Below are 72089 nucleotides of genomic sequence, written 5' to 3' on the forward strand. Positions count from 1 at the left end.
CAGATAGGCTTATTGCAAGATGGCTTTATTGTTATTATTATTTTGTTGCATATTTGATAAATATACATGTACAAGCGAAGCTTTATAGTTTCTATTTTCATTGTCCTTTTGTTAAGAATATATTTTTTAAAAAATGTAATGCTATCGGGTCTTTCAGGCTTGACATAGCTTAGGACCCCAGCAAGTCATAACCCAGCCCTGGTAGGGACCCAATTTCATCAGGGCTTCTGCTACAGTGTAATTAATTTCCTGAACTATTCTCCCTCTTCGAATCCAGAAATGGGTGTGAGGGCTCACATTTTACAGAACAGGAGAGTAGCAGCTGCATACCAGTGTTCCATGCTATGTGGACTGGGCTTTGTGTTTTATTTATTTATTTTGTATCCAGATCAAACGTTGCTCTGCCAAAATGTAGCCACCGCCACAGCTTTGTCATTAGCTTGCTGCAGATCGTCAACAGTACAAGACTCCGGCAATAATTGACACACCATCAGATGCGCTGGATCTTGGATTTCTCCACATTCACATATTATATTGTCATCGTCAGCCAACAGCCCCCATTTAAATAAATTCGTCTTACACCTTGGTACCCCTACCCTCATCCTGTTCATTGTGTTTGTGTTTTGTGGCTTTGTGTTACTTTAAAAGAAAACAATTTGGGAGTGAAAGAGCAACTCTTGGGGCAAATTAAGCCCAAAACGGCCTAAGTTCCCTTGTGGTCTATCGTGGTTAGGATTCAGCAGTCCCACTACTATGGCTCAGGTTCGATTTCCAGTCAGGGAAGTTTACTTTATGGGAGGGTTTGTAGCTCACTAGAGCACATGCTTTGCATGCAGGAGGTCAAAGTTTCAATCCCCAGCAACCCCAAGTAAGCCGGGGAAAGATCCCTGTCTGAAACTCTGGAGAGCTGCTGCCAGTCTGTGTCAACAATACTGGGCTAGATGGACCAATGTTCTAACTTGGTATAGTGCAGCTTTTTTATTTATTTTATTTTATTGCATTTATACCCCGCCTTTTTTTTCCTCTTGCAAGGAACCCAAGGCGGCTTACATTATCCACCTCCTCTCCATTTTATCCTCACAACAACAACCCTGTGAGGTGGGTTGGGCTGAGAGTCTGTGACTGGCCCAAAGTCACCCAGTGAGCTTCCATGGCCGAGTGGGGACTAGAACCCGGATCTCCCAGCTCCTAGTCCAACACTCTTGCCACTACACCACACTGGCTCTCCTATGTAATGTGTGATTATAGGCACAGGCCTGGGTTTCAGCTTCATGGCGTCTGTGACCAGGCCTAATTTGTAGCTTTAATTTTTCATCTTACTATAAACAAAAGGATGGATGGATGGATGTAAGGAAATGAACAACACACTAAGCCATGCAATCATTTTGAGATATGGGTACTTGTTCCCTGTGCAATTTTCTATCAAATCACTAACACAACAGCTTGTTTTCAATCAGTACCATTACATGCATCTGACACTATTGATTGTTTGTCTTCATTAGCTATTTAATTTCCTTCAGGCTTTTCAACCAGTAGAAGAAAAATTAATGTGAGTTGAAGTTGATAGAGCTTATCTATTTCCAGCAGAGCAAATAACTAATCCATCAGCATCTTGATCAAAGCTCTGGGACTATCCATGATTATTAGGTCACAACTCTGGTTTCTTGACTATCTGGTGCAACTTGTAGAAATCACAAAGTGAGGTGAACTGCCTTTTAAAATGCATTGCTATGCTCAAGCTAGGGCTTTTGTGGGTCTGTATGGGAAAGGAGTTTGACATCTGTAATGCAGATACTGAGAACAGCTCTTTACTTGCTGACTGAACATGGCACTAGGGATGCAACAAATAGCCATGATTTTCTCCCTCCTGCAGTGAAAATTGCATATTTGCATATGCAAAAAGTGTCCTGAACAGGCAGCAGGGTTGCAAATAGATTTTGAAGATCCACAGGGAAAAAACGACTTGATTTGCAAGATGGTAAGCAATTAAGCCAAGTGTGCTAAGCATTTGGTCTGTGCATTTGAATGGTGAACAATGCAGCAATTAAGCCTGGTCTTTAGAGTTGCAAATTTGCCCTGGGCTCTCTCTCTCTAGGAGGCTTGTTCTAATATTTCCAATTCTCATTATCATGCAAAGGGGCACTTTGCTTCTATTTTCATTTTCCCAATTGTGAAATCAGCCAGGCTCAGTTTCCTATTATTCAGGGGAAGTGGGGGGAATGGGTGGGTTGTCCCATACAAATTATTATCTACCCAGCTTCAAAGACAGAGAACATAGGAGTGCCTGCTCATGAATTCCAAGGTTGGGATGGAAGGAGTTAACTCTGACTAGGAATCTGAGTCCTGCTGATCTTCTCTACTGGAAGAAAAATGCAAATAGAACAATAAAAGCTGCTTTTACAAAGTAATCAGATGATAATTGATGGTGCTTTTAAATGCAGAATGATGGGCAATTAACATCTTGGAAAATCCTACCATTGTGAACATTGCATATCCACTTTTGCACTTAATTGTCCAGAAAGGCAAGACAGAAAATAAAATTTCCACAAAAATGTGTGCATCCCATACAACATGACATACATTGTATTGTTAAACTGGTAAGCTCATAGCAGCTTTCATATTACATGGGAAAACAGCTGCACAAGTGATATATACATCTGATTTTTACACTTTTGTGCTAATTGTATGCGAAGTGGGAATTCAAAGGTGAACTATACCGTCCTTCACCAGGAGTTTGTGCATCCCTCACAGGGAAGATGCACATGGTCTGTCTTCTCATATGACACCAGAACTGCAAAAAAAAGAAAAAAAAATAGCCATTTTAGTCAGCTGCACACCTGCCTTTGAGGCACTTCCTAAAGTTGCTAAGGTGCCCTTTGTTGCTATTGGAAACTGTGTCACACAAAAGCAAAGGTAGCCGTGTTAGCCAGAAAAAACTCCAAAATCTATATTAGGGCATTAACTTTATCAGGCCAACCCAAATGGTTACAAAATAGTGTGCAAGCTTTGAGGTCTCCAGCACTCTTCATCATGCTAGATCTCTTTCAGCCCGAGGGCGAAATGCCATTTCAAAGACGCTCTCGGGGGCTGCATTCCAGTTGTGGGTGAGGCCAAAGGCAAAGGGTGTGTGGCCGAAATACAAAAATATCAGCATATTGTAGCTTAAGGCTGTTACTGGCAGTAACTAAGCCTTAGGAGAGGCATTTCTATCTTTTCGAATGGGGGGAAATTGCACAAATGCTAGGAAACCCCAAAACAATTTGTGCTTGGGGAAAAGGGGGTGGGGCCACAGAAGGGGGACATGGTCATGTGGGAAACCCCTGATGGTCAGATTGGGATCCCAGGAGGCCTGAATTTGGCCCCCAGGCCTGAGATTCCCCATGCCTAGGCTAGACGGTAAACAAAGCAAAACGGGAGTTATGGGGCGGGGGGAGCCTGCATTTAGTCACAGCCTTAACATGAAGTAAGGATCTAATAATATTTTCATACTGTCTAATCCCTCATCAGGATGTAGGCCTCCTGGGCCACATTCTGCACCACCTAAATCTTCTGGATGCTTATCAGAGGCAACCCCCACTTGGAAATCGGCATGAGTTGTCTCAGCGTGAGGACAGTTGCCAGGTTTTTATCCAATATCAAGAGCCACTGTCTCTTCAGCTGTAGAGGAAGTTGGTGGAAGAGTGTAGACAAATGCTGGCTGCGGAATGCTGGGAGTTGTAGGCCTTTTTTTCCTGTCTAAACAGGCATAGGATTGTACCCTAAGAGAGCTTTTTGCTTCCACGTCCTTCACAGAGTCGGAATTTCAGTAGTCCTATGCCTGATAGCTTGCTGTATCCTTCCAGGTATTCCCCATCTCCAAACACATACACCCATGTGCACATGCGCGCACACACACGTTAAGGCACTCTTTCAGTTGCCACCACCACAGCTTCTACACTCTTGACAGCCCATTTAGTGATGTACTTCCATGAGGTTCCCAAGCAATCAGTCTAACCATGCATCTTAATGGCGATGATGGAGAGCTGTTATCAGGTGTTAATAAGGGTCTATGGCAACTCTTTAATTTAGGCTAGGGCAACAGCTCAATGTGTCTGACTAAAGATGACTCATTTGTCTGATTATAGAAAAGGAAGTAGCTACAGTCTGAAGAATAGGATTCTGAATTCACACGAGGATCAAGGAGACTGTGTAATGTGCAAGTCATCATCTTTGCAGCTTCTTGTGCTGAAGGACTTGCAGCTTATAGGGATGCTTGCTTTGTTTATAAATATTTATACTTGATCCATTTTATATAGACATTCTCTGGAGGAAAGGAACAGACTGATTTTGAACCATTTCTTTATGTGCTACTGTACTCAAAATATAAACCTCAAATTTACTGGGTTGAATTGAGCTGGTATGTAATTAACAATATACAGGAAACAAAAATAGAAGAAGGGTTTAGCATCTTGAGTAGACTGCAAAATCAGCAATAAACATACTGCATATATTTCAAGTCAACAAACAATCCAGCAGTATATTTAGAAACCAGAAAGCAACAGGCAGGACAGATATTTTCAAGACATGAGATCATACAGGAAGCATAAATTTGAAGGTATGACTGAAGAAATGTACGATACACTATTTTGATGGTACTTTGTGTTCGTTAAAGGAGCAATTGGATCTGAAGTACTCATAATGGAGAACTCTGCCTTCTACAGTTCTCTTTCTAAACTGTGAAGCACACAATGCAAGATCATGCAGCTTTGCAGTTTACTGAGACACAGGCCAGATCTAAGCTTGTGTCATATCATTGAGATCCCATCATGGTAATGCTATATCTTTCTTGCTCATTTATACATCATAGGACACACAATGACATTTGTCACAGTATATTGGATAATGTGAAATAAAAAGCAGGAAATATCACTACAAAAGTGGTATACTGAATGCGTAATGTGCCCCAACAGTTATCAGTGCATGTCAATACTGTTATAAAACACTAGTGTAGATGTAGCCATAGACAGTAAAAAGTAAGCTTCCAATCACAAAGCATCAAGATGTGGAAAGATGTAGAATTTAGGCGCTAAAATTCACACCATGGCAAAATTTAAAAGCTAGTTTCCACCCCGCTATAGTCTGCCATGAAAATGCCAGCAAAAGTGGCGTCCATCTAGAGGTCAGCAATGACTCGGTGCTTGCACAGGAGGAACCTATCCTTTCCTTCAGATATATCAGTATCCCTGGCTTCTGTGAAGTCCATCCAGTGCCAAGACACCATGCATCCAACACCTTTATGTAAAAAATTCTAGGGATGTATGAATCCTACTCACCCGTCCGTTCCGGGGCATCGGTGGTGGGGGGGAGGCACTCCGTCCCTCCCCCCAGAATCCCCTGCAGACAGGCTCTGCTCTGCTACGTGGCCGCCTTTACTGTGATAGGCTATGTAAATAGCAAAGAGCAGGGGCGCAAATGGCGTAGCGGCTGCCATTTGCATCCCTGCTCTTTCCCATGATAGGCTACGTAAATACTTATGTAGCCTATCACAGCTGACTGCAAGCCATGATTTGCGGCTGCAGCAGCCCAGCAGTGGCCAGCCAGGAGACCAGCCGGAGCCGCCACCACTGCTGGAGCCACATCCGCCGCTGGAGCCGTATCTGCTGCCGGAGCCACCGCCCAGTAAGCTCCATCCCGGGGGGATTACGTGGGGGGGGGAGGCCGTTCCGCCACGGATTCCGGGGGGCCAGATTCTAAAGAATCCGGCCTCACTGGAGTCCGTGGCGGAATTCTCTGACATCCCTTAAAAAATCATATATGGAGAATCATAGAATTATAGAATAGTAGGGTTGGAAGGGGCCTACAAGGCCATCGAGTCCAACCCCTTGCCCAATGCAGGAATCCAAGTCAGAGCATCCCTGACAGATGGCTGTCCAGCCTTGTCTTGAACACCTCCAGTGTGGGAGAGCCGACCACCTCCCTAGGTAATTGGTTCCATTCTCGTATTGCTCTAACAGTCAGGACGTTTTTCCTGATGTTCAGCCGTAATCTGGCTTCCTGTAACTTGAGACCATTATTCCGTGTCCTGCACTCTGGGATGACTGAGAAGAGATCCTGGCCTTTCAAGTGCTTGAAGAGCGCTATCATCTCTCCCCTCAAGTCTTCTCTTCTCAAGGCTAAACATGCCCAGTTCTTTCAGTCTCTTAGGGATGGCGGAGAATTTCTCCACGTATCTTCGAGAGGCCGAGTGCCGAGGTATTCGGCCCCCCGAAAGTGTTGGGGAAATTCTCCACCGGCCCCCCGCCCCCCCTCCGGGATGGGACTTACCGTGGCCGAATGTTCCTCTTGGCGGCGGGTCCCGGCGGCGGTTCGGCTGCCGCCACCACCATTACAAAATAAAAAAGTAAACAAAAAACAAAAAACACACACCCGTGATAGGCTACGTGATGATTTACGTAGCCTATCACTGCTAGATTTCCAAAGTCAGCCGTGATAGGCTACGTAAATCGTCACGTAGCCTATCACAGGTGACTTTGGAAAAAAAAAAGAAGCGCGTACGCAAATGGCGACGGCCCATGGGCGCCGCCATTTGCGTTCCTTATTTTGGCACGTCTAGTCTACGTAAAGATTTACGTAGACTACGGCGAAAATATGGGCAACGCAAATAGCGTTTGACTTTGGAAATCTAGCTGTGATAGGCTACGTTAATCATTAAGTAGTCTATCACGGGTTTGTTTGTTTTTTTCACTTTTTCTTTCGCGGCCGGGGAGGCGGGGCGCTTCTCCCCGGCCTGAATTTCGGCCAGGCGAGGCGGGGCGCCTCCCCCCTCGCCTGAACTTTGGGGGGAGAAGTGAAGCACCTCCCCCCCACCGTGAAGCAAGTTGCGGGACAAGGTAAGTCCCTTTCGTACATCTCTACTCTTCATAGGGCTCTGTTTCCAATCCTCTGATCATCTTTGTTGCCCTCCTCTGAACCCTCTCCAGTTTGTCTGCATCCTTCTTAAAGTGTGGTGCCTAGAACTGGACACAGGACTCCAGATGAGGCCTAACCAGTGCTGAGTAGAGGGGAATTACTCTCTGAGTAGAGAGCCAGGGCCTGCAGGAGAAGCCACCACCACCACCACCACTGGGGAAGAGGCGTGCTTGCCGCCGCTGGGCCTGCTGCTGCCGCCGCTGGGCCTGCTGCTGCCGCCGCTGCCACCACCACCAGGCCTTCCCTGTGGACTTTTGCCTGGCAGACCGCCAGTCCCTGCAGGACCAGGCCCCCAGGTACCGAGCCAGCTGTGCTGCTCCACCTGCCACTCCCTGGAGGGGCTACATAAGCTGGCTGGCTGAGGTGGCCTGGGCGAGCCAGGGCCTGCAGGAGAAGCCACCACCACCACCACTGGGGAAGAGGCGTGCTTGCCGCCGCTGGGCCTGCTGCTGCCGCCGCTGGGCCTGCTGCTGCCGCCGCTGGGCCTGCTGCTGCCGCCGCTGGGCCTGCTGCTGCCGCCGCTGGGCCTGCTGCTGCTGCTGCCACTGCCACCACCACGCCTTCCCTGTGGACTTCTGCCTGGCAGACCGCCAGTCCCTGCAGGACCAGGCCCCCAGGTACCGAGCCAGCTGTGCTGCTCCACCTGCCCCTCACTGGAGGGGCTACATAAGCTGGCTGGCTGAGGTGGCCTGGGAGAGCCAGGGCCTGCAGGAGAAGTCACCACCACCACCACTGGGGAAGAGGCGTGCTTGCTGCTGCTGGGCCTGCTGCCGCCGCTGCCGCCACCACCGCCACCACCACCACCACCACCACCACCACCACCACCAGGCCTTCCCTGTGGACTCCTGCCTGGCATTTTTAAGGGGATTTTAATTGTTTTGTTTGTTTGTTTTATTTTGTTGGGGGGGATTTTGTGGTGTTTTTAGGGGTGGGTAGCCTGCCTGATAGGCGGGAGCGAGGGGGCATGTGTCCACCTGATGGAGGCAGTGGGGGGAGTGTTGGGGGCCAGAAGATACCGAGGCTGGGCGGCAGGCGCTGGCGGAGCGCTAGGGGCAGGCCATGCCAGGTAAGGGGAACAAGGGAGAGACGTGTAATATCTGTCCCCTGCTCCGGGCCTGTCCAGAGCCAAAGGATGGTTGGGGGAGGCGTGACCCCCTCTTCTGGCCTTCGTTTGCTGCTCTGCAATGCCAGGTCTGTTACCCAGAAAACCTCCTTCATCCATGACATGATCCTGGATGAGGGTGCAGACCTGGCATGTATTACGGAGACCTGGCTGGCCGAGGCTGCTGCTCCAACCCTTGCAGCCATGTGTCCAGCCGGATTTTCGTATGCACAGCAGCCGAGGGCTGGGGATCGGGGAGGGGGAGTGGCTGTTATCTACCGGGAGTTCTTGGTCTTCACCAGACCCCCTCTCCGGGAGACCAAGGTTGCTGAGTGCATGTACTGGAGGTTGGGCCCGAAGGGCAGTCTGGGGATTCTGCTAGTGTACCGTCCACCCCGCTGCACGACTGACTCCCTGGCCGAGGTGCTTGAGGTGGTCTCTGATGTGCGTGTACAGTCCCCTAACTTACTGGTGTTGGGGGACTTCAATGTACATTCGGAGGCCATCCTCACAGGAGCACCTCGGGACTTCATGGAGACCATGGCCTCCTGGGAGCTGCACCATATTCTAACTGGGCCCACCCATGTAGCCGGTCATGCACTAGACCTTGTGTTTGTTTCTGGAGAAGCGGGGAGTGATCTGGAAGTTGGGGGTATATCCACCACCCCCTTGTCATGGTCAGATCACTATCTGGTGATGTTGGACTTCTCGGTTCCACAACCCCTCCGCATTAAAATGGTCCGCCCCAGGCGTCTTATGGATCCAAATGGATTCCTGAACACGCTTGGGGATTCTCTGGGGCACGCAAACGGCCACTCGGTCGAGACCCTGGTGGGTGGCTGGAATGCCGCAATCACCGGGGCATTAGATCGGGTGGCTCCGAAACGCCCTCTCCCCCTGAACAGGGCTCGGACTGCACCATGGTTCAATCCGCGGTTACGAGCTCTGAAACAGGAGGTGAGACGGCTAGAGCGCCGGTGGCGGAAGTCTCGCTCCAAAGACGATCTTCAGCCTATCACGTGGCGGTGAAGGCAGCAAAAAAGGAATATTATGCTGCCTCCATCGCGTCTGCAGAGTGCTGCCCCAGGAGGCTGTTCCAAGTGGTCCAGAGCCTGGTCGGTCCTGTGGCTCCGGAACCACTGGAGCATTCTAAGGCCTCCTGTGAGGCTTTGGCAAGGCACTTTGCAGATAAAATTGATCAGATTAGGTGTGTTACTCTGCACACTGTGGATACAGTTAGTGAGCAAGAGGCGGCCTGTGGCAAACCAGTTTTGTGGGATCGGTTCCAGCTTCTTCCTCCTGATGAAGTGGACAAGGTGCTTTCATCTGTAAGGCCGACCACCTGCTTACTTGATCCTTGCCCATCTTGGCTCATTATGAGCTGCAGAGAGAGACTGGGTGAGGGGATCAAGGCGGTGGTGAACGCCTCCCTTGAGGAGGGAGTGATGCCATCAGCCCTCAAGGAGGCAGTGATAAGACCGCTCTTAAAGAAGCCCTCCTTGGATCCTCAAGTTCTGAACAACTTTCGCCCAGTCTCAAATCTGCCATTTTTGGGCAAGGTGATTGAGCGGGTGGTGGCGGTGCAGTTGAAGGCACACTTGGAAGAAACTGATTATCTAGACCCATTTCAGTCGGGCTTCAGGCCTGGGCATGGGACAGAAACGGCCTTGGTCGCCTTGGTGGATGATATGAGGAGGGCTCTGGATAGGGGTGAATGCTCCTTCCTTGTTCTCCTCGACCTCTCAGCGGCTTTTGATACCGTTGACCACGGTATCCTCCTGGACCGCCTGGAGGGGTTCGGCATTGGAGACACTGTATTGCGGTGGTTCCGGTCCTTCCTCTCCGGCAGGTACCAGAGGGTAGCACTGGGAGAGGAGGTTTCGGACCCGTGGCCACTTACTTGTGGGGTGCCACAGGGTTCCATCCTCTCCCCGATGCTATTTAACATCTATGTGAAGCCACTGGGGGCTATCATCAGGAGGTTTGGGGTGCAGTGTCATCAATATGCGGATGACACGCAGCTCTACCTCTCATTCAAATCTTCACCAAGGTTGGCCGTAGAATCCCTGTCCAAATGTCTGGAGACGGTGAGTGGCTGGATGGGGAGGAATAAGCTGAAGCTCAACCCTGACAAGACCGAGGTACTTTTGGTGGGAGACAAGAGGAGGCTGGGGGAGGTTGACCTGGTGTTGAATGGGGTACGGCTACCCTTGAAAGACCAGGTCCGCAGCCTGGGGGTCATTTTGGACTCCCAGCTGTCCATGGAGGCTCAGGTGTCAGCTGTGAGCCGGACAGCGCTGTATCAACTCCATCTGATACGGCGGCTGCGCCCCTTCCTTCCCGACCAGCTGCTCCCATCGGTAGTACATGCCCTGGTCTCCTCTCGTTTAGACTACTGTAATGTGCTCTACATGGGGTTACCCTTGAAGACGGTTCGGAAGCTGCAGCTGGTACAGAACGCGGCGGCTCGCCTGATTAAAGGCAGCCGCCGGCGACATCACGTCACTCCAGTGCTGAAGGAGTTGCACTGGTTACCAGTTGTTTTCCGGGCCAAATTCAAGGTGTTGGTTTTGACCTTTAAAACCCTATATGGTTCCGGCCCAGCCTATCTTAAGGAGCACCTCCAGCAACACCAGACAGGCCGCTTAACAAGATCAGCCTCAGATGTCCTTCTCTCTGTCCCATCAGCCAGGACAGCTAGACTGGTGGGGACGAGGGAGAGGGCCTTCTCTGTGGTGGCCCCCACTCTGTGGAACTCCCTCCCTAGGGAACGCCGTCATGCCCCCTCTTTAATGAGCTTCCGTCGTGCATTAAAAACGTGGTTGTTCAGGCAGGCATTTGGGGTGGGTTAGGGTATTTAAAAAAAAAAATTATGGTAGCATTTTATTGTTTTAAATTGTTTTATGGTGGGTTGTACATCGCCCAGAGTGGCTGGGTGACCAGTCAGATGGGCGATTAATAAATTTAATAAATAAAATAAATAAATTAGTACTTCTCAGGATTTGGAAGCTATGCTTCTATTAATGCACCCCAAAAGAGCATTTGCCTTTTTTGCAGCCACATCACATTGTTGGCTCATATTCAGCTTGTGATCGACAACAATTCCAAGATCCTTCTTGCTTGTAGTGTTGTTGAGCCACGTATCCCCCATCTTGTAACTGTGCATTTGGTTTCTTTTTCCTAGGTGCAGAACTTGGCATTTATCCCAATTAAATGTCATTCTGTTGTTTTCTGCCCAGCACTCCAGTCTATCAAGATCACTTTGAATTTTGCTTCTGTCTTCCAAAGTATTAGCTATTCCGCCCAATTTGGTGTCATCTGCAAATTTGATCAGCATTCCCTGCACCTCCTCCTCCAAGTCATTAATAAAGATGTTGAAGAGCGCTGGGCCCAGGACTGAGCCCTGCGGTACCCCACTACGTGGGAATGCTGTAGACAAGGGAGGTTACTTGATCAAAAATTGAGATCAGATTCGTCTGGCAGGACGTATTCTTGACAAATCCATGTTGGCTTCGAGTAATCACTGCATTGTTTTCAAGGTGCTTAGATGGATTGCTTTATCATCTGCTCCAGAATTTTCCCAGGGATTGATGTCAGACTGACTGGTCTGTAATTCCCAGGTTCCTCCTTTTTACCTTTTGAAGATAGGGACAACATTAGCCCTCCTCCAGTCATCTGGCACTTCCCCCGTCCTCCATGATTTCTCAAAGAGAATAGACAGCGGTTCTGAGAGTTCTTCTGCCAGTTCCTTTATGACTCTAGGATGCAGTTCATCTGGCCCTGGAGATTTGAACTCATTCAAAGAAATTAGGTGTTCCTTGACCATATGCTTATCGATCTCAAGCTGCAATCCTGCCCCTTCAGCCTGTACTTTGCCTTTGCCAGGGGGGTCATAGACCCTCTTTTGGGAGAAGACTGAGCCAAAGTAGGAATTGAGCACCTCTGCCTTTTCTTTGTCATCTGTTATCGTTTTGCCATCCTTATTTAATAGCTGAACCACCATTTCTTTCCTCTGCCTTTTACTAGGGATGGCGGAGAATTCTGCCACGGATTTGTGAGGCCGAATGCACTGGCATTCCGCCCCCTGAAATCCGTGGCGGAACAGCCTGCCACCCCCCCATCTCCCCGCAGATCTCCCCAGGGACGAGACTTACCTAGGACGGATGTTCCGGACGGCGGTGGCTCCAGCAGTGGCTTCGGCAGCGGCTGGTCTTACGACCGGCTGCCGCCACTGCCATTTGTAGTCTGGTCTTTTTTTTTCTTTTTTTTTTTACATAGACGTGATAGGCTACATAAAGACTTACGTAGCCTATCACGTCTGGGTTAAAAAAAAAGTGTACGCAAATGGCGGCGGCTACGGCGGCCGCCATTTGTGTTCCTTATTTTTCGGCATCTTAGTCTACGTAAATATTTACATAGACTATTACAGCGAAAATAAAGGGGAACGCAAATAGCGTAGTGGGTGCTATTTGCGTTCCTTTTTGATTCGCGGTTTTAGCCTACGTAAATATTTACGTAGGCTAAAACCGCGAACCAAAAAGGAACACCGCCATAGCTGCCGCCATTTGCATACGCTTTTTTTTTTAAACCCAAACGTGATAGGCTACGTAAGCCTTTACGTAGCCTATCACGTCTATGTAAAAAAAAAGAAAAAAAAAGACCAGACTGCAAATGGCGGCGGCAGCAGCCGGTCAGAAGACCAGCTGCCGCCGCCGCCTACAACACTGGAGCCACCGCCGTCCAGAACATCCGCCCCAGGTAAGTCTCGTCACGGGGGGGATCCGCGGGGGCGCGGGGAGGTGGCAGGCCGTTCCACCATGGATTTCTGGGGGCCAAATGCACTGGCATTCAGCCTAACCGAGATCCGTGGTGGAATTCTCTGACATCCCTACTGACGCCATCCCTGCAATTCTGTGCTACCTGCCTGTACTCTTCCTTTGTTACCTGGCTTTCTTTCCACTTCCTATATGTGTCCTTTTTTGTTTTCAGGTCATGTCTAAGCTTTTTGTGAAGCCACATTGGCTTCTTCTGTTGTCTTCCACCTTTTCTTCTTGTTGGAATTGTTTGTAATTGTGCCTTGAGAATTTCCTTTTTTAAAAGCTCCCACCCATCTTGGACTCCTTTTCTCGTTAGAGTCGCTTGCCATGGGACCTCACTGATCATTGTTCTGAGTTTATTAAAATCAGCTTTCCTAAAATCCAGGGTACGCGTTTGACTACACTTGGCTTTTGGAGCTGAGTGTAGTCAATCTCCATATATATGGAGATTATGTGTGTGTGTGTGTGTGTGTGTGTGTGTATGTGTATATATATATATATATATATATTCATGGAAGGGTTGGTTCCTCCATCCCATACATCCTAGACCTGATCTGATCCTTGTAGGATTCTGGGTTGAAATCTCATTTTGCCTTGGGCTTGTTCTGTGACCTTGGACAAATCAACCTTTCTGCCTTATTTTCACATCTACAAAGTAGATAAAATCTATTTCACAGGACTGTTTAATGATGGTCCTGAGATTTAGAAATGGTAGGTTCAGTTAAGGAGGTATGAGAAATTCATTTCAGTTCATTTTTGATCAGAATGTATCTATTTTGCACCTTCCAGACCGAACACGGACTCAAACATAATCTGCGGTTGTAGTCCATATATTTCCAAGCTTGCAATGTGATTCATGGACCGCCCCCCCAATTCCATTCAATAGCATGCATGCATTTGAAAAATGTATATTAAAAATGTATACTTTGGGAAAATACACACAAACTTGCTTTAATCAATGGGTGAAGAATGTGTACATTTCAAAGATGCACACAATTGATGCATGCGTTTGGGAAAATACGTGAAAAAAATGCATGGATTTTCATGCAAAAAAAAAAAAAAATCAACCCAGCAATATGATAAGGACTCGAGTCAGAATGAGCTTTGAGATGGAATTCAGAGAACTTTCGCGGGCTGGAGGTTTGCTGATTTGCACATCCCTAGGTTCAGTAAGGTGAAATCAAGCGTTCCCCCTCTCAGCCCATTACCATTCAAGACCAAGCCTTCCCACAGTCACTTCTACCTCCCCTTCTCCTTTCCCAATCAAACCTATTAGTTGGATGGAGCAGCAGTGATGGGGGCGGGGGCGGGGGCGGGGGGAGGGCTGCCACCACAGTTCCCAAGTGCAAAACCCAGGGGAAATGTGGTTACCATCATTCAGACATCCATAGCATTCCTAGCGGATGTCCCATTGCAGGTTCTCACTGTCGCCAGTGTAGCCAGATTTGGAGGAAGGGGGTTTATGGGGAGACTTGGAGGCAGGGCTCATTCCAAAACCTGATGTGCTCCTGATGATTTCATTGGGATTATGGTGGGGCCCAAATATTACACCAGACTTGGCAGTGTAACATACTTTCTGATATTTATATATAATCATTTTACCTGAGCCTGTTTCGAATCAAAATGTGCGGGGCTTGCTCACCACTACTAAGGATGACAATAATCAAACTTGTCAAGCTTTCTGCAAATTCATCGTGCCACATTTTGTGCCTGGAGGAAAACTTGCTAAAAATGTGGCCCTAATATGTAAATGTATGCAAATAAAATATGCATGCATATGAGCTTTGATGCAAATTGGCTAAACCCTTGATCTTTTTAAAATGGTGTCTCAGGCACCTATAGTACCAGGACAAACAACTTGCATTAGAATATAAAGAATCCTTTAGTTAGTCCAACATGCTTTTTCATAAACAGTTTATCTTAAGTATTTTTATACTGCCCTCCAATTATATTCCCAGGGATGTTTAGAAAAGGTATAAAATAATTACTAAAAGGCCACAACTTCATCAAAGCAGCGTAAAACAGTCAACAGGGTTACAACTGTATCTGAATAGTTTGGCAAGATAGAATAGCCTTTGCCTAATGCAGAAAGGACAAGACAATAGGTACCAAATAATACAACCCAACTGGTTTGTGAGTAGAATTGTAGATCCTAATATAGTCATTGCGTGTTCTGATCCCTCACTCTATGATTTTATATTGTAATGTATGTGTGGGTCATAGAATATTAACATTTACACATAAATCAAACTCCGCAACAAAATGTTGCAGTTTTCCCCTGGTGTGCATGTGTGCTTCACCTTAGCATGAGGCTGAAGGGGTTAAAAAATAAAAGTTGACATCGGATATAGGCCCCGCTCTAAGTACTTCATGCACAATCTTCTCTCTCTCTCTCTCTCTCTCACACACACACACACACAGTTAAAATGCAACCAGCATGCAAATCAATAGAGCATGAGGCTTCTGCATGCATTGAGCACTTGGTTTGGCCTGGGAGAAAGTCAAACACGCATTTTAAGTAGCCCCATCTCTAAAATACAGTAGTGGACTACATTTCTCGGCACAGGCCTCCAACCAGCAATAGGGGTACAACAGAGAACTACACTGCAGGCTTGTTAAAACCCTACTCTCTCAGCCCAACCTGCAATTTGGGGTTAAAAGCAATATATACAATGCAGAGGTTCTGTAAGCTACTCTGCCAGCTTCAGCCCAACCCCCCTACATGCAATAGGGATCTGATAAGTCTGGATAAAACTGCAAGGTTGTTGTAAACCACTCAGAGCCTGACCTGCAGTATTCGGAGTGCACAGGGCTGTTGTAAGTTACTCTCTCCCAGACACAGCCCCTTCCAGCCTGCAACCTGTGCCTTGGAGTTTGAATTAGGGTTGTTTTCTTTAAAATGTTTTACACGAATTAAAAACAGAGTTCTTAGGAACTCTTTGCTTTGCTGCTACCTTTGGGGGTATTTGGAGGATGGCTGGGGGATTTGAGGGTGAGTACATGAGGAGGACACAATGGTGCCTAAACCCGCCTGCATAAAAATCCCACCTATCCATTGTTTTCTATGGGTTGCTTTTCCATCCTTGGAGACATTTAAAATAACTTCTCAGTGGGAATCAGGAAGTGACCAATCCAGGAGATGGTTCTTTCTATGCTTTCTTTATATGTCTCCCTATGTGTCTTTGTCCTCCTTTTCCAGCCATTCAGTTCTATTCTACCCACCCACCCAGTTGTCAGGGTTTTTTTCCTTCTTAGTCTGTCAACATCCTGTGCCACAGAGTTTTTACGTGGCTGCTTGTGGGACTGCCCCACCTCACCCCCTTTGTTGTCTATTTCTACAGATTTTTTGTGCTTGTGCATACCTTGCATTACCTCTTGGGCACACTCCAAGTCTGTCAATACCTCTCTTTTGCGTGTGGGTGGTGTGATTTTGGCTATATAAGCATAAGAAGGCTCAAGTTGATATTAGGAATCATAGTACAATCCAGCCATACTTATTTAGGCGCTTTGTAAGCCTTTCTCTCTCTCTCTCTCTCTCTCTGTCTTTAGTGGGAGATGTAAGCATGTGCTTAAATCACGCCCTTGAAATCCACATACTCTAAACTTTTTGCCTTTTGCTGATACTGCTTGCCTTTTCTATTCATACTAACTTCACAGTCTTTGAATTTGGCCTTTTAAATGTGTGGTTTAAAAACTTTGCATTGATACGTTCGAGTCTGGGTTGCCTGAAGGAAGTAAATCTATGTTGGAAAATAAGGAGAAGTGTTTTTTTGATGATGATGATGATGATTTGAAGAAGTAAAAACACTGTGCCACAAAGCTTACATTCTAAGATCCAACTCAGGGAGACAACTGAGGAAGCATAACTCAATGGAACTGGGGTAAGCAGGAGAAGCATTTATTTCAGTTATTTATATGTAGACTTGGTTAACGGCAGGAAATTGAAGCCATGCCAAAGGGTTCATGGAAAAGATGGGTTTTGAGGAAGAGAGGTATCAGGCGGGGTGTTCTGTGAAGCAGTGCCAGGTGTATAAGACACAGCAAAGGAGAAAGAAGGAAGCCGTTTGAAGAAGGAAGAGGTCCTCTGACAGCCGAGGGTGGCTCACCTGCAGGAGCCAAGATCACAGGCCAGTACTTATCAGAGAGAGATATAAGTACAGAGAGATATGGGGTGAGGTGGGCAGGGGGAGACGATATAGGGTTTTAATAGTAAGAAATAGGATGGCCTTCATTGGTCTTTCTGGGGACCAAAGACCTTCCCAAAGATTGGGTGGGGAAGTTAATGTTCATGTGGTTAGGGCCAATTTTCAGATAAAGGAAAGTACACTGACCAACTCAATATGCCATGATTATTATTACATTATTATTTAAAACTGCTGCTGCAGCTTGGCCAAGCACCAGCCAGAAGTGCAGGTCTCACCTGTTTTGGAAATGCCCCTAGGAACACAGAGCACGGTGATGTTGCATGGCTACCATAACATTGCACTGAACAAGCATGGCTGCCCCATCTGCCCCATCCACTTGCCACCTCCACACAACCCAGTCTTCACCGCTTTCCTGATTCTGCAGCCCCTCTGCAGTGTATGCCTTATTTTTTGGCTCTGCATTAGGCTTCTTCATCCCCTTCTTTCCTAAAACGATACACCCACGTGAATGAGTTGGAAATCTTCCAGGACACACCACTGGGAACTCTGAGATAAAAATGCATATGAGCCAAATTATCATCTGGTGTAAATTTGGATGGCTCTGTTTACAATTCCCCACCCCTGGTTAACATCAATGAATTTAAAAGCAATGAAATTATATGGCATTGGAACACTCATTGGTAAGTCATTTTAGGCTTTGTAGAAAATGGCTTCTAGAAGAAGAAAAATTATTGTGAAGGGTGGTTTGAATATGAGAATCACAAAGGAGCTATAAGGGATTTAAAAAACAACAACGAGACATAGGCTTTGAATTCAAAATCCACACAGCTCAGGGATTTTTTTTTACTTTGAACAGTGACACAGAGTCATGTCTAATACAGAGTCTGCAAAAAGAAAATCACCTCACTTTTATTATTGTAATTCATCATTAGTACTAAAATTCCCTTTTGTGGGAGATGAGCAAATCCTCATATTTGTGGCATAAACTGTGTGATACTTTCTCTTAACTAATATCCAGCAAGAGATACAACTTTAAATCTTATTTGTTTGCTATGCTGTCTTGGAAAGACATCAGGCGGATTCAAGGTTACTTCATGAATCACTTGTGTCAACTGACATAAAAATAATGCAGCTGCATGTTTAAAAAGACTTTAGCAAAACTCTAGTTGTCTCTGGAGCCATCTTTTGAAAGAGTCTCTATTCACCTTGGGTTTGGAGGTGGGGAGAAAACACAAGATGACCCTTCAACCAATCCAGGACAAAGCCTAGGACCATCAATTCAAGAGGGCTTCCCATTTGAATTTCATGTTGGGCCTTGCATTAACCAGAGTTCTAATCAAGAAATATTTACATAAGCATAATATAGTAAATGTTTAATCTGGGAAACCAGGAAGCAAAATCAAGTGTAGTCTGGAAAATCTAAGGCAGAATAGCAATAATTGAACAGCCAACTTTGGTTAATGTATGTGGGTATCTTCAAAAATTTAAAGCCCATTCTGCTCTTTATTTTCTTCTTTGCTTGCCAGTACCCAGCCACCACCATCCCTCTGCCACTTCTGTGGCTGTTACAACTTTCTAGCTGGCCCCTGTTCCCTTAGGGCCTAAAACACACTCTTTTGCCACTCTAACTTGCTGCATTCCATGGTTTCTTGAGATAAAGGGAGGGGGCTGATTCAGGGGGAGGGGCTTGAGAATGTAGCAAGGGGGCTTGTTGGTTTTTTCTTTTTAAAAAAAGATTTTTTAAAGCTGCTGGCTCTTTAGTAACTTTGGCGGTGTGGCAGCAGTAAATCCTGCAGCTTTAATGAGTGCTTTAAAAGGAGAGGGAGATAAACAAGAGAAGAAACTGGGGGGGGGGAGTAAGGCACCTTCCTGCCAAAAGTGGAAGCCCCCTCCCTTCCCCCTTGAAATCCTTTCAGGGGTCAAATTATAACACACACACCCCAAATGGAACCAAAATCTTTTCTCCCAATTCATCACTCATGAAGGGGGGGAGTGAATTGGGGTGGCGATTTGGGCCTATCACTACCTCATAATAATTCCGACTACTAATCCATCTAGCCCAGTACAGTTTGCTCAAGCTGGCAGTGATATTTATTTAATTATGTATTTAATATCTTACCTTCCCACCCAAAGATGATGCTCAAGATGGTTAACAATAAAATACAGATTAAAACAAAATCTTAATTAAAACATAACATAAAAAAAAACATGCAGTAAAAGAAATAAACAGCACCCAACAGAATGAGAGGCAACCCAACCTTTGGCAGGGAGTTCAAGAGCCTGGGGGTGGCCACTAAAACTGGCCAGATTTCTGCAGCGTTTCCCAGCCCTGCTACCTGAGATTCTTCTCGCTGGAGATGCCACCTGGGAACTTTTGCATTTACAGCATGTGTTCTGGCCCCTGTATTCTATGGGCCAAACGAGACATGACACCATTAGAAATGGTGTGAATGTTTTCTTTTTAGATTAAATAGAAAAGTGAGTGGCTTAATCTGAAATGGGACCCTTGTAGGAGCTAGGAAGGTGTAACCCTTTGTGCCTTGCTGTGGTGCTGCTTCAGTTGACACCCTTGCTGGGCCTCCTCATATTTGTGTCAGAAATTTGTGTCACCAATGGGAGCTTATCTCCTGATACAACAGGGAGCAGGACCTCAAGCCCATGGGCCAGATTGGCCCATGGGCCCCCCAGGGTCCCAATCCAGCTGCCTGGGATTCTCCAGATGACCATAGACCCTTGCACTGGCCTCACCCCCTTTGTCCCAGCTGCCTATCATTTGGTGGTTTCCCAGCTTTTGCACATTTTTCCTCCCTTCTAAAAGATTAAAATTCCTGTAGTGACCTAAATCATATCCCTTATGAATATACAGTGGAGGTGACAAATATATTTAAGGGATTAGACCTGATAGACAGAGTGCCTGAGGAACTATGGACGGAGGTCCATAACATTGTTCAGGAAGCAGCAACTCAATCCATCCCAAAGAAAAAGAAATGCAAGAAAGCAAAGTGGCTGTCTGATGAGGCTTTACAAGTAGCTGAGGAAAGAAGGGAAGTGAAAAGCAAGGGAGAAAGGGGAAGGTATACCCAGCTGAATGCAGATTTCCAGAGAATAGCAAGGAGAGACAAGAAGGCCTTCTTAAATGAACAATGCAAAGAAATCGAGGAAAACAACAGAATGGGAAAGACTAGAGATCTCTTCAAGAAAATCGGAGATCTCAAGGGAACGTTTTGGGCAAAGACGAGCATGATAAAGGACAAAGAAGGCAGGGACCTAACAGAAGCAGATGAGATTAAGAAGAGGTGGCAAGAATACACAGAAGAACTAATACAGGAAAGATCTTAATGTCCCTGATAGCCATGATAGTGCGGTCACTGAACTTGAGCCAGACATCCTCGAGCGTGAAGTCAAGAGGGCCTTAGGAAGCACTACTAACAACAAAGCTAGCGGAGATGACAATATTCCTGCTGAGCTATTTAAGATCCTAAAAGATGATGCTGTTAAAGTGCGGCACTCAATATGCCAACAAATTTGGAACACTCAACCATGGCCACAAGACTGGAAAAGGTCAGTTTACATTCCAATTCCAAAGAAGGGCAATGCCAAAGAGTGTTCAAACTACCGTACAATTGCGTTCATTTCACATGCCAGCAAGGTTATGCTCAAAATGCTACAAGCTAGGCTTCAGCAGTATGTGAACCGAGAACTACCGGAAGTACAAGCTGGGTTTCGAAGAGGCAGAGGAACTAGAGATCAAATCGCCAACATTCACTGGATCATGGAGAAAGCAAGAGAATTCCAGAAAAACATCTATTTCTGCTTCATTGACTACGCTAAAGCTTTTGATTGTGTGTATCACAACAAACTGTGACAAATTCTGAAAGTAGGGATGTACAAAAGTCACTTACCTGGTCCCGCAGCTTGCTTCACGGTGGGGGGGAGGCACCTCGGTTCTCCCCCCGAAGTTCAGGCCGGGGGGGGAGGCGCCCTGCCCCACCCGGCCGAAATTCAGGCAGCGGGGAGAAGTGCCCCGCCTCACCCGGCCGCGAAATAAAAAAGTGAATTTAAAAAAAACACACACACCCGTGATAGGCTATGTAACGATTTACGTAGCCTATCACGGCTAGATTTCCAAAGTCAGCCGTGATAGGCTACGTAAATTGTTACGTAGCGTACCACGGGTGACTTTGAAAAAAAAAAAGCATGTATGCAAATGGCGGCGCCCATGGGCGCCGCCATTTGCATTCCTTCTTTGGGCCCGGGTAGTCTACATAAAGATTTACGTAGACTACGAAGAAAATAAGGGCAACACTATTTGCGTTGGCATTCGGCCTCCCCGAGATTCGTGGAGAAATTCTCCGCCATCCCTATCTGAAAGAGATGGGAGTACCAGACCACCTTACCTGTCTCCTGAGAAACCTGTACAAGGGCCAAGAAGCAACAGTCATGGCATCTGGCCCCATCACTTCCTGGCATATAGAAGGGAAGAAATGGAAGCAGTGGCAGATTTTACTTTCTTGGGCTCCAAGATCACCACAGACGGTGACTGTAGCCATGAAATTAAAAGACGCTTGCTCCTTGGGAGGAAAGCTATGGAAAACCTAGAGAGCATAGGAAGAAGCAGAGACATCACCTTGCCGACAAAGGTTCGTATAATCAAAGCTATGGTTTTCCCAATAGCAACGTGTGGCTGTGAGAGCAGGACTATAAGGAAGGCTGAGCGCCGAAGAATCGATGCTTTCGAACTGTGGTGTTGGAGAAGACTCTTACGAGTCCCCTGGAGTGCAAGGAGGTCAAATCAGTCCATCCTAAAGGAAATCAACCCTGACTGCTCATTGGAAGTACAGATACTGAAGCTGAAGCTCAAATATTTTGGCCGCCTAATGCGAGGAGAAAACTCCCTGGAAAAGACCCTGATGCTGGGAAAGATTGAAGGCAAAAGGAGAAGGGGATGGCAGAGGATGTGATGGCTAGACAGCATCACCGATGCAATGAATATGGACTTGAGTACACTCCAGGAGAGAGCGCAGGACAGGAAGGCCTGGCATGCTATGGTCCATGGGGTCACGAAGAGTCGGACACGACTGAACGACTGAACAACAACAACAGTGTAGCAGTAGCGTAGTGGCGAATTCAGAAGTGCAGGGACCCTTCGTGACAGTCACAGCCACGCCCCTTCTAAGATTGTACAACCTTGTAAGCTATACCGCCTTCAACTAGGATCCAAAAACAATGCAGCTGAGAGTAAGGCAGTGATATTTCAATTGGATGTCTGAGAAAAAATGCAGAGGTGTTAATCCTTTTCACTCACTCACTCACTCACTCAAACACAAACATTTGGGGTTTTCAAAATATGATACTCTATGGAAGCTTCACCTTCTCAACTCAGCCCTCCTGGAGAGATCCCTTCTCATTTAAATAGCCCTCTTGCACACTCCCTTAGCGCCCTAACATTACCCATTAGCCTTCCCTAAGCTCCTTCATTATATCTCTCCCATCTCGCAACAGAAGGTCCACACACCCAGCCGGATTGAACCACACACACACACACACCTTCTTCCTACTCTCCCTGCAACTGATTTTTTTCTGTTTCCCTTCCCTCCGCCAGGGTTTGCTTGCCTCAGTACATGCCAACCTTGTACCAAAAAGGGTAGCTGACAGAGCAGGTTGCATCTGGCAATTCTGCTTACTGTAGAAATTAATGTTCAAGAATTAACAGTGCAATCCAATGGGTCTTTATTTGGAATTAACTTTACAGAGATCTTGGGAAGGCAGCTAAGGCTGCAGTCCTACGCACACTTACCTGGGAGAAAGCCCAGTTGGCAACTGAACATAGTGGGACTGACTTCTGAGTAAACATGAAGTGTGATAAATCTTAAAAACTGGAACAAACCAGCCACCTGCCCTGCCCCATAAGTAAATAATGGTGGCAGCGTCCCCTCCCCTCTCCTGCTGCTGCCGTGGCCAGCAGCAGCAGCAGCCCTGAGCAGGTGGCCATAGGCCACTGTTGCAGGAGGCAAGGGCAGCAGTGGGCACACAGGCATGGAGCAAGGACAGGTGGAGAAGTCAAGAGCTGAGGAGGAGAAGGGGGGGAGGAGACTGTAGAGCTTCCTCAGGCTCCCTCTCTCGCTCACTCCCTCTGCCTGCTCTGTGTAGTAGACGAGAGGCAGCCAAGAGGCAGCCGCCTGCTCTCCCTCTGTTCCTTCCTCCTTCCCTAGCAGACTGTGACCCAGCTGGGGGCTGGCTTCAAAAAAAGGGCCGGAGCAAAGCCCCGGCATGACCCACCACCACTGCACCACTGATCCTAAGGCTTAGTTACTGGCAGTAAGAGCTTTAAGCTAAAATGTGTTGGTATTTGGGTATTTTCATTCTGCCCCTTTTGCCTTTGGCCTTGCCCACCAAAGGAAGGTGGCCCTTAAAGCCTTCTCCAAAATAGAATTTGGCCCTCTGGCTGAAAGAGGTTCTGCACTAGAGCTGTGCACAAAGGGCCTCTCAAAATTCTCCAGCCTATTTTTGGGCAGAGAAATTGGGGGGGGGCAATGTCACCGAATTTCTTCTGGGGAGGAGAAATTCTCCAGCAGTTTCTCACAAATAGAGCTCATTATTGGCAGGGTTGTAGCACAGGTTCTTTCTTTTTCCTCAGGGTTTTGGTTTATTGCACTGCTTCCGTGGGTGGCAACAGCATCAACTGTGTTGAGGCTTCCACTCTTCTGAGGCAGAAGTTTGAATTCCTTTTGGTGATATTTTTGAGCTTCCCTAATCACCGCAAGGTGGCCAGGGGTGCTGTGTGTGTTTTCTCTCTCTACTACACATCTTTCCATTGCTCTGTGGCCTCCCAGGCCACCTGCACTTTCTGAACTGAAAAAGCCCCATGGGAGGAATTGCCTCCTGACGTCTCCCTCGTGATGGCTTTAACTGAAGTGCAGGAAGCCGAGGAGGCTACCGGCTGCCACAGAGATTATTGTACGATGACAGACAGGACACTCATACACACTCCTCAGCCATCTCATAAGTAAGGTAAGCACAAGAACCCCAAACCCAACCCATGAGAATTCCTCTGAAATTTCCTCTCCTTTGAATTTCTTTTTGAAAGCAATTTGTGTTCCATCAAATTGAATGAGGATGGTCAAAAAAAATGTGGAAGAAATTTTCAGCACAGCACTGTTCTACACTCCTGTAAGAGGAGGTACAGAAGGGGGCTGATACAGATTGTGCTTCCAAGGAGGGCTAAGAGTTAAATCCCCCTACCCCCCCCCCCAGGGTCCTGATCCAGATGGAAGGCCCATTGCCTCCAAAATACTGTTTTAAATGTCATGCAGTTACTAATTGCGTAAACAGTGTCACATCTAGTTTGGCCCTTTGAATACAGACAGAGGATGGCTGTATTTGAACAGTTTCATTTTGTTTTTGTTTTCCCACTGAAATAAAGTTAATAAGCAACTCATAGCACAGGCTGGGACTGCAGATGTTAAAGTTGTAAATGATCCTAAAGGAGAAGTAGAATATTGTTCCTGACAAGATAGACAGATAGATCGAAAAACCTTTCATACATTGAAGAGCCCCGAGTGTTTGGACCACATCACTTATTTCAGTGCTTAACTAAACTTGTTGATAATGAAAAATATCTGCCCCAATAACAGTTTCTTAAAGCATGCCCTTTAACCCCTGGGTGGGTTTTTGATGCTGTTGTTCCTTTTCATTGTTGGCATGGTAACCAAGAGGCACTTACTGACAGATCAATGCATGGCTACATCAACATAACATTTTCAGTCAAGTTCCCAGGAGCTTTCCTCCTAAATGTGTCATTTTGATTCAGATAACTAAATCAGGCTAAGCACTGCAATGATAATGGATGACTTGCCTCATTAGCTGGCTCCTGCTGTTTTACCCTGACAGGAAGCACCAGAGTGAATGTCTTGGCTCTTAGGAGAGGGAAATGGTTTCTATTATTTATTATTTTGGTGTGTTATTTTATCACGCCTTTCCCATTCAGCTGGCTAAATTGGTGCTCAAAAGACAGAAAAGCACAGAGAGCAGGGGGAGAGAGAAAAAAATGCAATATGAACCCAGTAAAATTTTACTAACAGGAAACAGAGCTTAATGAATTTGCACAAATATTCAGTAATGATTTGATTAATAATCAATTAATCTGATCATTCTGGAAGTCCTCACCATGCACTACTTCAATCCCCCCACCCTGCTCTATGTATGGCCAGCTTCTCAAAATTATCCAGTGATGCTAATATTCAAAGCAACATTTATTAGGTCCAGGTGTTTAAGGCTGCAATCCTATTAGTTGAGAGTAAGTTCCATTGTACTTAACAGGATTGAATGGAACATAAGAACATAAGAAGACCCACCTGGATCAGACCAAGGGTCTACCTAGTCCAGCATTCTGCTCATACAGTGGCCAACCAGCTGTCGACTAGGAACCCACAAGCAGGGTATGAGTGCAACAGCACCCTCCCACCCATGTTCCCCAGCAACTGGTGTACATGGCTCACTGCCTCTGGTACTGGAGGTAGCACATAGCCATCAAGACTAGTAGCCACTGATAGCCATGGAAGTGAATAGGATTGCACTGTAAATCATGAATTTCATGCATGAATTAAATCTCAGCAAGGATGTTAAATAATCCTCTTAATAAACCTTTGGCAATCCAAAGAAAGCCAGATATAAGGAAGCCAGATATGAGAGATGGGGCCATACCTTGCTCATTACTCTACAGCAGGCCTGGGATCACATCTGGCTGTCAGGGGGTCCCAATCTGGCCCTCTGGGGTTCTCCAGACGGTCATGCCCCTTTCCCCTGCTCCCACCCTCTTTCACCCAACTACCAATGGTTCGATGCTTTCTCCGTTTTTGTGCCATTTTCCCCCATTCTAAAAAGTTGAAATGCCTCTCCTACGCTTAGTTACTGGCAGTAACGGCTTTCAGCTAAAATGTGCTGGTATTTTCAGTATGTTCACCCTAACCCTTTTGCCTTTGGCCCTGCCCATCACTGGAATGTGGCCCTCAAACCTTTGAAAAGGAATTCAGCCCTTGGGCTGAAAGTGGTTCTGCACCCTTGCTCCATGATGATGGACGAAATGTTTATTAAAGACAGAAAGAGCCTGTATTCATTTTTTAAAAAAATCCTCAAATGGCAGCCATCAAGCAACCTGTGTTCCCTCTTAGGTTCATAAGGGGCTGTGGATGGTCACAGATAACTACTTACCATATGTTTTACTATACAACTGCATCTAAAGTATAGTAAGTCCCCATATTATATGATACAGATGACCAAGCTACAATTAAATTCTTCCAAACTTTGTAAAGTCCAAAAATGATCTTAAAACTATTGCATCATTGTACATCTCTAAAGATTTTTAAATTTTTGTTTGTACGGGTTTTCAATTGTCTTTCTTAAGTCAATTATGTTAGTCATTCAGATTCATTGTATCTATTCCACACATTCATTTTACTTATAAGTAATGAGGATACCAACATGAGAAGATAACAAACCTACAGGAAAGAGGGGCCAGAAGAAATGTGAGGCAAAGCCAGTTTAGCAGAGAAGCTAGGGCTGTCACCACTTATCCACCCATCCAGTGGCAACCAAACTATATAGCCAGTTTTCCTTTCAAAAATTTGGTGGCAATCTTGCTAAAATGAACACAAGAAAGGACTATTGCAGAACAGGATGGAAGAGGAGGAGGGCTTGAAATAATGATACAAATAAAGCTGTGGATAGAGGCAGAGGGCAAGAAAGGGGAAGAAAAGTGGATGAAAACCAGATGGAAAGGTCTTGGGCTCTCCCACACACACCCAACTACAGTGCAATATATAGCCACTTTTCCATACCATTTTGTGGGCCTCTCTCTAGTCATAATGATAACGTTTAGCAATTATAAAATGCATTTCAAGTGTTCAAAGCACTTTGCATATGTTATCTCAGGAACCTTTATAAGAACCTTAGAAAAAAGTAGGTCATTATTATTATCTCCATATCCTCAGTGGGGGCTAAGTCTGCAAGATTTGTGACTTGCCTATGACCATCTAATGAGTTTGTGTGGCTGAGGTGTGATCTGAACGTACAACTTCCCAGCTCACATACTTAGCCATTCCACTACAGCAGTTCAAATGGCAATCCTTTCTTCTGCTCATATAACCTTCTTAAACTGGGAAAACGAAAATGAGTATGGCATAGAGTGTATATAACTCAAAAACGGCTTTAATCTTGTTCTCTCAAGGTTTTTAAGTAGGGATGGGTGAATCTGTCAAGCTATATCTTGTCAAGGTTCTTGTTTTTCAGCTGCGAAGCTTATTTCAACTTGGGTCCCCATCAGATTGCAAGCCTAATTTTGTCCCCTCACCTAAATTTGTATATATTTCCATGCACATTTCTCTAAATATACGCATTATTTATACACGTTTCTTCGACGCATTTTTTCCGATTGAGAAAAGTGGTTTGTCAAATGTCCACGTTCTTGTGCACAAATTTCAAACATAGGCATTTTTTGTATGCACTCCCCCCACCCAACATAATCAGAAGCCTCAGAAATGCATGGATTTTATTAGCAAGATGCATTCCGTTCCATGTTCAGTCTTGGAAGGTGCAAATTGGGTATGCTTTCATAAAGAAAATGTGAACCCAACCAATTTCTCACCCATCCCTATTTTTGAGACCTTTGTCCTCATACACACAGAACATTTTTCTCTGTTGATTAATAGAATAGAGGAACTAATAGTGAACTCTGTTCTCTGGGTGCCACTGCTTATGAGCCAAAGCCAAGCTAAGCAGATTTTGTAGTCTTTCTAGCAACCAGCCATCATACAGTTTCAGTTTTTTTAACGTGCCCTATTGAGTTTCATACTAAGCATTACTCCAGAAAATAAAACCATGCACACTATAAGAGAGAAGTTAAATGCCAATAAACTTGATAGATCAGTCTAGTTTACTTGCTACAGTGCCAAATAAGAAATAACTCTACTATGAACAAGAATACTCATTGAAACATCATAACCCAAACTCTGTGTGATCTGCCAAGAGAGCTTCAGCTGTTGGGCAGTATAGAAATGTAATTAATAAATAAAATAATAAATAAAATGTGGATTTTTCTTGACATATCCATGAACAGGAACTAGATGGAGCTTAAGGTCCTTCTCATGGACCTTCCTTCCTTCCTTCCTTCCTTCCTTCCTTCTTTCTTTCTTTTTATTTATTTAAAATATTTCTTGGCTGCATTTCAGGTGAGAAGCTCTCCCTAGGTGCCGTACAACAATAATGCCCTTTCTTGCAACACTCCTATGAATATTTTTAGTAGCTTAATATTGATTAGTTTCCAGGAGGCTCATGGAATAGGGATGCCTGACTGGATCCTGAAGTCTGTCACCTTTCCACTCCGGGCTGCAACCCCTGGACCGCACTCACCAAGCCCCTGCCCTTGCTCACCCCTGCTCATCCCCTCCCAGACTCACCCTGACCCGTCCAGTGAGCACCTGCTGTTTTGCCACTTTTTTTTTTTTTTTTACAGAAAAAAGGGAGCTTAAAATGCGCATATTTAAATATGCCCAGCTTGGGGCCGGGAAAGCTTACTATGCACAGTATTAGAGGCATTATGCTTCTAATATTGTTCATATTAAGCTTTCCTGGCCCCAAACTGGGCATATTTAAATATGCGCATTTTTAAGCACCCTTTTTCATAAAAAAGGTGGCAAAATGGTGGGTGCTTGCTGGACGGGCCCAGGGTGAGTGTGGGCGACTTGCTGAGCTCGTGGGGGCTGAAGCGCAGGTCCGAGGGATGCGCAGGGGCAGCACTTCAGCAGGTGCCCAAAGAACCCAAGCTGGGGTGGGCTCACACATGGGAAGCCAAGTCTTGGGAGATATAGGGATGGGAGGGAATTCCATTCAGTTTGCACTCTGATATGAACTTGCAAAATTTGTACTTCCCGAATCAGTATGTGAACCAGAACACAGTTATCCTTCAGTGTTTATACTTCTCAGAATTTTGCAATGCAACTGTTGGAACAAAAAATGTGTACTAGGATGGGTATATTTGGGAAAAGAATGCACAAAAATGTGTATATTCATGGGGAAAACGAAATACACACGCCATAATCTAAGGGGAAACTGCTTGCAAAAACATACATATATTTGACAAAAATGCCACAAAGGAACGCACTATGTATTGGAAAAATGAGAAACAAAAATTGACACAGTCATCCATCCCTAGGAATAAAAGATGTGCTAATCCTGAGATAGCCTCCAAGGACCAAGTACAGAGAACATTATGCCTGTAACAAAATATCAGGTAGCTTCTGTTTATTTGATCTGAATGAGCTCCCTCCTAGCCCATATGAATGTGGATGTGGCCAAGGTGGTCTGAACCCTGCCACACTCCACTGGCCCCCACCATGCCATTGAATTAAATCTATCTATCATCATCATCATCATCTATCCACACATATTTATATATATAACAAACAAAATGGTGTTCCATAGCAGCTACAGATTGTGAAAAGGGTCAAATTCACCTTGCAAACAAGTTTAATTTAACTCTGGCAATTGCTTATTTATTTATTTATTATTTCATTTCTGTACTGCCCAATCGCCAAAGCTCTCTGGGTGGTTCACAACAATTAAAACCAAAAAGCACACAGTAAAATCAATTGCTCAAATTAATTGCACACATTTAATTGCTCATTTTAATTCAATAGTGGGCCATGGGCCAGAATGTAACTCTTTTAGCACAACTAAGCACTGTAGAGCAGTTTGCTACATATATATATATATATATATATATATATATATAGTGCAACCTGGGGGGGTAACTGTCCAGGGTGCGAAAATGGCCCCTGGACCTCCCACAGTTGTCCATCCCTGCCATAGCACTTCCTGTGCAGCTGCCTCCAAGCAGTGCATGGCGTCCAAGACTTGAATGAAAAATAGCAAAAAATGTTTTAATGGGTTCATAATTTTAAAAAAACCCTCCTGTATTGACATTTTGACATAAATAGCAAACTCACTAACATTTAGCTCTGTCCTACTAGATACACTAGTAAGGAATATCCTTCCTTCCTTCCTATATTCCCACTGAAGGATTTTTTCTCATGGCGAAAACAATATTAGAAAAACCCACTTTTCCATCTAAAGTTTCTTAAATCTTGTAGGCACTGAATGATCTCAGTAAAATTATGGGGAAGTAAAATATGAATGAATAGCCCAAAGAGGAGTAGTCCAAGGAGAGGTGGGGAGTGTTCTGAATCTGTTTATCAAAAGAGACAGAATTATTATAATAATGATTTAATAGGTGTGACTCATATCCTGGAATATTCAGCCATTCAAAACTGTCTCCAATACTTAGAGTCAGCATGATAAGCCATTTTGTTCAGTGATCACAGGTATTTGACTCTAGGTGCTGTGATCTTTTCAAACAACTTTGAATGCTGTTAACACTGCACTTTAACGTGATTGCTGAAGGGAGGGAGAGGGATCAGAATGAAGCTCCATTGGCAATGCTGTCATTATCCTACCAAATAAGAGAGTGAAAATTTAATGCTGCATTTTGTGCTTGTGATTATATTTCACATTGTTTGCCAAGTTCTTTACAAGATTTTAAGTACCAGTTACAAACATGTATCCAGGAAACATTCTGTGCAAGGACTCTAATGAGCACAAATATATACATAAAATCCAATTTGACTGATTGGAGCAGAAAGCTAATACAGTCACACTATGGCTAGAAATAGCAGTGCTTCCCAACACCTTGGTGACACGTTCGGCACACTGATGCCTTTTATCTTTGCTTCGGTTAACACATCGGCATGTTCCCCCAAATGTTCTCAGAACTTCAGTCTCTCCATCTTTCTCTTGTCTCGTCTTTTCAGGCCATCCTGGTTTAAAATTGGATTAGCAGCCATTCACTCATTACAATCTCCACCATGCAAAGGAACATTTCAGTCGTTGCAAAAACAGTTGTATAGCTTTTAACCAATTAGTGGTGCTGGGAACTCTAATAGCAGCAGAATATCCAGGGTGCTTGTGCCCCTGGGCCTGGGATAAGGGAGGGAACACCACATCCTGGCCTTACTGAAATTTCTAGGGTTGGCGGAGAATTTCTCCCCGAAACTTCGGGGGGCCGAGCGCCAACGTGTTCGGCCTCCTGAACAAGTTTCGGGGAGAAATTCTCTGCACCCCCCCACCCCCCGCACCCCCCCCCGGGACGGGACTTACCTTTGGCGAATGTCCCTCCTGGCGGCGGGTCCGGCCAGCGGTTCGTCAGGTCTTCGTCCGGGGTGGGAGCGGCAGCCGGTCTTTCAACTGGCTGCCGCCGCCGCCGCCATTCCAATAAAAGAAAAAAAAAACGTCCCCGTGATAGGCTACGTGACGATTAACGTAGCCTATCACGGCTAGATCTGCAAAGTCAGCCGTGATAGGCTACGTCAATCGTCACGTAGCCTATCACGGGTGACTTAAAAAAAAAAAAGCACGTATGGATAATGGCGGCCCCCATAGGGAGCCGCCATTCCCGTTCCTTATTTGGTCGCTGTAGTCTACGTAAAGATTACGTAGACTACGGCGAAAATAAGGGCAACGCTATTTGCGTTGCCCTTATTTTCGCCGTAGTCTACGTAAAGATTTACGTAGACTACAGTGACCAAATAAGGAACGCGAATGGCGGCTCCCTATGGGGGCCGCCATTTGCGTACGTGCTTTTTTTTTTAAGTCACCCGTGATAGGCTACGTGACGATTGACGTAGTCTATCACAGCTGACTTTGCAGATCTAGCCGTGATAGGCTACGTTAATCGTCACGTAGCCTATCACAGGGGTGTTTTTTTTTTTACTTTTAATTTCGCGGCCGGGCAAGGCGAGGCGCCTCCTCCCCAGCCTGAATTTCGGCCGGGCAAGGCGGGAAGCCTCCCCCCCGGCCTGAATTTTGGCCGGGCGAGGCAAGAAGCCTCCCCCCCAGCCTGAACTTCGCAGGGGGAGCAGCGAAGCGCCTCCCCCCCACCGCGAAAAGCTGCGAGACCAGGTAAGTGACTTTTGTGCACCCTTAGAAATTTCCCTTCCTGAGGTAGGTAAGACTAATTCTCTAGCCCCCATCCAAGATAGTGCAAGAAAGCTGCACTATACCTTCACGCAGGCCATAGCCTTGCTTGGACTTGTTTTAGTTGAGTAGAACTTCCTGCTTTTCCTGTAAGTCTTGAGTAGGAAAGTTGTGGGAAGATCCTCTCCACTACTGACACCTTAATGTGAGGAATCCCACTGCTAATACTAAATGTGGTGAAGGATCCTGCCACATAGATGACACTGCTGCTCCTAACCACATCTGGAGGATTATCTCACTACTGCTCTTAAATGTGAAGGCTTCCCTTTTTATTTTTAAAACCCACCACTACATAAAACTGTATGGTGATTGCACATTGTAATCTTTCTTAACTCTTTGATCTTCTTCTGCAACCAACCTTTTCCAGTAAAATCATCTATGCCCCTTCTCTCCTAGTAGCTAGGACAGGCTTTAGGTATGAGATAGACAGAATAGGGAATTATTTAAATTGAACCAAATACAGCAATGTTCATTTAAAACATAGTGATAACATTGGATAACAATTACATAACAGTTAAGACAGTGTTCATGTAGATGTTGTATAGTACCTGCTTCGTTGTTACGTCACCTCTCATATCAATAAGAATTAAAAAATGCCCTATATACTAACTCCTCCCCTGTTAGAAATCACAGATTTGTTCAGAGGTTTCTGAACTGAAGTCTTCCTTTTAGTCAGGGTCAAACTGATGAAGATTTAGCACAGAAGAAGTTTACCAGTCTCCACTCTCTGAAGACACCACCACTTCTTGAGCCCAACTGCTTGCAGCTGATGGACACCACTTGAGTTATCTTAAAAGGCTACTTCAAAAGCTTTTCTCTCCCAACACCTCATTCACATCTTCTAAATTCCAGCTCTCCACCGGTCTCTCTCTGAGTCTGCCTTCTGATTTTCCTCTAGATGGGCTCTATTCTACCTTCCCCCTTGACCTCTTTTCCAGCTCTTCTTTTTTGTCTTCATGATCTTCCAGTGACTGCTCCTCTTGATAAGACTCTGTGACAGGGCTGTGTATGGGCTTTTATTCCTTAAAAATAAAAATCTCCCCCAGCCAATCAAAACTGACTACCAGGCAGACTGATAGTTCATTGGTCTACTATAAATAAAGTGATGGAATGTTCACTTCTTGGCACTAGCAGTGACTATTTGCCCCCATTTCAATGCTCCTGCCCTGTTTCAGTACAGAGGATTTTTATTATCTCTTTGACTTCAAGGTAACATTTTCATATAATAGCCACTCCCCTTTTCACAGCAACAATAATCTCTATTGCTTGCTTGACAGGTAGACAACCGAGGGTCACAGAATAACATTACATTTGCCAGCTTTTTTGCCTCAGAATTTTAACCAAGAGAAGAGAGATTACACCCCATTCTTCAGTGTTACAAGTGACTCTCTTGTGCAGGCTCTTACACAGCATGTATAATAGAGACGAGGGAGGCATCACTTACTGTGTCAACCTGACCCCATCTTGGGTGAGAACTGAGTTGTGTCACTAAGAGCCGAGTTGAGTGGAAAATCTTTTAAATAAATAAATATGGGTGAGCCCTCACCCAGCCTTGAGTTTGAGGACAGTGCCTTGCCTGTCTCTGTTCACTGGGCTATACCATTAGGTGTCGAGGGGTGCCTTCCTATGCCATTGCACCTCAAGTCTCATGATTTTAACTGTATGATCTTTTGGGGCTCAAAAGGGTTTGCTCTCCCCACCCATTGAGTCCCAAAAGCCTGGTGGGTGAGTTATGGGAGTTTCCTTTCACTGTCTGGCACCTCCAGGAAGTCAACGATGACTCATGCCTCTGTACCTTATCACACTGCCCCACCCCAATTGTGACCAACCTTCCTGTTTAGACTGGAATACCACCCATGAAATACCATGGCCAATTAACTCCCACAGAGGATTCGGTATGGAGTAGGCAGAAAAACTATGTACCACCAGCCAATTTCGGTGCATGAGTTCCCAAGGGCAACCAACTTATTTCATACTGGGTCATATCCAATGTTAACCCTACTTAGAGTGGATCTATTGAAATGAATGAGATTAAGTTAGTCATGACTAACTTGAGTCCCATTCATTTCAATGGATCTACTTTAAATAGGACAAACATTGCATACTATTCACTGACCCCCTTCCTGGACAGGTGGGTGGGAGCTGACAAAATAGCTAGTGTATCACTGTGAGGCATGGCCGGGCTTATATAGGCCCTAAAGCCTCAGCATCACACATACTGATGTTCAGCCTGTCCACATGTCTAGGCCCTGCATGCTCACCTCCTTTCAGTGATAGCCATAAATGCCAATCCCATATCAGGGTTCTCATTTGTTTTCACTATAAAACAAATGAAAGAAAATGGAGCTCATTTGTTTAATTTTCTAGTCACTTTTAAGGCAAATGGAGACACACACTCCATTCCAACACCTGGAAGAGAAATAGACACATGAAAGTCCTTTTTGTGTGTTTGACCCTATTGAAAACAAAATGAAAACCTACTCAGTGCATGCCTACTCAGAAGCAAGTCCCCTTGAGTTCAATGGATCTTACTCCCAGGCAAGTGTGTAAGACTATTTTGGTTCAGATCTAGTGTCACTAGCTTTCAACAGTTGGGTCTCTTAATGGCCTAGGCAGTTGTCTGACCATAAAGACAGAAACATTGTGGGTGGGGGTTGGAGGATACAATTCCATTTTACAAGCTAAATGAATGAACATTTTGGAAGCACCACCATTGCTAAAATCACAGACATCATAAGTTGCTAAAATAGTCTTTGGAGATTCTTCTCTGGGTGCTGCCGGCCTCAATGTGCGACGGGTGGCTGGCTACCAGGGAAAGAGACTTTTCTGTAGTGGCTTCTTCTCTGTGTGGAATGCCCTTCCCAGGGAGACCCACCTGGTGTCTTCATTGTATACATTTAGATGCCAAGTTAAGACCTTCCTCTTTAAACAGGCATTTAATCTTTAATCTGTTGCTTCATTCTTAATTTGACTGCTGGCTCCTCAATGTTTTCAATGTTATTAATATTTTAATGTTTAACATTTTATTATCAATTTGGCTACTTTGTTGTTTGGTTTTATGATTGTAAACCAATTCAATGTCATTTAGGAGTTGGCTGGTTCACAAATCAAATCAAATTAATTTTAAAAATAGCGCAGTGATGTGGAGGTGCCGTTCCACACAAACACCAGTCTGATACAAATGCAGCCTGCCTGCATACCTGAGGCTAGCCCACACGCTTCTTAGGCCTTTTTGTGAAGTGACTGCCATGATGTACAAACCTGCTCATAATTTTAAACTGAAAGTAGGGTTGATATTTAAAAGAGTTCTTCAAATTAATGTTAAGGTATTAAACTACTTTCTGACGACATTAGCAAAAGTGCAATGCTTCCATGGCAGTCAACCCAAGTCTTTTAATTAATTAGTGTTTTCTCTCTCTCTCTCTCTCTCGTACTCCCCCTTGAATATATAAGTTTACAATCTGCATAACCTCAGTCTTGCATTTAGTGGTAAACTTGGCCAGAATTCATAAGCAGAGGTACAAGTAACAATGCAAACCAATGGAGCAAGAAGTTATCTAAATATTTTGCAATGTCAAAGAAAAGTTTGATTTGGATGAATGTTTCTGTTGGTCCTTAAGTTTAGTCAGTTTTACCTAGTTTTCCATTCCTTTGCCCAATTTTCATACTAACAATGTGTGTGTGACCTTTTCTTCACTCTTATTCAGAACAGGAATCAAAGCCAAAACAGAAAACTTACTTAGATTCTATTTCATTTTTATCTTCTTTCTTCATATTCCTCACATACACATTTCAAATGTAGATAATATAACAGTGCACAGAGTTAGTTTTTTTTAAAACCCACAAAATATACAGCACAGAGAGTTGTACACTAAAGGAAGGCAATAGACAAAGCAATTATAACAGAAACATACATTTCAATATTCAGTATTAAGAAGATTCAACAGAAACAGTAGCCCTCTTCAGGCATTCCCCTCTCCATGCATACAGGGGGCTCTCCGGTTCAGAGCATCGCCTTCCATGCATACAGGGCAACAGAAATGTGCAATGAGTGGGGTGGGGCCAGAGCATCCCACTCCTCATGAGTTCAGTGAAACCAGGAAGAAGAACACCTGAAGAGGGCTAGATTCATACAATACATAAGCCCAATTCAGGCATTCAAAAATACTCTTACCAGGCCATATGGAGGCCTATGCATGTACTGCTGTATACACATAGGCCTCCTTTCTATACATGTTCACACCATATGCAAGGATGCTGAGAGAGGAAGGAATATGTAATGTGCACTATGTGGGGATAGAGTTATGCAGCATGGCCCCATTCCCCAACTGTGTGATTAGGTGACTTTTTAGAACACATTTCACGTTTTATACACAATGCTTCATGCTTTTTACTTATTTTTATGACACTTCAGTTGTTATCTTCAATAATCAATTAAATATTAACACTCCCTCAATCTCTCTCTCTCTACATATATATATATATATATACACACACACACACACATATATATATACATACATACAGAGAGAGAAAGAGAGAGTTAATATTTAACTCTGTAGATGAATATATAGGGAGAAGAATACATCAGCAGATAGGAAATGGTCTTGGTAACAACTCTTGAAAAATAACAAATGTTGTACTAACAGAAATCTACTGCCAAGATTACGGCAGCAGACAAAGGAGGAACTGCTATTCCTTTACCTATAATTTGCATTAAAAGAATTTTCTTTACCATTAAGAAGCCCACACATTGCACTTAAATGTAGATTTATGCTGAATGTTCCAGACATACTGATTATACAAATATCAACATAATGATGCTTAGAAGACAAGTTTGAGATTCCTTTGAGAGTCTGAGTTATAGGAAATGCAGGGATATTCAGAAACAATAGTTACTTTAGAAATTAAAACAATCTCTGTTTATTTCAGATTAACATATTTTAATAACTTTTATCTAAATGTACTTTATCAGACAAATATATAGGATGATATCACCAGATAGACTGCCTATAGGGAAATTAGCATATATTTTTTTAAATAATAATGATGTATATATTAACTTCCAATGAATCCAACATAAAATTAAAATCACATCTCTATATATCTCAGTGTGGTTCTGGACTGGTTTAGTAACTGAATTAGGTCACACAGAGTCTAGTACAGGGTCCTTTTAATTTATTCTAGTGCAGACATGTGCAGCCTCAATTCAGATCAGGACCACCGTGCTCTGGGAGAGAAAGATTAAACCTTCCCCTCCCCCACTGCTTTTTCCTAAAATGTCCTCCTGCATTACAGGGGGGTTGTTAACAACTGTATGAGGGGTGGGATTTCAGGAAAATGATAGGGGGAAGGTTTAATCTTCCTTTCCTGGATTGCAATGGTCTTGGGTCTGAATTGGGCCCATGTGCACTTACACTAGAGTAAATAAAAAGTTAAAGCTAAGCTACACACTGCATGATTAGTGTGATGTGCTGTTGGGCTCTTAGAATTAGTTGCTCTGGTTGATAATAGGAGTGCTATGAAAATTTGAAGAGGGATGCTCACATAGGCAAGCATCCCTGCTTGCGTTCTTTTTTTAAAAAAATACTTTTTATTATATTTTTTAACTTTATAAATGAAATAAACAATACCAACAACCTAATCAATAACTACAATTTCCCAACAATACAGTATTCTTAAGAGGACACAGCAATAACGGAAAAGAAAGAGAAAACAGAAGAAGGAGAAGGGGGGAACCATGAAAAAAAATATAAAGGATTATTTAAAGAAATTAAATTTAAACTCCATTACACAGAAACTTCAAATCCCATTCTGCTTAAAAATTACACCTATAACATTGGCAATGTTACAATTCAGTACAGCATAAATAATCAAGCTAACATTTCAATATCATATCATCAGTCTTATAGCAAGGAAGTAGGCCTACAATTCATTTCCAGTAACCATATATTGCCCTTCAGCTAACATATAGTAATAAAGATTAACAATTTAACCAGCCAAAGATCTTACTAAACAGTAATAATGGTAATAATAATTAAAAAGGAGATTTAAAAGGATACATAATAATAACAACAAATCACTAATAAATGTTATAATGTTATATATTAATAAAGCTTAAAATCAACCTCACAACAATCACTAATAAATTTTGTACTAGATATATAAATGAGTGTATACACTGTACATCATATCATGAAGGATTTAAAGAAAAGAGAAAAAATAAAGGGGGGGGAACCATCTCTGGCCTAGCCTGTATCTTCCAGACTAAACATAGGCAGTTAGCAAAACATGTTTGTAGATTCCAGTTCATGGTGCTGGAACAGAACTATCACGCGATTTTCCATTTAGCCACGCCTCCGCCATTTCATGATTTAGAAACTTCTTCATCTGGCCTTCAGAAAAAATGCAAAATGTAGCAGGATATTTTAAGTGATATTGTAAGTTCATTTGTTTTGCCATATTTTTTGCCTTGGTAAATTGTAGGGATGGACAAAAGTCCCTTACCTTATCCTGCAGCTTGCTTCGCGGTGGGGGGGAGGCACTCCATTCCTCCCCCCAAAATTCTGGGCAGTGTGGGAGGTGCCCCATCCCTCCCCGCCGAAATTCTGGCCGGGGGGGAGGCGCCCCATCCCTCCGGCTGCGAATCTCGTCTCCTGCCGGGATGCAAATGGCGGCGGCCGTAGCCGCCGCCGTATGCATCCCTGCAGTCAGCCGTGATAGGCTACGTAAATCTTTACATAGCCTATCATGGCTGACTTTTTGGGGGGGGGGGAAACAAGCGCATACGCAAATGGCGGCGCCCATGGGCGCCACCATTTGTGTTCCTTATTTGGGCACGTGTAGTCTACATAAACATTTATGTAGACTACGTCGAAAATAAGGGCAACGCTATAAGGGCCATTTGCATACGCGTGTTGTTGTTTTTTCACTCAGCCGTGATAGGCTACGTAAACATTTACGTAGCCTATCACGGCTGACCGCAGGGACACATGGAAAAAACTGACTGCCGCCGCTATTTGCATCCCGGCAGGACAGGAGGATTCGTGGCCGGAGGGATGGGGTGCCTCCCCCACGGCCAGAATTTCGGGGGGGAGGGATGGGGCACCTCCCCCCAGCCAGAATTTCAGGGGGGAGGAATGGGGCGCCTCCCCCCCACCGCGACTCAAGCTTCGGGATCAGGTAAGGGACTTTCGTACATCCCTATTTCCAGCCTCTCTTGCCAAACGCAGGATATAATGTTTTGTGGAGATTCCTGCAAATTGGATATAATCATATAACCAGTCCCTTTGGCATTTGACACTAGGGATGTCAGAGAATTTATCCACGAATCTCAGGGAGGCTGAATGCAAGCGCATTCGGCCCTCCGAAATTGGTAGAGAAACAGTCTGCCCCCCCGCCTCCCCCCCGGGACGGGACTTACCTTGCTCGAATGTCCCTGGCAGCAGCGGCTCTGGCGGCGGTTCAGCAGCAGTTCGGCAGCGGTCAGTCTTCCGACCAGCTGCCACTGCCACCATTTCCAAGTAAAAAAACAAACAAATAAACGTGATAGACTACGTGAAGATTTACGTAGCCTATCACGGCTAGATTTTTAAAAACCACCATGATAGGCTACGTAAATGTTTACGTAGCCTATCACGGCTGACTTGGAAAAAAAAAAACCCCGCGCGTACGCAAATGGCAGCGCCCATGGGCGCCGCCATTTGCGTTCCTTATTTGGGCACGTGTAGTCTACGTAAACATTTACAGAGACTATGGCGAAAATAAGGGGAACGCAAATAGCATTGCCCTTATTTTCTTCGTAGTCTACGTAAATGTTTACATAGACTACACGTGCCAAAATAAGGAACGCAAATGGCGGTGCCTGTGGGCGCCGCCATTTGCGTATGCACTTCTTCTTCTTTTTTTTAAGTCACCCGTGATAGACTACATAAACATTTACGTAGCCTATCACGGCTGACTGCAGGGACGCAAACGGCGGTGGCCAGAGCCGCCGCCATTTGCGTCCCGGTGGGAGACGAGGTTTCGCAGCCAGAGGGATGGGGCGCCTCCCCCCCAGCCAGAATTTCAGCGGGGAGTGACAGGGCGCCTCCCCCCCGGCCAGAATTTCAGCGGGGAGGGACAGGGCGCCTCCCCCCTCGGCCAGAATTTCAGCGGGGAGGGACAGGGCGCCTCCCCCCCACCGCGAAGCAAGCTTTGGGATCAGGTAAGGGACTTTTGTCCATCCCTATTTGACACATAGAATACCTGCTCAGTATCAAATGAATAATCAGATGTCACAAGGAGTATCTCATGCAGGATCTTATCTACAAAAGTAGACAGATTTACATGTGTAGGTAAATATTTAATACCAATAATACGTACATTTGCTCTGCGTGCTAACGTCTCTAGTTGAGAAATTCTGACAGAAAAATAGTTGAAAAAACTGTGTGATGTAGTTTCATTCCCTGCCAGCCGATCTTGCAACTCGTTAACCTTCACCTCCATTTTTTGCCAAGAAGTGTTAATTAAATCCACAGTCCCTTGCAGGGTAGTGATGGAATTTTGGATGGTATCCAGCCTCTTAGCCTGTGCTGCAAATTGCAAGGACAAAGTTTTTATCAAAGCAAGTAACTCCTCTGTATCTCCACTTCTCGAAGCCTTTGCCAAGGGAGGGGTGGGGGGTGGGGGGGGCGGAGATACTTTTTTTCGCCTTAGTGTAGTTATCCTTCTCTTCAAAGGAATCTTGCAGGTCCTCAAATATTGATATTGCTTAATCCATTCCTCAGATGTTGTTGGCGTTTCTTAATCCAAAACTACAGTGGAGCACATCAGCCCTAGTTTCTCCTAATTAGGAGGTTCAAACAGCTTTGAGCAATGATTAAGCTCTGGCAAACTAGACCCGGAGTACAGCTCCCCTGCTACCACGCCGAGAGAGCTGTTCTTCCAAAACAGCATCCAGAGCTGCTCCCGCCTCCCCTTTTAATTCCAGGGGAGAGATAGAAAGGTTTTTCAACCTTTTAAAAAGCTGTTTGAGATAGCGTCTCGTGGAGACCCCATGGGAAGCTGCAAGGGTGACATTGGCTCCGACTGGAAGTCCCCTGCTTGAATTCTTGTAGGCAGAACTAAGGCCTTGAATCTATTCCAACCTCTCTGCCTCCACCTTTCCTAACCCAAGATCTTATTATTTAGATATTATACCACTGACTTTGCTTGCTGCTGATTTAACTTTACACCAAGTTTACACTCAGCTGTCTTCTCCAAGCTTGCTGTATCTCTTGACTCCCAGCCATGATGTGTTGACTCATTTCACATGATCACCACAGCCCACCATGGTTTGGTTAAGCCTGCGGCATGTGTCAGCACATGCCAAGCATTTCTGGAATATTCAAGCCATGGTCACAGCTTGTCATGTCATCCAAACCCAGGTGGTGGGGGTTGTGCAAGGGTTGGGTAATCCTTGCACAATTCACAGCAGCCATGTTTGGATGACATGAGAAGCTGTGGCTTGAACATTCCAAAAGGCCACCTGCATATGCCAGCATGCAGCACAGCCCACTGCGACTTAAATAAGCAGTTGCTTATTTGATCAGTGTCCTGCTTGTCTCTAAGCTAGGCAAATACAGTTTACCAGGCAAATATGGATATTCCTGAGAGAGGTCAGAGATATAGCCAAGGTCAAACACAGAGGATATCTATCAAGTATAATCAGAGTTTTGAAAAGGCAATATCAGCTCCAAACCAGTCAGGATACAAGAGCAACAGCATTATTTCCAGCACTAGCAGCTAGGCTGAAACTGAATGCTTATATAGCCAGAGCCTCCTGAGCCCCACCAGGGCTCAGCTGTAGTTCATTCTAGCCCTCTGGCAAGAGTCCTGCTCATGAGGAGTCATTTCTGCTTGAGGAGTCCTCCTTTGTAATCAAGCACTCTTTCTCAAAGGAGCCTCACTGGTTTGCCTCTTGAGGCAATGGTGCTCCTGGGGACAGGAGGATGCTCAGCCCCTTGCAGGGATGGACCTGTGACCATCTCCCTCAGGGGCCCAGGCTCCTCCTGGTCTTCTGACATGGCCTGTTCTGGGGTCCCCTTGATCTCTGGGAGCTCTAGCTCCTCCTCTGAGGAGGATTCTTCCAGTGGAGGCATGAAAATTGTGCAAAGCAGCCCATTGTGTCAAAGAAGGTTGGGATCCAAAGTAGGGACAGCCAAACTCACCCACTGTCACCTTGTGCATCACTTGTTGGAACCCCACTGGCTGCCCAACCCTGCTGAATGGTCCATGGGCACCCCACGAGTGGTGCATGGTGTTCTGCTTACCCATGAGCCGCCATTTTGCTTGTCCATGAGCCACCATCTAATTAGACCATTTATACATGCAACTTTGCTTAAATGGCACTATTTACAGCCACCATTTTGCACAATATGGCTATTTACATAAAAAGCTTACCTGTGGTTTTCTGCAAAATGGTGGCTCATGGGTAAACTTGGTGCATGCTGAGTCAGGCAAACATGGGGGTCCATGGACTAGTGTCTGGGAAGCCGAGCGGGAGGATGTCTGCCAGACTCCACCCCCTTCTCAGACTTCCACAACATCCCTAATCCAAAGGGGCAAGCACAGAGTAATTATGCACTGGAGTTTTCCCATCTTGCTTCCTAGTATAGCCTATGTACTCACCCTCCAAAATCCACTCCTGAGGACTAAGATGCCCTCCAGAGCAGAATGCGATGAGGCTCAGAGGGATGAAGTTGGGGGGAAATTGACATGGAAGTGCTTTCTGCTCTTGCCTGGCAGAATACATCCCTGGCCACAGCATGTTATTTTGAAGAGGAAATGAACAAGATAGTTAATAAAATAGTCTGCTCATCATATATTGTCTGGTTGTCTGGATCACCATCTGTTTTGTGCGTGCATCCCATGGGAAATGTCATGCAGAGTCTTTCCACTCATGCATCAAGCAACTCAGAATGCACCAACAATTTTCCCATACCTGGAAGTGGTCTATTATAAACTAGAATTCTTTGCTTTCCATAGATGTCTATCAAACCTGGCTACCCATGTGGCTCTCTGCATACCAGCCAAAATTTTCAACACACATTAGAGCAAGAGTGGGAAACTTGTGGCACAGCACTCCAGAAGTTTTACCCTACAACTTCCCATCAACCCTATCCAGCATAGCCAGTGGAGAGGGATGATGGGAGATGTGGGACAAAACCTCTGGAGTACCACAAAGTTTCCCACCCTTGCATTAGAGCAATTAACCAAGTTGCTCTAGGCCCAACGTTTATAAAATTGAGCAAAGAATTTAGCTATACTGATTTATACCCAAGTCTTCAACTTGCGGTGCTTCCAGATGAGGCTTTTATAGCACCACCACCCTGTCACTTTCACAGAATTTTATGGAGGGTCCAGACAATGTCTTCCAGTCATAACCTTTCCATGTTTTCCCACAACATCATCCATCTTTTGTCTTACTGCAGAAAACCTGTTAAGGACAAAACCCAGAATAGGTGCAAAGGCCATCTGATTGACAGTGCTAGGAGTCGTCTATTTGGAAGTACCCTTGGTCAGCAAGAACTCCATTTACATTTTGCTGTCTGTCCAATATTCTTCTTTATGCTATTTTGGGAAGTCAGATATATGATACCTCCTATGATGAACACAAATTCTGACTTGACCCACTTATTTCATTCATGAAATCCATTAAGCCAAACAACAACAACAACAAAGATTAAATTGGTGTGAAGAACCCTATATTCTGAATCGAGCAATAGTGCTCCCTAGAGTGTCTGAGGTCAGAACACTTCGGAAGTCCCCATCAGACAGATATCCTGACTTTTGTTCCCAATGTACATTCTGAGATGAATCCGTTTTTAAAAACAATGCCTCACTTGGTTCAAATTGGCTGTTTCTTCTATAGTGTATGTTCAAAGTTCTTAAGGAGGTGGAAGCACCCTCTGAATAATTTTTTGATTGGCTAGCCAGATCACTTTTAATCAGAAATGGAGTTTCTCTCCCAAATGGTCAAAATAACAGTCCATCTCTGTCAAGGGGTTGGCTTTTGCTGATCTCAAATCCCCATAAAGTAATGACGGTTCGCCTCAGTATTTTGTATATTGGCACCATCCAACCAGGAGTGAAGAAATACTCTCTCAGATCCTCTTTCCTGTAAGGAACTTTGCACATGCTCTGAAATCTAAGGTTCTACTCAAGTAGGTAAAATGTACTGGCTAAATTAGATTTACTTAAGTGATTTAAAAAAAAAAAAATCTGTGTGTGATTTGTCATCTGACACTTTTCCCATATAAACTCCTTTTTATAACTTTACATTTAGCTGCATTGTTCAAAAAAGGGAATTTTTCAGTAAAATCTTCCCCATGTGCTGAGATTGTATGGTGATGGTGGTGGTTTTACTGTTTTACATAATGCCAGATGGAAAGAATCCAGGTTTTCCAATGTTCCAAAATATCCAGTAACATTTCCTGGTCCAGTTTAAGGGCAGCATCTGAATTATCATTTATTGTTTGACCTGTATAAAACTTTTAACATTGTTGATCATTCTGTCTCCTTCCATTTCTTCACCTCCTGTTCTAGGACATCATCCTCTCCTAGTTCTATTGTTCTCTCTTTCACCTTCGTCTTTCTTTCAATCATTCCTCCTTGCCATCTCTCCACAGACAGCAGGGTTCCACTGGACTCTGTCCTGAGCTTCCTACTTCATTCTTCATCATCCCCCTGTAGACTTTCATTCCTGGGAATATTTAGTGAAGCATACACTTTTTAATGTGTTTATCATCAAATTTGTTCTCTGTGATATTGTTTTATATGTTTTAACTTATATGTCACCTTAAGGGGGGCTTTCTGGACTGAAACACAACTAATAAATACGTCTATAATGATAAATAAATAACAACAACCCCAAACTCCCTTATTCTATAAGCCTGGTTGATCAGAAAATGTGCTCGTTTGGATCTGTTTATACATCTGCTTTGGTCACTGAAAAAGATTGAGACATGTGGCAAATGTAAATTGGAATGTATATATGCCAATGTATTTGTGTGACTAATTGAAACATGATGTGCTAGCTAGCGTAGTAAACAAAAGCTGGTGATATTGGCAATATACGTTAGGGTGGGGGTTGTCTGTCTTCTTCTATTCCTTAAAATCTTGTCAGTGACCTGCAGTTTCTTCTCTTGACTGGTGTCATCTATGCTGCTGATGCTCATCCCTGCGTCATATTTCTCTTCTTCAGTTAATTCCAAATGTCTTTGCTAAAACCATCCTTCTCTCCTATTGTGGTCATGTCACTTTCTCTCCTTCTACTGTGGTCATGACAACAAGGCCACCCAATCAAGAATTCCCATGTCAGAAACAGGGAATGTGTACCAGGTAGGAATAATATATGATGATACTGACGTACTCCAACTGTGTTAAAAGAAAGAAAGAAAAATGTTATATGTATGGAGACACTGATACCATTTTTCCATACTTGGCTTCAAAACCACGAAGCTCACATAGCTCACATTTCGGCAAGTGTACTTTGTAAAATGAATTAAAAGAAATTATTTTTCATGCCAATCAAGCTTTCCTTTGAGAATGAGTTTCTTGTTCTATTATTTGGCATGAGCAAACTTACTTTTAGAGTGCCTTATTCACATTTATGAATATTTATACAATAATCACATGTTATTCCGAATCCTATCTCAGTTCTCAAGATTTCTCTATGCTTAGCTACATACTGTGTGAGTAGTTATTCTTTTCCTTTGAGGTACAAGAATGCAGCACTAGCATTTCTAGTTGCTGCTTTGTAATCTTTTTTATTATTTATTTATTTATTTATTTCCCTTCTTTCTTGGAAAGAAAAGATAATGGGTCAGCTGATTTTTTTTAAAAAAAGAAGTGCAATTATCATCCCATCCGGCTTTTCCCCAATACAGTTTTCTAGAGCTATCATGAGAGAACATATTTGGCAAATTGTTTGGAAACTCTTCAGCACAAGTCTCATTGAAAGGAATGGGGGCTGCCAGGGATGGGGGAGAAATCCTAGCAGCTCCCCTGGCAGCAGTGTTTAATGCCAATTTACTAATTTCACACTCCCAAACCGCTGTGCAAACTAAAACTCAATTACCCTTCAAAATTCTCTGAATGTTGCCATTACTTTCGCCAATCAAAAAATGCATACAAAAATGTGTATATTAGGGAAAACATCATTCAAACATGTGTTATATGAGGAAAATTTCTTGCAAAATGTGTATATTAGGCAAACATGCATACAGAAGTGCATGTATTAGGACAAAGATGCAGAAAAATGCTTATTAATTTCCTTGTGAACTTAAAAATATGTACCTCAAATTCTGGGAGAAGCCAAATATTTAAAAAAAAATGGAGAAATTCTCGAAGTTTGCAATGAACTGAACTTAAGACTGGAACAATGAGAAACTGAGAGAAACCAAAACTGACAGATGTGTTAATCCCTAGGAACTACACAAGAAAAGATCAGTTGCACTGTTTTGGAAGTAGTTTAAATAACTGACATTTAAGTGTTTGCTATTACTACTTTAAGGGTGCAATCCTATCAGGATAGGCGGCCGCCTCTGACCCCGGAGGCGACTACCTGTCCAATGCAGGGCAGGAGAAGCACGGAGGGGATCGTTCCCTCCGTGCTTCTCCTGCCCTGCATTTGCAGCTAGACAGCCGATTTCGTCTGTCTAACTGCGGGAAGGTGGGGCGAGGGAGGAGGCTGCCAGACGACACATAGGATGTGTCCTACTGGCATTTCTGCCTTCCCTGCCCTGGCACGCCCTGTTTTGGCCACTGCATGCTCATCTTCCAAGTGCAAAGCATGGGGCCATTCTGCCCACATATCCTACGGCTATCTAGCCACTGACTAGCAGCCATAGGATTGCTCCCTAAATTAGGTATAAATTAGGTGATAAATAACCAAATTAGTTACCTATCATTCATTGTTTCTCTTTTGTAGTTTCTTCTCTTTTTTTGGAATTTGTTGGCAAAATGTTTCAGCAAAAATGTTACTTTCTCATATCTTGCCTTGTTGATCCTCTATACACCATATAACAAGTGTATCAATTTCATATAAAGAGAAACTGAGGCTAACTACTTTCCTATATACTCTAAATACATTCAAAATGTACAAAAATGGATAGCTACTGTCTTCATAAACTAGCTGTGCTGGAAGATATAGTATTGTAAGGATCTTTTTGTTCTGCAGTAATTGGATCCAGCCACTCAGCTAGACATTAAAGGATGTTAGCTGCTTCCCATAGAGAATAATTAAAATTTCGACTTGTCATTTGGATGCAACCGAGAAATGTTTGACTACTGCCATTGCCCTCTTATTATGCGCTCTGTTGTGAGTGCTTACTTCCTTAGTATTCACAGCATTTTTAGGCCATCGTGTGCCCAGCTGTTTGGCAATGCACAGGCAATGCAATGCAATTCACAGAGTGGAAGAGCACGTGATGCTAAAGAGATGCAGTGCTGTTGCTGGTCTGCATCTGCTTCTCCTGTGTTCCTCATAAAGCCTAGACAAGCCTTTCCTGAGCTGGCACTCTCCAAATGTGTCGGACTACAACTCCCATCCCTATTTTATACCCTAACATTTTAATATGTGCCTGGGAGGACTATTGGGCAACTCAGGGGGTCGGGGAGGTGCCACCATAACTGTGGTCACGGGCAGGGGGAGGTATGGCGTTGGGGGATTAACAGGCCAGCTGAGGAGAAGAGGGGCTAGACACCTTACAGCTGACCCCTCTTCTGGTTCTTCCCCCAACCTGATGGTTCCTGGCAGCCTTACCAGTCTGCCCTCGGGTCTGGTGCTGCTGCTGCTGAATGCCAGGTCAGCCCAAAATAAAATCTCCCTCATCCATGATTTGATTGTGGATGAGGGGGCTGACCTGGCATGTATTACTGAGACCTGGGTGGGGGAACTGGGAGGGGTCACTCTCTCCCAGCTGTGCCTTCCTGGGTACTCGGTGCAGCACCAACACCGACTTGAGGGTCGGGGAGGGGGGGTTGCCATGGTCTATAGGAATTCAATCTCCCTCTCCAGGCTTCCTGCTCATTTGAGTGCAGATCTTGAGTGTCTGTACTTTGTGTTGGGTACCCGGGACAGATTAGGGATTCTGTTGGTGTACCGCCCACCCCGCTGCCCATCAGACTCCCTGCCTGAGCTGATGGAGGAGGTCTCGGACTTGGTGTTGAGGACCCCTAGGATGATGGTCCTGGGGGATCTCAACTTCCATGCCAAGTCCGCTGTATCCGGGGCAGCTCAGGACTTCATGGCCGCCATGACAACCATGGGGCTGTCCCAACATGTCATCGGCCCAATGCATATAAAAGGACACACGCTTGATCTGGTTTTCTTGACTGGGCAGGTGGATGGTGATCTGAAAGTGGAGGAATTAACATCTGTCCCTTTGTCATGGTCAGATCACTTCCTGCTGAGGTTTAGACTCCTGGCAGCTTTCCCCCTCTGCAAGGGTGGGGGACCTATTAAAATGGTCCGCCCCCAGAGATTAATGGATTCTGATGGATTCCAGAGGGCTCTGGGGGATTTTCCTGCTGGTATGGCTGGTGCTCCTGTTGAGGCCCAGGTCGCTCTGTAGAATGCAGAGATGACTCAGGCGGTTGACACGATTGCGCCCAAGCACCCTCTCCCTCTGAGCAGAGCCCAGCCAGCTCCTTGGTATACACCTGAGCTGAGGGCAATGAAGCAAGAGGGGAGATGGCTAGAATGCAGGTGGGGGAAAACTTGTGCTGAGTCTGACCAAACACAGGTAAGAGCCTATTATCAAGCCTATTCTGTGGCGATGAGGGTGGAAAAGAGACAGTTCGTTTCCACCAGCATTACATCTTCTCAGTGTCGTCCAGCGGAGATTTTCCAAGTGGTTCGTGGCCTGTTACATTCTGGGCCAGGGAGAGAGATGGTGGAACCCTTGGTAGCACGCTGTGACGAGTTTGCATGGTACTTTGAAGATAAAGTCGCTCAGATTCGTCATGAATTGGACACCACCATTAATGCAGTTCCATTGGTAGAGGCGTTCAGAGCACCATCTGGTCCAGTTTTATTGAATGAGTTTCAGTTACTGAGGCCTGAGGATGCGGACAAGGTGCTTGGCCAAGTCCGATCAACCACTTGCATGCTTGACCCTTGCCCTTCATGGTTTATTACATCAAACAAGGAGGGGATGTCTGGCTGGGTCCATGAGGTTGTAAATTCCTCCTTGAGAGAGGGAGTGGTGCCTGCCACTTTAAAAGAGGTGGTAATTAGACCACTCCTGAAAAAGCCTAACCTGGACCCAGAGGATGTTAACAATTATAGGCCAGTGGCCAACATCCTCTTCCTGGGCAAGGTGATTGAGCGGATGGTTGTAGGACAGCTCCAGGCACTGTTGAATGAAACGGATTATCTAGATCCATTTCAATCGGGCTTCAGGCCTGGTTTCGGAGTGGAAACTGCCTTGGTCGCCCTGTGGGATGACCTCTGCCAGGAGAGGGACGGGGGAGTGCGACCCTGTTGATTCTCCTGGACCCCTCAGCGGCTTTCGATACAATCGACCATGGTATCCTTCTGGATAGGTTGTCTGGGTTGGGAGTTGGAGGCACTGCACTATAGTGGTTCCGCTCCTACTTGGATGGCCGATTCCAGAAGGTGGTGCTGGGGGATTATTGCTCTGTGCCATGGCAAGTGTGCCATGGGGTTCCATAGGGCTCTATTTTATCCCCCATGCTGTTTAACATCTACATGAAACCACTGGGGGAGGTTATCCGGAGGTGTGGGCTGAGGTGCCATCAATATGCGGATGACACCCAGCTCTACCTCTCTTTCTCATCAAAACCAGGTGAGGCAGTGGGTGTTCTGAATCAGTGCCTGAGCATGGTAATGGACTGGATGAGGGCCGATAAACTGAAACTCAGTCCAGACAAGACAGAGTGGGTGGTTCGTCTGCCCGGCTAGGTGATATTCAATCTGTTCTGGAGGGGGTTGCACTCCCCCTAAAGGATCAGGTTCATAGTTTGGGGGTGCTCTTGGATCCAGAACTGTCACTTGAGGCACAGGTGAACTCAGTGGCACGGAGCACTTTTTATCAGCTTAGGCTGGTATACCAACTATGCCCTTATCTGGACAGAGATAGCCTAGCTACAGTTATCCATGCTCTGATAACTTCTCGTCTGGATTACTGCAATGCGTTATATGTGGGGCTGCCTTTGAAAACGGTCCGGAAACTTCAGCTGGTCCAAAATAGGGCAGCAAGATTGTTAACAGGGACTGGCCTGCAAGCTCATATTACACCAGTACTTTTCCAGCTGCACTGGCTGCCAGTCCATTTCCGGGCCCGATTCAAAGAGCTGGTGTTAACATTCAAAGCCCTCAACGGCTTGGGGCCAGGTTACCTGAAGGATCGCCTCCTCCCACAAGTGCCTGCCCGGACCTTAAGATCATCATCAGTGGCCCTTCTCCGTGAGCCTCTGCCAAAGGAAGTGAGGTGAGTGGCTACTAGGAGGAGAGCTTTTTCTTCTGTGGCACCCCGGCTCTGGAATGAGCTCCCTAGTGAGGTTCGCCTGGCACCTACATTGTATTCCTTTCGGCGCCAGGTGAAGACCTTTTTATTTTCCCAGCCATTTTAGCATTTTAGCTTTCTAAATTTTTATCTTTGCTGTTTTAAATCTGTATTTTAAACTCCTGTACTGCTGCTAGGTTTTATTGTGGTTGTATTGTTATATTGTGGTTTTAATGTTCTATATATTTTAAATTGTTTTATTGTGTGCTGTTTGGTTTTAATTTTTGTGAACCGCCAAGAGAGATTTGGCTACTGGCCGGTATAGAAATAAATAAATAAATAAACAAACAAACAAACAAATCATTCCCAGCCAGCAGAACCAGTGGCTATGCTGGCTGTGGATGATGAGAATTCTGCTCTGGAGGGTGCCAGTTTGGAGAAGATCGGTCTAGTACAACACAGTGTGTGACATGTGTGTTTCCACACCTCCACCTTGCACCATTGGCTGCCTGGGGCAGCAAAAGGCATCATGACGGCACGGCACGTGTTTAGTTATGCTAGGGAGCAGGGAGTACGAGATGCAAAATTCAGCATCCACTCTATGCCTCTTGTAACCTCCAGTCAATCTAGAATCCATTGATGTTGCTAAGGAACAAACAATCCCTTAAGGAGCATGGTTTGTAGTAGCACTTCTTACGCCATTTCTTAAGAAGTACCTTTGTAGCATGATGTTATTTAGATCTCTGAAGAATGGCTTGGATCCAGCAAAAGCCTTCTGTGGATAGAAGGGCTCCTTCTATCAGCAGCAGGCATTTGAGATCCAGTGGAGCTTTCCCACTGGCTGGACAGAGGAGATGATCTCCACTGATTCCTCCAACCCCACCCTAGTATGCAGTGCTATATGTCCCATTAAATAAACCCAAACTACTCCTGAGGGTTCAGGGAGCCTCCCAGACAGAGGGAGGGGTGGCACTGGAGGCTGCAGATGAAGTGGGGAAATGATTAAAATTGCCTACATACTCACACACACCTTTCTGCCGGGGGAAGCATTCTGAGCAGAATTCTGCTTGAGGATACTCCTGCTGGCATTACAAGAACTCTGGATCCAACCCATTCCGCTATTTTATGAAAAGCTTAAGCAGTTCTGCTGAGCAGCTTCTCTTCCAGAGAGGACACAGGCGTAAGCTAAGTGTAACTCTTTACATTGTTTAACAAAGATGTAGGGCCATTTGTACAACTGTTGTTATATAAACAGTCTGTCTCCTGAAGCGATACAGTCCAGAGCAGAGAATGCTTTGCCACATGATATAGCTATATGTGCAAACTGGTCCTGACTGAGTGTGATCATAATGAGTTCCATCCTGCAATCCAATAATCTGCAATATTTCACAACTGAGAATCTGCCTTTGCCACGCTATTTGCATCAAGAAACGGATTAAGATTGGCCTTTTTATTGGCCTTCAGAAATAATCTTAAGAGACATTCAATTTCATGCTGTGTGAAAATGTAGCATTATCTAGGCATTCTGTTTAAATTATTCTGGTTTTCTGGTAGAGCTGTTATTCACATGAAGCTGCCTATGGGGAGTTAGACCATTGGTCCATCTAGGCCAGTTCTGTGCACTCTTGAGTACAGCAGTCCCAAGTGGGATCTTTCCCAGCCCCATTTCCTAAGAAATGTATGTAACACATTTGCTCTGCCACTAAGCTATCTAAGGCACACATATCATATCAGCTCAGCTTGTAATAATATCAAGCATTGAATTAACCCCATGCTGGGCTATCCAGGGGTCAAATCTGGTTGCATGAAAATATGGAATTGATCTACTTCAGTGCTGTGCTGACATATTCAGCCCAGCTCCTTTTTCTTCTCTTCTCTTCTCTTCTCTTCTCTTCTCTTCTCTTTTTTCTTTTCTTTTTTTGCACATTTGTAAAGCACTGACACTGGTCAGCATAAGGGTTTGCAAGGACTGTATGGATTTCAGAAAGAGAAATCCAGACCACAAAAGGGAAAAGGTACAACTCGGTTTTATTGACTACAAGTATTATTAGAGATGTCGCAGGCATCTGATACGGGGTTGGAGTCCGACCAACTCCAGCCCACTTGGCCTGCCAGACTGGAGTCCTGCTGACCGCTCACCCCGCAGCCTTGCTTGCTATACTGAACTGTGTGAGCTGCTGGACAGCCTGAAAAGTGCCCAGTGACCACCACAAGGCCATCCATTTTACACAAGATTAGAGGCATGAAGGGACAAGGCATACCCCTAATCTTGCGTAAAAGGCAGCTTTACAGTCGCCATTTCTGTAAAAGGCCTTTTAAGCAGAATAATGAGCCACCATTTTTATGCAAAATGGCAGCTCGCCAAGAGACTTGACAGCCACACAATGGGTGCTTGTGGGGCTGTCTATCAGCTGATGTGGTGCAGCAATTGGGGACGGGCAGTGGTGAGGATTCAGTGAGTCCCCAACAATCACAGACTCCGGTAAGTCCATTCATCCCTAAGTTCAATGCATTGGCTCTCAAATAGAGATAAGACCAGGAGGCAGGCAAGAAAATACATGAGCTCAGAGGCTGAATCATGGAGTGCAGCAGCTAGAGCATCTTTCTGAAAGATGCTATGTCACTCTAACCATAAGACTCCTTGGTTGGGCCTTCAAGCTCTTGTGTGTACCTTCTTGTCTTGAGAATGAAGGTCTGAAGAGAGATCTGTAAGTGTGTCCAGCTGAATGAGTTTACAGACCTCTCTTCAGACCATGAAAGTCAACACATAAAGGTCTACACACATGGCAGGCATGCAGGGATGCTGAGGATGGGTCTTATGTGTGTGTCCACATCCCCATTCCCAGTTTAGCCTTATACATGAATAGGCACACACCTGAATAGGGCTAGGGACTATTGAATTTGAAGAATGCTACAAAACTCTAGCCACTTAGTTCTGCGATTTGGCCTATAGACTCGCATCTGCTTGCCACCCAGTCAGTCACTCACTCCTCATGGTGGTCACTGCTTTTGTTAAAGAAAACAAGAGAAAGAGAGAGACTAAAAGAAAGGCAAGTACATATGCAAACATGGAAGCCTGACTATGGAGCATGGTGGCAGGAGCATCTCCCTGAAGGGCATGTCTTCTGAAGAAAACTAGTCTATGGAAGAGGAAGTGGCCAAGCTACTGAGGGAAAGATTTCAGTGATGGTCACCATAGTTGGATGAGGTGGTGGAGCTACCAAATGGAAGATTCTTTTGTTGTCCACCAAGCAGAGGAAGAGGTGGGCAGAGTTATGAAAGGGGGGATGAGTCTCAGGAGAAAAGGGGGAACTTAGGAGAGGAAGCCACAGGCTGAATGAAAAGGCTTCCCAGACTGGCAATTCCCCATCCATTATGTTGGCCATGTGGTCAGCCATCTCCCCGCCCCATCCCTCTTGGTAGAATGCTACCAATGTGGAAAGAGCCATATTTTGAAAGGGAAAGGGAACTGGGCTGATGAGCACAGCTGAGCCACCTCTTGGAGCAGGGGCTTAGGGTTCCCGCCCCCCCAGTTTTAAAAAAGAAAAGGAACCAACTTTTGACACCTTGTCAAAACATAAGTACAGTCCCCAAAAGTGCTACAACGTTCTCTCCCCCCGCTCCCCCAAACCCATGGTATATTTCCCTGCCACCATCTCTGCAGAGGACAAATTGTCTTGTGAGGGTGGCATTCCATGCAGTACTGATCTATTTCCCTCATGAGGTAAATCATCATCGTCAACATCATCACTGACTTAATCATCTTTCCTGCTCCTCAGTCGATATTCAAGTAATTGGGGTTTCTTTGGTTTTTTCTGGACTGTAGCTAGGCCCAGTGTTGCAGCCCTGCAAGACTTATCAAGAAAAGCAGAACACGGGCCATCTGCAGACTTCATATGGTAAACTAATTAAATCCAACCAATATGTTGACCTTTAAGTATTTAGAGATTCTATCTCATATGCTTATTTTATTGGATTTTTAAAAACTTTTTGATTAAGCATAAGTTCTTCATAGTTAATGTTGATACTGGCATAGAAAACTTTGAAAAGCAAGTTAACAGTTCAAAACATTTTTAAATGTTGAAATATCAAACGCCAATTCTTAAATTGTCAGACTGAATGCAGAAGTTTGATGATTTGACAAGAAATTGATACTTTATTAAATAATTTATTACTAAATGATTTTTTTTTTTTTAAATCCATTTCGCTTCCAAAAATATGACATATGTGAGGTGGCACTTTAAAGGAAAAGAGAACTTAGCATAAGTAATTAAAAACATTAAAATTTAGGAACTAGAGTCCACTGCAGTATGTATGTATGTATGTATGTATTTATTACATTTTTATACTACCCAATAGCTGAAGCTTTCTGGGCAGTTCACAACAATTTACAAGTATAGTGTTAGTCTTAACAAAAGTCTTTTACAGCACAATCCTAAGTATGTTTACTCAGAAAGAAGTCTCTCCAAATTCAGTAGTACTTATACTTTTGTGTTTAGGACTTCAGCCTTCATTTCCCTCAAAATTCCTCAGCTATTTTGCTGATCAGAAAATTCCAAATTCAATTTTAATTTCACAGAAATTCTGTGGAAAATCTAGTGAGCTCTATGAGAGACACATCTGCAAATTTAAACCTATGTAAAAGAAGGCTTCAATCCTATCCCATTTATCTGGGATTTAATGGGACTTACTTCTGGGTAGGGATGTACAAAAATTTTGTTTATGTTTCCAAAACATGTGAACCTCTCCCATTCTCAACCCTGGATGCAAACACAAGCAGGAGAGCATGACCTCCAAATATGCTTGCAAATGCTGAGCTTGCATTCGCACTAAAAAAAAAAAATGTGGTCTTTAAAAAGTGCACATTTTTAAACAAATGTGCATTTTCCCCATTCAAAATGCACACTTTTCTCATTTAAATAAAATGAAAAAAGAGTGCAAATGAACATGAGAAACAAGGCAAGGCGAGCTTCAAGGTTCAGAGAATCTGGGTGAACATGAAAATCACTTCTGAGTACACGTGTAAAAGATTCCAGTCTTAGTTGCAGTTAGGGATGGGTGAGAAGTTCATTCAATTTAGGGTTTTTTAAATGGATTTATCTGATCCATATCTCCCAAAACTAAACATAGAAATGAATGCAAATTGCAGTCGGAAATCCATACATTTCTGGGCTTGCAATGCATTCCTCAAAAACAAACAAAAACAACCCAACCCACATGTGTTCAACAGTATGCACATATCTGAAAAATGCTCAAACACCGCTGTGTACATTTCTAAAATATGCACACATAGAGTCAATGGGGAAAGAGCCCATTAATGCATCCATTTGCAAAATGCGCATAAGAATACATAAAGATTTTTTCTGTTTAAAAGAACTGGCATGGAGCAGACATGGAGGTAAGAAAAGGAGGGCATCTGTGAAACAGACTTGACAGATCCTCCCATCCCTACTTGTATTGTAGCACATTGAAAAGCTTGATCTGGCATAGCTAGGGTCTCATGTTACATTTGACAAATAGAAAATTCTATCCTACTGTATTGCTTTATAGCTGCAATCCTAATAAACCGTTTATTATCTGATCTTAGCAATGCAGGATTGCATACAGGGCGTCATGTAGGTGATACATTCTCTATCTTGCCCCTCTGTTAAATTCATTCTTTGCCGAATTCTATAATGAATAATGGATTGTATCCAAAGGTGTTGTTATGATAAACACTGTTACATCAGCAGTATCAGGAGGGAGCCATTCCCGCCACTCTGCCACAGCAACCCCTCCCATGCTGGCAAAATCTGCTCAAGGAAGCTGGGAAACCCTCTAGAGCAGATTTTTAGGCTGCAGCAGGGAGGAGAATTGGATAAAGTCCCGTTGGGCAAGCATAATGTTGAATGTAATCTAATGAGTTTTTCCTAGGGATGTCAGAGAATTTCGCCATGAATCTCGGGGAGGCCGAATGCCAGCGCATTCGGCCCCCCAAAATTGGTGGCGAAACAGTCTGCCCCTCCCGCCCCCCCCGGGACGGGACTTACCTTCGGCGAATCCTCCTGGCGGTGGCGGTTCGGCGGCGGCCGGTCTTCCAACCGGCTGCCGCCGCCGCCACCACCATTTCTAGTAAAAAACACACACACACAAACGTGTTAGGCTACGTAAAGATTTACGTAGCCTATCACGGCTAGATTTTTAAAAAATAACGTGATAGGCTATGTAAATGTTTACGTAGCCTATCACGGCTGAGTAAAACAAAAACAAAAAAACTGCACGTATGCAAATGGCGGCGCCCATGCGTGCTGCCATTTGCATTCCTTATTTTGGCACGTCTAGTCTACGCAAACATTTACGTAGACTACGGCGAAAATAAGGGGAACGCAAATAGCATAGCATCTACGCTATTTGCGTTCCCCTTATTTTCGCCGTAGTCTACGTAAATGTTTACGTAGACTAGACGTGCCAAAATAAGGAATGCAAATGGCGGCGCCCATGGGCGCTGCCATTTGTGTACGCGCAGTTTGTTTGTTTTTACTCAGCCGTGATAGGCTACATAAACATTTACGTAGCCTATCACGGCTGACTGCAGGGACGCAAACGGCGACGGCTACAGCCGCCGCCATTTGCGGCCTGGCCAGCCAGGATTCGGGGGTGGAGGGATGGAGCGCCTCCCCCCTGGCCAGAATTTTGGGGAGAGGGACGGAGCGCCTCCCCCCCACCGCGAATCAAATTTCGTTAAAGGTAAGAGACTTTCGTACATCCCTAGTTTCCCCCCACTCATTGTACTTGGGATTTGTTGCTGCTTTTGACCAGTCAGCAGTTGGGTTGCTCAAAGATGACCCACCATGGTCAAGCATCAAGGTTGTATGTTCATTTCTCTTTGATATTGAATGAAAATCAAGAAAACTCCTATCCTGTAAAAGCAAAGTAGTAAAAGAGTAATTTTTAAAAGAAGGGAGTATATGGGGTTTGTTGTACAGTGGGAGGTGGCAGTTATTGCTGTTAAAATGTTTAAATGTCTGGGCCATACGATGCTGGCATTGTTAAATATTAGATTTAATCAAATATATGGGTTTGAAGATGTTTCTCTTATATTATATTGGTTATCTTGTTGTAACAACAGTGAAAGGCTTTTACCTTGTGCCCTGCTTGCAACTGTTAGAAACAAAATGGACTGGAAATTAGGGATGAGGAACCCACAGACTGCCAGATGTCGCTGCATTACAACTCCCATCCTCCCTGACCATTGCTGTGTTGCCTGGGGCTAATGGAAGTTGGAGTCCTATAACATCTGGAGGGTCACAGTTTCCCCACTCCTGGACTAGACAGTTCTTGGGCCAGAACTTTTGTAAGTGTGTTACCTTTAAAGCAAATGCTCTATAAAGGGAGTTCCATCCAACATTGAGTGAGAGGACTTGCATTTGTCCAGAAGAACTTCCCCTTCCTCTCCTTCCCACTGCACCCTCTGCCCCCATCTGCTCTGAAGAGTTCTCCAAGCCACCAGAGATGATTTGTCGGGTAAACAGGAGGCTTTATGGTGAAAAGGAAATCCATCCCACTAGCCCTATATGTTCTCCTGGTAGATGGGCATAGCTGGATGCAACACAGTGACTTAGCTCTCATGCTATGAGGGTGTTTAATAACCACCCTCTTGCATGCCAGTCATGTGCCGCCTAATTTCCCTAATCACCCTCACCAGGCGAAGCTTATCGTTACGTGTAAACCCAGTTAACAAACCACCCAGCAAACCTACAATAGAGCATACATTCTGGGTGGTTTGTTAAGCACCCCGACCACCCATTCTAGCCAGGTTCAGACATGACAACAACCCATGCCTGGTGAGGGTAATTAGGGAAACTGAGCAGCACGTGCCTGGAATGCACAGGGGTGGTTAATAAACTGTTTGTTTGTTTGTTCGTTTGTTTCATTTCTATACCACCCAATAGCTGAAGGTCTCTGGGTGGTTCACAAAAATTAAAACCAAAGAGCATACAATAAAACAATACAAAATATATAAAACATTAAAACCACAGTATAACCATGCAACCAGAATAAAACCTAGCAGCAGTGCAGGGATTTAAAATACAGCTTTAAACAGCAAAGCTAAAAATCTAAAGAGCTAAAATGCCTGGGAAAATAAAAAGGTCTTCACTTGGTGCCGGAAAGAATACAATGTAGGTAAACTATCATGGCTTATGAACCACTCCCACATGCAAATCAGGTTAGTGTGTTCAATAGAAGACATTGAGATATATTTTAGAAGTTCAGTTGGTCATAACAAACAACAGATGCAATTCACATTCCATTGAAATGAGTTAATAGCACTGACTTGCAACCAAAATTTCAGTCTGTACGGTTTTGAAATCTTTGCATCATGTTCACCTAGCTATTTAATTATGCCGTATTCCATTTGAAATATAGTTCTGATACCATGGGAAAATATATTAATTTTGCCAAGGCAGAAAGAACTCAGCACAAATAAATGAGTGTCCCATACAGCTGCTCCAATGTCTTGAAAGCTTTGGGAACAAGGGAAATACCTTTTGTCACAGGTCAATACAAGCCTTGATTCCATCACACTGGAACAAAGGTTTTTAAAATGTCAGTCCCCCATCACACAGCTGTGAGTGGGAGTGGGTTTGCCCCACCCTTCAGTGGACAGATAGGAGACAGGGACAGGGCAGTATTGTGTCTTGACGTTAGTTGGCCAATAAACAATAAAGCTATTGTTTAGCCTTAATGTTTGTCAGTTAGGGTCATTTCCCCACTTTTGTCGAAGTACAGTGTAAAGGAGGGATGTCCGAGAAATCTGCAACAGAATCAAATGAGTTTGGTTTTTATGAATCCAACCCATGGATTATGCAGCAGACCAGCTTTTCCGCAGTCAGACCGTTTTTCTAACTTTCCAGAATTTTGCACCATTTCAGTAATAGAAACATATGCACAATTAAAAAGAAAAAGAAAACAGCCAAAAATGTGCATTTCCCCCATTGGCTAAAGCATGAAAAGGTGTATGGGAAAGATTTGACAAATTGGGAGGGAGGATTTCTGCATTTTCACAAGCATGAAAATTTGGGGGGGATTTCTGCATTTTCACCTGCATGATTTTGCACAAATTCAAAATCTCCAAACAATTCTGATTCAGTCAATGAGCTGACGATGGAATGAAAGGCACCTGACAATCTGTGAAATGCAGACAGAACAAATTTTACACCATCTGTACATCCCGAGTATAAAGTCTGTTGTGTGTGCATCATGCTTCTGCAGTTGGACCATCTATGTCCAGGTTCATCAGTTCATGTGTGGAAGTAGGGATGGCACGGGCGCCCAATTTAGTCCAGGAATCCAGCAGAACTGCCCCTGCCTGCATCCCCAAGCCCCTGCCCCTACTTGGCCCCTGCCCATGCTCAGCAAATGGCCTGCACGCACCCTGGCACCCTTCTTGAGCTTTGCAATCACCATTTATTGAGAAATAAAATGGCGATCGCAAAAATGTGCATATTTGTGCACATGCAAAAATGTGTATTTTTGCTAATGCACATTTTTGCTTATGCGTGAAAATGTGCATTTTCACACACACAAATGTGTGCCTTGGGAAAAATGTGTATTTTGCACATGAGAATATGCACATTCGCAAAAATGCGCATTTTCACACATACAAAAACATGTGCATTTTTGCAATAGCCATTTTATTTTTCAAAAAAATGGCAACCACAGAGTTCAACAAGGCCACTGGGGTGAATGCGGGCTACTTGTCAAACATGGGAGGGGCTCAAGTGTGGTCCAGGGACCAGCAAGTGGGGGCAGAGGCTGGGTGGGCATCTGGAGAACCCGACGGGGGTGAGTTCTCACATCCTTATGTGGAAAGACATTTGGTAGCACCCTTCTTGCTAGCATTAAACTATGTGCTCCCTTACATGAAGTTTGAAGAAGTACAGTCCCATACAATCTGTACAATGTAGTTACTCTGAATGTGTCAGCTTTAATGTGGTTCTGTCTTATAGTGTTGTTGTAAGGATTGCCAAGATAATAAATGCTAAGTGTCCCGGGTAGTTATGAAAATTCTGCGCTATTATGATTATTGCCATCGTGTATTTTTTTCTCAGTGCTTACTCAGGCAGTGAGGATTCGTTCTGCAGGAGGTGTTAAATTGTTTTTAAAGAAATGTTCTGGTTATATGGCAAGTTTGGAGAATGACAGCTGTTTACATTGTATTTAATAGGAGCGGTGACACAGTATTCTATCTTACGCTTTGCTTCAGGGTATTTTGAATGATTCCTGAAGCTTATGTTGAGAGGAGGACAATGTCAATTGTCTTGAGTTAACAGACATGCTTTATTTTCAAGGATAGGTTTTGATATTTATGTATTTATTTTTATTCTACCCCCCCCCCCAACATTGTATGTCTTTGAAATACTGCTACTTCTATTATAGGAGCTTTTGGAGGAGTTGTTGTTGTTCACCAGTCATTTCTAATCTTGGTTATTTATTTTTGTTTGCTATAATACTAGGTGTATCCCAATACAAGACACAGTTATTATTCTCAATGGGGTGGTGCTGACTTGATTGGTTGGTACTAGGGCTGTGCATCACTTTGGTGCCGAAGCCAAATGCTGAAGCGAATTAAGGTACTTTGGGGGTGCCTCAGTGACATCCGAAGCAGAGCAGAACAGCACTGAGGCACTCTGAAGCGAATCAGGTCACTGCCAAAGCACCTCGATCCCCTTCAGAGATTCGGAGCTATTCTGATGCCTTCTGAAGCCCAGACAGCCTGTCTCTAAAATGTATCAACTTGTGAAATGTATCAACTTAGGGGTGTGTGCGTGTGTGTGGGGGGGTATCATATATCACAGAATCATAGGGTTGGAAGGGGCCTACAAGACCATCAAGTCCAACCCCATGTTCAGTGCAGGAAGCCTGATTCCCAGGCGGTCTCCCATCCAAGTACTAACCAGGGCTGACCCTGCTTAGCTTCCGAGATCAGATGAGATCAGGCACATACTGGACAAAGCCTGCATTTGTTTCATTGCAAGAGAGAGAGGGAGCTGTCAGGTAGTGGTTACTGGAGAGAGCTGTTAGAAAGAATTGGTTAGTTAGTTGGCTAGCTCTGTGAGGTGTGTGTGTGTGTGTGTGTGTGTGTGTTGTGTTGTGCTGCACCTTTGTTCTTCTTAGTCTTTCCCACCCAGCCCTTTCCAATTCAACTATTCCCTTTCTTTTCTAGATTATATATTTGAAAACCCAAAAGAAAACAGCACTTTAGTAGTTTAGTTTCCTCCTTTCCTTGTCATGGTCTTTGGCTCCCCCCGCCTCGCCCTTCTGAAGTATGCAAACATTGTTATTTGTTTTCTCTCTCTCTCTCTCTCTCTCTCTTTCTTTCTTTCTTTCTTTTGATCCTTTATTTAAAAAAAAACAAGAAAAAATTAAAAACTAGTTTCATTCCTTGCCTTGCCTTGTTCTTTGGCTCCCCTACCCCCACCCCCCCTGTTCTCAATTCAACTCTTTCTTCATAGTTTTCTGGCCAGATCCTTTTAAAAAAACGAATTATATAGATATAGGTATAGATATAGATATAACTTTCCTTTCCTTGTTCTTGGCTCTCCCCCTCCCCCGCCCTTTCCTGTATTCCTTCCTTTCCCATTTTTGAACTCTATATCTTTTCCCTAAAATAACAACAACAACAGCGACAACAACAACAATCCTTTTCTTTGCTTGTACATAGTTCTGTATTTGCTTTTCTTTTGCTCTTATGTGTCTCTGTATGTGCCTGTGTTGTGGTCAAGCAAGGTACTACTAGGGGTGGACGAAAGTCACTTACCTGTCATCGAAGGCCGTTCGCGGTGGGGGGGAGGCGCTTCGCTGCTCCCCCCGCGAAGTTCAGGCCGGGGGGGAGGCTTCCCGCCTCACCCGCCGAAATTCAGGCCGGGGAGGAGGCGCCTCGCCTCGCCCGGCCGCGAACGCGAAAGTAAAAAAAAAAACACGCCCCCTGATAGGCTACGTGACGATTCACGTAGCCTATCACGGGTAGATCTGCAAAGTCAGCCGTGATAGGCTACGTCAATCGTCACGTAGCCTATCACGGGTGACTTAAAAAAAAAAAAAGAGTATATGGATAATGGCGGCCCCCATAGGGAGCCGCCATTCGCGTTCCTTATTTGGTCGCTGTAGTCTACGTAAATGTTTACGTAGACTACGGCGAAAATAAGGGCAACGCAAATAGCGTTGCCCTTATTTTCGGCGTAGTCTACGTAAACATTTACGTAGACTACAGCGACCAAATAAGGAATGGGAATGGCGGCTCCCTATGGGGGCCGCCATTATCCATACACTCTTTTTTTTTTTCAAAGTCACCCGTGATAGGCTACGTGACGATTCACGTAGCCTATCACGGCTGACTTTGCAAATCTAGCCGTGATAGGCTACGTGAATCATCACGTAGCCTATCAGGGGGCGTTTTTTTTTTCTTTCATTGTAATGGCGGCGGCGGCAGCCGGTCGAAAGACCGGCTGCCGCGCCCGCCTCGCTCGAACACCCGCCGAACCGCCGGCCAGACCAGCCACCGGGAGGTACATTCGGTGAAGGTAAGTCCCGTCCCGGGGGGGTGCGGGGAGCGGGGGGGTGCGGAGGATTTCTCCCCGAAACTTGTTCGGGGGGCCAAACACGTTGGCGCTCGGCCCCCCGAAGTTTCGGGGAGAAATTCTCCGCCATCCCTAGGTACTACACACGACCACATTTCCAAAAACAGTGGACAAAACACTACCCACATCAACAGCTATTATTTAAATTATATAATACTATGCTGTGTGGCAAAGCAAGCAAGCCCAATATGAGGCATCTTCAGGGTGTTCTTGGCAGGGGCAGAGGCAGATGAGGTACTGCTGGGAGTAGCAGCACTGGTAGGCAAGCTGGCTCTCCCCCAGTCTGGATAGTGTGTCCTGGTGTAGCAGGACAGCAGAGGGCAGAGGCAAGTTGCAGTGCCCAGAGGTCAGTTTTAGGAGGCTGGTACAGGCAGCAGCAGTAGCCAAGTGTAGTCAAACGCGTACCCTGGATTTTAGGAAAGCTGATTTTAATAAACTCAGAACAATGATCAGTGAGGTCCCATGGCAAGCGACTCTAATGAGAAAAGGAGTCCAAGATGGGTGGGAGCTTTTAAAAAAGGAAATTCTCAAGGCACAATTACAAACAATTCCAACAAGAAGAAAAGGTGGAAGACAACAGAAGAAGCCAATGTGGCTTCACAAAAAGCTTAGAGATGACCTGAAAACAAGAAAGGACACATACAGGAAGTGGAAAGAAGGCCAAGTATCAAAGGAAGAGTACAGGCAGGAAGCACAGAATTGCAGGGATGGCGTCAGGAAGGCTAAAGCTGAGTACGAGCTGAGGTTAGCGAGGGATGCTAAAAACAACAAAAAGGCTTTCTTTAGCTACGTGCAGAGTAAAAGGCAGAGGAAAGAAATGGCTGTTCAGCTACTAAATAAGGATGGCAAAATGATAACAGATGACAAAGAAAAGGCAGAGATGCTCAATTCCTACTTTGGCTCAGTCTTCTCCCAAAAGAGGGTCTATGACCCCCCTGGCAAAGGCAAAGTACAGGCTGAAGGGGCAGGATTGCAGCTTGAGATCGATAAGCATATGGTCAAGGAACACCTAATTTCTTTGAATGAGTTCAAATCTCCAGGGCCAGATGAACTGCATCCTAGAGTAATAAAGGAACTGGCAGAAGAACTCTCAGAACCGCTGTCTATTCTCTTTGAGAAATCATGGAGGACAGGTGAAATGCCAGACGACTGGAGGAGGGCTAATGTTGTCCCTATCTTCAAAAAGAGTAAAAAGGAGGAACCTGGGAACTACAGACCAGTCAGTCTGACATCAATCCCTGGGAAAATTCTGGAGCAGATGATAAAGCAATCCATTTGGAAGCACCTTGAAAACAATGCAGTGATTACTCGAAGCCAACATGGATTTGTCAAAAACACGTCCTGTCAGACGAAACTGATCTCATTTTTTGATCAAGTAACCTCCCTTGTGGACCATGGGAATGCTATAGACATCATATACCTCGACTTCAGCAAAGCTTTCGACCAAGTGCCCCATGATATCCTGATGAGCAAACCAGCTCAAAGTGGGCTAGATGATCAGGTGGATGCACAGTTGCTACAGAATCGGACTCAAAGAGTGCTTATCAACGGGACCTTCTCAAACTGGAGAGAGGTAATGAGTGGGGTACCGCAGGGCTCAGTCCTGGGCCCAGTGCTCTTCAACATTTTTATTAATGACTTGGAGGAAGAGGTGCAGGGAATGCTGATCAAATTTGCAGGTGACACAAAATTGGGCAGGATAGCTAATACTTTGGAAGACAGAAACAACATTCAAAGTGATCTTGATAGACTGGAGTGCTGGGCAGAAAACAACAGAATGACATTTGATAGGGATAAATGCCAAGTTCTGCACCTAGGAAAAAGAAACCAAATGTACAGTTACAAGATGGGGGATACATGGCTCAACAACATTACAAGCGAGAAGGATCTTGGAATTGTTGTCGATCACAAGCTGAATATGAGCCAACAATGTGATGTGGCTGCAAAAAAGGCAAATGCTCTTTTGGGCTGCATTAATAGAAGCATAGCATCCAAATACCAAGAAGTTACTAGTTCCCCTCTACTCAGCACTGGTTATGCCTCATCTGGAGTACTGTGTCCAGTTCGAGACACCACACTTTAAGAAGGATGCAGGCAAACAGGAGAGTGTTCAGAGGAGGGCAACAAAGATGATCAGGGGACTGGAAACAAAGCCCTATGAAGAGAGACTGAAAGAACTGGGCATGTTTAGCCTTGAGAAGAGAAGACTGAGGGGAGATATGATAGCGCTCTTCAAGTACTTGTAGGGATGTACGAGACAACCACCTGGCTCTGCGCCGGGCAATCCGCGGTGGGGGGGAGGCACTCTGTCCCTCCCCCCGGAATCCTCGATGGGGGGGAGGTGCTCCATCCCTCCCCCCGGAATCCTGCCCGGCCGGCTCCACTCCGCGGCCAAGCCGCGGAGCCACTGGCTGGCTTCAGCTGGCTCCGGCCACCCGCAGCCGGACATCTGGCTGCTGGGCAGCCCTGCAGGGACGCAAATGGCGGCTGTCGTAGCCGCGATCATTTGGTTCCCTCTATTGAGCCGTGATAGGCTACGTAAATATTAACGTAGCTTATCACGGCAGGGGGAAAAACCCAGGCGTACACAAATGGCGGTAGCTGCCGCCATTTGCGTACGCTAGGTTCCCCCCCGCCGTGATAGGCTACGTAAATATTTACGTAACCTATCATGGCTATGAAGAGGGGGAAGTGAATGGCGGCCACAGGACGGCCGCCATTCGCAAAGCAGCGCGGACGGGAGCAGGTAAGTGCTCTGTTTTGTGCGCCTTTCATGGGGTGGGGGCGGCGGGTACTTCATCCCACATGCCTTTCATGGGGTGGGGGGGCCAAATGCTTCATTCCGCGACGGATTTCAGGGGGCCAAATGCACTGGCATGCGGCCTTACCGAGATCCGTCACGGAATTCTCTGACATCCCTAAGTACTTGAAAGATTGTCACAGAGAGGAAGGCCAGGATCTCTTCTTGATCATCCCAGAGTGCAGGACACGGAATAATGGGCTCAAGTTACAGGAAGCCAGATTCCGGCTGAACATCAGGAAAAATGTCCTGACTGTTAGAGCAATACAACAATGGAACCAATTACCTAGGGAGTTGGTGGGCTCTCCCACACTGGAGGCACTCAAGACGAGGCTGGACAGCCATCTGTCAGGGATGCTCTGACTTGGATTCCTGCATTGAGCAGGGGGTTGGACTCGATGGCCTTGTAGGCCCCTTCCAACCCTACTATGCTATGATTCTATGATTCTACTACACCCTTGCCAAAGGAGCAGAATCTCCTTCTGTAGTGAAATTGGGGAACAAGCCCAATATAAAGCATTTTGGGGGTCTTGGCATTGGGGCTGCCCATTGTCCAGATTTCATGCACTCTGTGTGACCAGTGAAAAGTTATCGTTCTTTTGATAGTGCTTTGATAGTTTGCATGGAAAACATAGCACAGCCTGCCTGCCAACCTGTTTTCCCAGGTAATGTGTGTTCCATTCAGCCAAAGAGAGACTGAGGTCATCCATTGTGAAGCTGAATTGGAAAGAAGAGAGGAGTTATTTGCACTTCAAAGAAACCTACAGCAGAGATTAGGGATGATGACCTCCTCCTAATCACCACTTCAACACCTAACTTCTCTGATTATCCCTTTCTGACCTTTGGTTTGAGATTCTGAGAACAGCACATTTTACCTGTGCCTAGCACAAAAAGTACTGGGCAAAACTCTGAAATTTGGCAAGTGGAATCATCTCCATGGGAGCTGACAGGTCCCCAAATGTCATGCACTTCTGTGGAAACAGTGAAAAGTTATAGCTCCTTGCTATGAGAGTTTTTGTTGAAAAAATCAAATTTCACCTGCGCCTAGCACGAAAACTCCTGGGCCAAACTGTCTGATATTAGGCAGGTGAAATCCCCTCCATAGAGGCTGACAGGTCCCCAAATTACATGTGTTTATCATGAAAACTGAAAAAAGATATGGCCGTTTCTGTTTTCCAATGCAAGTCAATGGGAAAATGTCAAATCTGAATGGTTTGATATCCGAATCTCACTTGGATCCAAATCCAAAGTGAAGCAGATTGGGTCAGAATCATTCTGAAGTGAAGTGAGGCTGCTTCAGAAGGTCTGAAGTGCCATCCGAAGCAAAGTGGATGAAAATAAGGGGAACGCAAATAGCGTAGCGTCTACCTTGGGTGGATCTTCCTGGCGGCGGCGGCGGTTCGGCGGCCGCGGCCGTGGCGGCCGGTCTTCTGACCAGCTGCTGCTGCCGCCATTTCCAGGTTAAGAAAAACAAAAAACAAAAAAAGTGATAGGCTACGTAAAGATTTACGTAGCCTATCATGGCTAGATTTTAAAAAAACACCGTGATAAGCTACGTAAATGTTTACGTAGCCTATCACGGCTGACTTAAAAAACAACAACAAAAAACGAGCGTACAGAAATGGTGGTGGCCATGGCCGCCGCCATTTGCGTTCCTTATTTTGGCATGTCTTAGTCTACGTAAACATTTACGTAGACTAAGACGGCGAAAATAAGGGGAACGCAAATAGCGTAGCGTCTACGCATAGCATAGCGTAGCGTTTTAAAATCTAGCCGTGATAGGCTACGTAAATCTTTACGTAGCCTATCACGTTTTTTTGTTTTTTGTTTTTCTTAACCTGGAAATGGCGGCGGCGGCAGCCGGTCAGGAGACCGGCCGCCACGGTCGCGGCCGCCGAACCGCAGCCACCGCAGCCAGGAAGATCCGCCCAAGGTAAGTCCTGTCCCAGGGGGGGTGGGGGGCGGGCCATTCCACCACCGATTTTGGGGGGCTGAATGCGCTGGCATTCGGCCTCCCCGAGATCCGTGGCGGAACTTTCATACATCCCTAATCGGGATAGGTGCTGCCTCCAAACTCGGAGGCAACCACCTATCCAATACAGGGCAGGAGCAGTGTGGAGGAGATCATCCTCTCCATGCTTCAGCCACCCTGAATTCGTGGCTAGACAGCCAATTTCAGCAGTCTAGACATGGGAAGGTGGAGTGAGGGGGGGCAGAAGCCAGCCTACTCATAGGATGTGTCTGAACGGCACTTCTGCCCTCCCTGCCCCGGCATGACCCCAGGAACGCCCCGTTTTCACCACTCTGCACTCCTCTTCCGAGCGCTGGGCCATTCCACACTGCCTACAAGGCAGCTCAGGAGGGGGTGTAGGTCGGTTTTCAGGGAACCAACCTATCCTATGGCCATCTAGCCACTGACTAGAGACCACAGGATTGCACCCTTAGGCTGCAATCCTACACCTATTTATCTAGAAATCAATGGGGTTTACTTCTGAGTAGGCATGGATAGGTTTGTACTATTAAGAAATGGATGGTGAGAGGGTTTTTTTTTTAAGTTCTGTGGGCTCTCTCATCATTCTGACTGATCCCTGATATGTTTAGGTAGAAATACTATGAAGTAGATGTACCAAGAGTTCCTATTGCAGAAGTTCTTCACTTTTACATTTAATTTGATAACTCTTTCCACACTTTTATTAAGTTCATGTGCATAACAACATATATGCAGATGAGAAAGGAATGCTAAAACTTCATGTGATATAATTCATAATGACAGAAAATTGGAGTGAACATGGACCCTGGACAATATTCCAAGATATGCCGTTTGCCTGGTTATTGACCATGAACATTATACAGTATGTACCTCGGTTATCTACAGAATTGGAATCATTATTTTCTTTCCCAAAACAACAGGAAATATAAAGTATGTTCATACAAATATGTGCATCCATTATTGTGCTACACATCCAAACAGGCAGATGATGTCAAATTGATTGGCAGTATTTAACATTATCAACCAACATGTATGTGTACTAGTGGACATTTTTTGACAATATTAATAATACCGATCTTATACTGGTAAGAAATACTTTTCTTATACTTCTTTCACAGTCCTTTACTTACTTTTCACCGTTCTTTCAGCCACCTTGCTTCCTAGTCCCTTAGCTTCATCCTGGAATTCCTTGTTCGGAGCCTGTTCCCAGCAATCTATCCTGTCCCTGGAGTCTGTGTGAGGTTTAATATCAACCACAGAGGCATCTTTCTTCCCTTTCCTCAGAAGCTGCACTGCAACAGTTCTGACAATTTTGTTTCCTAAGCAATTGAAATGTTTATGAACATTCTGTGTCATCACATCAGCTTACTCCATCAGCTTCAAATGTTTCACTGTCACATATGCAATACAATATAGATTGTCAAGTGCACTGTCCATGTCTATTGGTTTTTTTGTGATATATCTGTTCTGTGCAGGCTGATCTATTGTCAGACTGCTTTGTCTTCTTTTTTCATAGACTGTGCTTAGTTCTAGGCAAGCAATAAATATGCTTTTATTCTGTGGTTCTTTGTTTTTATTTAATGGGAGACTGAAGATTCAGATTGAGCTCTTTTTGGTTTTAAGATAGCTCTGTTTTTAATCCAGATTCTTGTATAATTTGGTTTTAATGTGTTGTTTGTAGGCTGCATTGGAGTCCCTTGTTAAGTCTGTAGCTGCATTGCAGATCCTGCACTGAGCAGGGGGTTGATTAGATGGTGTCCAAGTTCCCTTCCAGCTCTATGATTCTATGACGTATAAGCAGTGCAATCCAACTGGATGTGTGGACAAACCACAGGCAATTCAATATTCACCCAATCCTAATCTGATAGTCTAATGTGGGTGACACGCAGCTCTACCTCTCGTTCAAATCTGCACCAAGGTTGGCTGTAGAATCCCTGTCCAAATGTCTGGAGATGGTGAGTGGCTGGATGGGGAGGAACAAGCTGAAGCTGAACCCTGACAAAACTGAGGTACTTTTGGTGGGAGACAAGAGGAGGTTGGGGGATGTTGACCTGGTGTTGAATGGGGTACGGTTACCCTTGAAAGACCAGGTCTGCAGCTTGGGGGTCATCTTAGACTCCCAGCTGTCCATGGAGGCTCAGGTGTCAGCTGTGAGCCGGACAGCACTGTACCAACTCCATCTGATACAGCGGCTGCGCCCCTACCTTCCCAACCATCTGCTCCCATCGGTAGTACATGCCCTGGTCTCCTCTCATTTAGACTACTGTAATGCGCTCTATGTGGTGTTACCCTTGAAGACGGTTCAGAAGCTGCAGCTGGTACAGAACGCGGTGGCTCGCCTGATTAAAGGCAGCCACCGGCAAGATCACATCACTCCAGTGCTGAAGGCGCTTCACTGGCTACCAGTTGTTTTCCGGGCCAAATTCAAGGTGTTGGTTTTGACCTTTAAAACCCTATATGGTTCCGGCCCAGCCTATCTCAAGGAGCGCCTCCAGCAATACCAGACAGGCCGCTCAACAAGATCAGCCTCGGATGGCCTTCTCTCTGTCCCATCAGCCAGGACAGCTAGGCTGGTGAGGATGAGGAAGAGGGCCTTCTCTGTAGTGGCCCCCACTCTGTGGAATTCCCTCCCTAGGGAACTCTGCCATGCCCCCTCTTTAATGAGCTTCCACCACGCGTTAAAAACATGGTTATTCAGGCAGGCATTTGGGGTGGGCTAGGGTGACTGTAGAAATGTGATGTTTGTAATGTTGAATTTTATTGTATAAACTGTTTTTATTGTTGTACTTCACCCAGAGTGGCTGGGTGACCGGCCAGATGGGCAATTAATAAATTAAATAAATAAATAAATAAATAAATAAGAAAGGGTTCTAGCTCAGTAGCAGAGGGACGTGGAGAAGTGCTGCCAATCACTGCAGACAATATTGAGCTACATGGTCTGAGGCAGCAATCCTAGGTTCAGCCTTAATTAAATAAGCAGGCAGGCTGGTGTCAGTGGCCAGCATAGTTGGGCAATTGCTGAAGGCCCCTGAGATTCAGAAGGGCCATGCTGTTCATCCCAGCATCACCCCCACCTGGGATTTCTAGTGCCAACCTCCCCCACCCCTTACCAGGTGCTGCTGGCCATCAGGACCAGTGCTGGCCACTGCTGCCAATCCACCACACACACACACACACACACACACACGTTTATTTACCTGATAGGCAACTTTGGAATGGGACTGAGCTAGTCGGCTCTGTGCTGAAGTGGACAGCCACCATCTTTAATCTCCCCAAATGCAATGCATGAAGCTGTTGTCGGGCAAAAGTGCAGCTACTCCCCACTGGATAACTACACACATCCAGGGATGGGGTATGTGTGACTGGTGTTGGTGGCAGTCTGCAGCACTGAGCAGAGCCCCTGATGGTGCCAGGTGCCAGGGGCAGCCAGATTGGGGGGGGGGTCATCAGTGGCACCCTAGAGCCCAGCAAAGTCTGGTGCCACCTTGAAAAGTAAATTCTTTTCCATCTTTTGTTAGGATAGGAAACATAGCTACTGATGGCTTCTAATGCCACCCCTCATGGTGTTTGTAGGAGGTTGGACTCAGTGGTCTTGTAGGCCCCTTCCAACCATTCTATTCTATTCTATTCTATTCTATTCTATTCTATTCTATTCTATGATTCCTTTGGAGCCATACAATTGGAATTACTCCATGGGGTGGGGTTAGTTCATAATGTCCCTCAGGCACCACCAACCGAGTATAAAATCCCCTCCCCTGCTTTTTATTCACCACCACCCTTATCTCTTCCCAATAAAGCACTGCTAAAGAGAGAGGGCAGTATCCAATGCAACAGCATGGCTGACATTAATCACATCACGCATAAGCAACTCTAGTGCGATGCCAACAGTGCTCGCTAATGTGATGGGTTTCCCTGGAAAAACCACTGTGCCAGCTAGTGCTGTTGGCACTGTTCTAGAGGCCATTTATGTTAGTGCAATGTAATTTAAATTAGCGGTAGTATCGCACTGGATACTGCCCAGAGAGAGAGAGAATTATAAAAGTGTTGTGTTTGATAAAGAGCCATTATAATAACTGACCTGGAACCGAA

This window comes from Heloderma suspectum, chromosome 1 (assembly GCF_057233095.1).
Source record: "Heloderma suspectum isolate Gila_16-S chromosome 1, 16-S_ref, whole genome shotgun sequence".
NCBI lineage: Eukaryota > Metazoa > Chordata > Lepidosauria > Squamata > Helodermatidae > Heloderma > Heloderma suspectum.